Source organism: Mobula birostris, chromosome 14 (assembly GCF_030028105.1).
Source record: "Mobula birostris isolate sMobBir1 chromosome 14, sMobBir1.hap1, whole genome shotgun sequence".
Classification (NCBI taxonomy): domain Eukaryota; kingdom Metazoa; phylum Chordata; class Chondrichthyes; order Myliobatiformes; family Myliobatidae; genus Mobula; species Mobula birostris.
In genome coordinates, this window is record NC_092383.1 from 57,410,474 (window position 1) to 57,481,486 (window position 71,013).

The 71,013-nt window shown below is 44.3% G+C and overlaps 2 long non-coding RNA genes across 2 annotated transcripts; one reads left to right on the top strand and one right to left on the bottom strand.

The window, feature by feature from the left end:
• Nucleotides 1-9,984: 9,984 nt before the first annotated feature.
• Nucleotides 9,985-13,893, top strand: LOC140209919 (uncharacterized). The gene is made up of 2 exons (XR_011889102.1): nt 9,985-10,371; nt 12,946-13,893. It is a non-coding gene; the product is annotated as an uncharacterized lncRNA (long non-coding RNA).
• Nucleotides 13,844-54,778, bottom strand: LOC140209921 (uncharacterized). Its single transcript, XR_011889105.1, has 6 exons — nt 53,772-54,778; nt 45,869-46,009; nt 41,493-41,694; nt 33,514-33,659; nt 19,230-19,458; nt 13,844-14,428 (listed from the first exon to the last, which is right to left on the bottom strand). It is a non-coding gene; the product is annotated as an uncharacterized lncRNA (long non-coding RNA).
• Nucleotides 54,779-71,013: the final 16,235 nt, after the last annotated feature.

Sequence of the window (71,013 nt, forward strand, 5' to 3'; positions counted from 1 at the left end):
ATGCAGGGCCTCTGACTGGGGGAAACCCTGAATGATTCTGTGGGGACACACTCATCCACAGCTGCTTAAATAAAGTCTGTAATGGCCCTGGTGTAGTCATTCAGGTCCTCAGATAGGTTCTTGAACACGGCCCGGTCCACTGACTCAAGGCAATCCTGTAACCATTCCTCTGCCTCCCGTGACCGCCTTTTAGTGTCTTGATCTCTGGAGCCTTGCTCTTTAGCCTCTGTCTGTTTGCAGGAAGCAAGAGTACAGACAAATGGTCCGACTTGCCAAAACGCAGTTTGGGGAAGGAGCGAGAGGCATTCCTTATCACAGTGTAGCAGTGGTCTAGTGTGTTGGGACCTTTGGTGCAACAGGTTATGTGCTGGTGACAACTGACCAGGGTTTCCTTTAAACAGGCCTGGTTAAGGTCACCGAATAAGATTTGAAATGAGGCAGTATGGGCCGTTTCTTCTTTGATTGTGCAGTTTCATGAGTGCTTGCTTATAGTTGGCCGCTGGTGGTATGTAAAATGCCGTTAGGATCACAGATAATAACTCCCGTTGCAAATGAAATGTCTCATTTAATCATCTGTTAGAAACACAGAAAAACTACGGCACAATACAGGCCCTTCGGCCCACAAAGCTGTGCTGAACATGTACGTATTTCAGAAATTACCTAGGGTTACCCATAACCATCTATTTTTCTAAGCTTCATGTACCTATCCAGGAGTCTCTTAAAAGACCCTATCGTATCCACCTCCACCACCGTCGCTGGCAGCCCATTCCACACACTCACCACTCTGCATAAAAAATTCACCCCTGACATCTCCTCTGTACCTACTTCCAAGCACCTTAAAACTGTGGCCTCTCATGCCATTTCAGCCTTGGGAAAGAGCCTCTGACTATCCACATGATCAATGCTTCTCATCATCTTATACACCTCTATCAGGTCACCGCTCATCTTTCATCGCTCCAAGGAGAAAAGGCCAAGTTCGCTCAACGCATTCAGTTCTGGTTGCCTCACTATAGGAAGGATGTGGAAGCATTGGAAAGGGCACAGAGGAGATTTACCAGGATGCTGCCTGGTTTAGAGAGCATGCATTATGATAGAGATTAAGGGAGCTAGGGCTTTACTCTTTGGAGAGAAGGAGGATGAGAGGAGACATGATAGAGGTGTACAAGATAATAAGAAGAATAGATAGTGTGGATAGCTGGCGCCTCTTCCCAGGGCACGACTGCTCAATACAAGAGGACATGACTTTAAGGTAAGGGGTGGGAAGTTCAAGGGGGATATTAGAGGAAGGTTTTTTACTCAGAGAGTGGTTGGTGCGTGGAATGCACTGCCTGAATCAGTGGTGGAGGCAGATACCCTAGTGAAGTTTAAGAGACTACTAGACAGGTAGATGGAGGAATTTAAGGTGGGGGGCTTATATGGGAGGCAGGGTTTGAGAGTAGGCACAACATTGTGGGCCGAAGGGCCTGTACTGTGCTGTACTATTCTATGTTCTATGTTCTATTCTCATGAGGCATGATCCTCAATCCAGGCAACATCCTTGTAAATCTCCTCTGCACCTGTTCTATAGTTGCCACATCCTTCCTGTAGTGAGGTGACCAGAACCGCGCACAGTACTCCAAATGGGGTCTGACCAGGGTCCTATATAGCTGTAGTGTTACCTGTCGGCTCTTGAACTCAAACCCATGGTTGATGAAGGCCAATGCACCGTATGCCTTCTTAACTACACAGTCAATCTGCACAGCTCCATCTGCCTCTGATACAGCAGCTTTACCCTGAGATCATCAATCTTAGTTTCAATGGACAGTACATTCACTAACAAGATGGTAGGCAGAGGAGGCCTCATACCCCTGCACTCAGTCTCCTTTAATTCCATCTCAAGTGTATGCTTTCGACCATGGCGTTGCCCTTAAAGGCACCGCACTTAACTGCTCCACATTTAACCGTCAAACGTAAGATCTGAAAATCATTGATGTAATTTCGTAGTCTGTTGTTAAGAGGAAATTTACCTGCTGCAGATTGTAGTGAAAGCATTTCAAAGGAGTATATTTAAGGATAAATTCCTGCAGCCGGCGGAGAGTTGACGATATACACCAACGCCACAGTCTGAACTGTGCCCAATCAATGAAAGGGATTCAATAGCAAGGATGACCCAAAATAAGGCAGGTGATTGCGGAACGGCCATTGTGTGAGTGGGCCAGTGTTACGTTGGGTTTGGCTCATCAGGCTTGGGCATGGTGAGTATCTGTTAAGTTTCTTCATCCCTTGTCTGTTAGGGCAGAGTTAGTGCAGTGAAAATGTCTCCAGGGCTGTGTTGTGTTCATTGTGTGGGATGTAGGATTGCAGCTTCCCAGTCAACCACGTCGGTACCAGGTGCACCGAGCTGCTGTTCCTCAGAGAACATCTTAAGGATCTAGAACTGCAGGTCAATGATCTTCAGATCATACGGGAGGGTGAGAAAGTGATAGGTACTACAGGGAGGTAAACACCCATAGGTTGCAGGAGGCAGGTAAACTGGGTGACTGTCTGGAGAAGAAAGGAAAGTGGAAATTGGACAGCCAATACAGAGGCGGTTCCCCTCAATAATAAGTGTACCATTTTGGATTCTGTTGAGGGTGGATGGGAGCCACAGTGACTGGGTCTTTGGCATTGAATCTGGTACTGGTGAAGAGAAGGGAGCTGAAGAGGACTGCAGCACTGATTGCAGCAGATCCCAGAGTTATACAAATAGAGCGGAGACTCTGTCCATGTGACTGAGAAACACAGGTGGTATTTTGCCTTCCAGGTGCCAGGTTCAGGGCTGTCTCAGGTCAGATTCACAGCATTCTAAATAGGGACTATGAGCAGCCAGAAGTCTTGGTACATATTATCACTGACATGGGTAGGAAAGGGGAGGAGGTCCTGAAGAGAGATTTTAGGGAGCTAGGTAGAAAGCTGAAAAACAGGATGTCCAGGGTAGTAATCTCTGGATTGCTGCCAGTGAGGGTAAGAATAGGAGCATTTCACAGAAAGCTGTGTGGCTGAGGAGCTGATGCAGGGGCAGGGTTTCAGATTTCTGGATCATTTGGATCTCTTCCAGGAAAGATACGTCCTGTACAAAAAGAATGCTACATCTGAGTCCAGGTGAACGTATATTACTACAGGCAGGTATGCCAGAGCCGTTTGGGAGAACATAACTAAGTTGGCAGATGGTGGGAACTTTACAGGCTGGGCAGAGGTTTACAAACAAAGATAGTGTGTAGTGAGATTGCTAGCAAGGAAAGGCTGATGAGAAGGCAAAATTGGCATCAACGGTGTGAGTTGCAATGTAAAAGGGGGACCAATCAAAAAGGGTGATGAATACAGGACTGAAGGTGTTATATTTGAATGCACACAGTTTATGGAATAAGGGAGATGAACTTGTATCATAGTTCTAGATTTGCACGTACAACTTTGTGAGCTGCAATGAATTGTGGCTGATTGAAGATGAAAGCTGGGAGCTTAACATCCAAGGATACAGGTTGTATCAAAAGGACAGGCAGCATAGGCAGAGAGGTGGCATTGCTCTGTTGGTTTAAAAAAATGAAATCATAAGCATAGAAAGAGAGGACCAGGTATTGTAGAACTGTTGAGGAAGCAGCCAGGCTGTAGAAGGACTTTGACAGATTAGGAGAATGGGCAAAATAATGGAAGACGGAATACAATGTCAGGAAGTGTATGGTCATCCGTTTTGGTCGAAGAAATAAATGTATAAATTATTTTCTAAATGGCGAGAAAATTCAAAAATCTGAGATGCCAAGGGACTTGACAGTCCTTGTACAGGATTCTGTTAAGGTTACCTTGCAGGTTGAGTCGGTGGAGAGGAAGATAAATGCAATATTCACATTCATTTCAAGAAGATTAGAATGTAAAAGCAAGGAAAAAATGCTGGGGCTTTATAAGGGACTGGTGAGGCCTCACTTAGATTATTGAGAACAGTTTTGGGCCCTTATCTAAGAAAGGATGTGCTGACGTTGGCGAGGTTTCAAAGGAGGTTGATGAATATGATTTCCGGATTGACAAGCTTATCATATGAGGAGAGTTTGCTAGCTCTGGGTCTTTACTCTCTGGAATTCAGAAGAATGAGGGGAGATCTCAGTGAAATGTATCGAATCTTGAAAGACCTCAAAAGAGTGGATGTGGAGAGTCTGCTTTGTCTGTTGAGGGAGTTTAGGACCAGGGGACACAGCCTCTGAATAAAGGGACATTCATTTCTAACAGAGATGAGGAGGCCTTTCTTTAGCCAGAGGCTGGTGAATCTGTGGAATTCAGTGCCACAGGTCACAGTGGAGGCCAAGTCATTGTTTTTAAAGGAAGAGGTTGATGTTGTGTGTTTCATATTTCAGTAATATTAGAGTAATCTTGTATATATGTTGAATGATTGAGAATACTTCTTTGTTTAATTAATTCATTACTGGTTATATGTAAAATTACGTGAATTGCATATGTAATCATGTGATCTCATGATATATGTGCACCTCGTTTAAGGTAAACACAAAGTTAGACTCACATTTTGGTCTCCTGTGTCTTACTTTCAATTGGTTTAATGTTTCAAAGTTATGACACATTGCAGTGGTACAAGCTATTTTTAAAATGAACCTGAGATAATTTCCCAACTCTTGAAACACAGCAACACGTCTGAGTCAAAGAAAAGCGCCGTGACGAATATTGAGTGAAAAAACAGCTCAGTACGGGCAGAGACTGTCAAGTTAAGCAAAAGGCAGAAAACAAGAACTCAGGTTTCATAAACAGGGAATACCTGGTGATAAAAATCACCAAAGAGCAGAAATGACTGGCTACGTTGGAAAGATTGGTGCGTTTGGGTTTAAATGATATTTGTGAAGCAGGTTTTTTTGTTCCACTGGAAGTGGGAGTTTCGAGGAACACACTACTGCCAGGGGAGGTGGTGGAAGCAGACTCAGTGACAACATTTCAGAGGCACGAGACAGACACGTGAGCAGTCTGGGAGCACACCCGGGCAGGTCTATTCCCTGCCTGTTAGTTAGGTTGACATCATGGTCAGCACAGATGTCATGGGCCGAATGGCCTGTTATTTCACATCAGCCACCTCATCTACCACCCTGTGGAACAGGGTGTGTCACCAAAGACTCCAGCGATTTCTGTAGATGTACCATGGAGAATATTTTGACTGGTTGGATCACCATCTGGTTTGAAGGCACCAATGCACATGACAGAAAGACAGCAGAAGGTTGTAAACTCCATAAGGGGCACAAGCACCCTCACCACAGCAACATCTTCAAAAGGCAATGACTGAAAATGTCGATATCTGTCATTATGGACACCCATCATTCAGGACATGCCCTCTTCTCATCAGGGAGGGTACAGGAGACTGAAGACCCACATTCAATGGTTTACAAACAACTCCCCCCTCGCCATCGTTAATGAATGGTCTGTTTGTCTTCCACTGTCATAATACTTATGGAACATGACACGAAGTCTGCGGTTACCGCAGTGGGATCATCTGTCAGAAGCAGCCAAAACGCAGAGAGGCAACAATGCCTGAAGTCTGCCACTTCATCGCTAACTACTACAACTTTAATTAAGTCACTGATCTCTTCATATTTTGAAAGGCCATTCAATTCACATTTTCTGTGGGTACACCCTCTTTATTGCCCCATAGAATTTCAATATGTTGTTACATTTTAAAAAATACTTATGACATGTATCTGAAAACTGCCTAAAAAGCCAGTTTTATTTATATTTTTATTCAATGCTGATACTTTTTCATGTGAAATTATACCAGTGAGAAAATGACTTTTTCCAAAAGGTTGAGATAGATGCATAAGGTGTAACTATTTTTGAAGAGGTCAAGAGTTATTTCTTGGAAAACGTTATTCCGATGGAAAATATAATGGCTTGTGCATCTGATAGTGCTGCTTCAAAAGTAGGAAAATAGAGAGGATTCATTGTTCATATAACAAAATTGCTGTACCAGACATTTCTTGCACACATGGTGGCATCCACCATCAGCATTTAATTGCAAAAATATTGGGAGGATATTTCTCCAACATCTCTGCTGCTATCAACTTCATCAGATCAAATGTACTTAAATATTACGTTTTTTCACAACTTTGTAAGCGGAATGAAGAAGATTTTGAACGGCTACTAATGTTTGATGGTTATGAAAAGTAATTGTATGCATCACTTTGTTCCCCTTTAGAATGGTTCTGCAGCAATTCTAAGTGATAGGCAGGTTGGAGGACAAAATGTTGCTGCTGTTGGACATATTTCACCTGAGAGATATGATTGAAAACCTGAGTTTATTAACAAAACAATTAAAAGGATAAAAAAATGCAACCCTGTATCATGCAAAGAGGCTGCTATTACCACTTTCCTTGGGGAACAAACTTTTCTGCAGAAATATTGGATGTTGTGAGTTTATGCAATTTCCTTTGCTGGCCACTCAGAACAGAATTGCAAGATGATGATCTGATTGTATCTCTTGACCATTTGAAACCACTGCAAACTGAGATGGAATTTTGGTTCGCAGACCTGCTGGAGACTCATATACCAAATTGGGTGGTGGATCCATTTGGGAAGAATGTGAACGATGTTGACACCACATATAAAACTGCGGTGTGAAATAACAACACAAGCAAAATTCAAATGCAGCAATCAAAATTTTTGGGTAACTAGTGATATTCACAATAAGTTTCCACAGCTCTGGGAGAAAGCAAAATAGTTTTTGATTAGATTTCCCACCTCCTATTTAGGTGAATGTGGAGTGAGGTGATCTTCGATTACCTTTCGCCAAGTTGCAACCCGATATTCAGTAATTTGCATCAGTCACAATCATCTCACTAAATTTTGAGCAATATTATAAGGTGTCTCCATTGCTGAGTTAAAGAATATTATATATGGATTATTATAAATAATCTTTAGATTTAGATTGTTTAGATTTAGATTATGAGGACACTCAGTCCTCGTTTATTGTCATTTAGAAATGCATGCATTAAAAAATGATACAACGTTCCTCCAGAATGAATCACAAGAAAACACGGGACAAACCAAGACTGAAACTTACAAAACCACATAATGATAACATATTGTTACAGCAGTGCAAAGCAATACCGTAATTTGATAAAGAGCAGACCATGGGCACGGTAAAAACAGTCTCAAAGTCCCGATAGCGTCATCATCTCACGCAGGCGGCAGAAGGGAGAAACTCTCCCCACCATTGAACCTCCAAGTGCCGCAAACTTGTTGATGCAGCAGTATTGGAAGCACCCGACCGCAGCGGACTCTGAGTCCGTCCGAAAACTTCGAGCCTCCAACCAGCCCTTCGATACCGAGCACTGAGCACCATCCTCTGCCGAGCTCTTCAACCCTGCCCCATCCGCTGAGCAACAAGCAAAGCCAAGGATTCGGGGCCTTCCCCTCCGGAGATTCTGGACCACACAGTAACAGCAGCAGCGAAGCAGGTATTTCAGAAGTTTCACCAGATGTTCCTCTGTACTCTCACGTCCATCTCCATCAAATCAGGGTTGTACACGGCACACTACTTGACAAATAACAGACATCGCCACCAGAGTGGCTGCTGCAAGTTCCGTCGCATCACCATCTTGTCCTCCCTTTCTTATCTTATTCAGAAGTTTTCATATACACTTCTAACATTATATTTAACTGAAGGCCTTTTATTCCCACTTTGAAAGGGAGGATATAAATACAGCTGTGAGGATCTCTGCTACACTTGATTGCCCTGTGGTCTCTCAGGTGGTTGATATCAGGATGTCTTTCACGAGGGTGTACCCTCACAAGGCAGCAGGACCGGCTCAGAAAACTTGTGACAACAATCTCTCATGTCTGCAGTCAGAAGTTCCCACCTGCTTCAAAAGGGACACAATTATAGCAGTGCCCAAGAAGGGTAGTGTGAGCTGCTTTAACAACAATCATCCAGTTGCACTCACATATATGGTGATGGAATGCTTTGTGGGTTTGGTCATAGACAGAATCAACTGCTGCCTCAGCAAGGACCTGGACCCAGTACAATTTGCCTGGGTCTGCAATAGGTCAACGGCTCTTCATGCGGCCTTAGGTCATCCGGACAATAAGAACACCTGTCGGGATGCTGTTCCCTACCTGTAGCTCAGCACTTAACACCAACATTACTTCCATCCTGATCGAAAAGCTACAGAACCTGGCCTCTGTACCACACTTCGGTATCATAGGCCAGACCTATGAACTTGATTCAACATTACATTTTGGCACTGCGAGCGAGCTGTGGCTTTTTGAGCATAAATGCATTTCTGTTAGAAGTTATTTAAAAGAGTGTCGGCACATGGCCAAGTGGTTAAGGTGTTCGTCTAGTGATTTGAAGGTCGCTAGTTCGAGCCTTGGCTGAGGCAGTGTGTTGTGTCCTTGAGGAAGGCATTTAACCACACATTACTCTGCAATGACTCCACTGCCAAGCTGTATGGGTCCTAATGCCCTTCCCTTGGACAACATTGGTGACGTGGAGAGGGGAGATTTGCAGCATGGGCAACTGTTGGTCTTCCATACAAACTTGCCTGGGCCTGCGCGACCTGGAAACCTTCCAAAGCACAAATCCATGGTCTCATGACGCTAACGGATGCCTATTATTATTTAAAAGAGAAGACCCTCCGTTTGAGAGTTGCAGAGTCCCAGGGTGGACAAATAACAGCGCAGACTTCGGAAGTCTCGCTAACTTACTGATGGGCTCTGGAATGCCGATTGGTTGGACCAGTTAGATTTCACCGGGGCTGAAGCGGGGATGAAACATTGTTTCTATAATCAAATCCCTGTTTTTTCCTGTGAGGAAGGAGAACTGTCGGATGCTTGCTGGCTGTTTGAAACAATTGTGAGACATCAGTATAAATCGATAGCGAGCCTTAAGAATGAATTGGAAGATCTCAGTCAGCGCTGCATTGTTCTGAGCGAGTTGCTGTTGATGGCTCAGAGTAGGGGAATGAAGTTCGAAGATACGAATGTACAGATATTCGGTTAATGAAAGTACATGATTTAGAGTCGGCTCGAAGGGCCAGTTAGGAACCTGATCCTGTTAAGGGTCGAGCCATGTTGAGACGGAGTGATGATCCCACTGTGGTGCTGGAAGATGGGGATGTCTGGCTGGGTGATGAAAATGTGGGAGAGATGAAAATGATGAAAATAGCGTGGACCACTCGGTCTAATCTTTGATGATTACCCTCTCCCACGTGTGTCTGAAACAGAACGGGCCAGGCCAGGGATTACGCATTCCCACACCTGCCATCGGGAGCAATGTACTGGAGCTTCTTCTTTTCAGGAGGGAGAAGGGGGAGGCTCAGAATATGTTAGGGATGGTGTAATGGAGACCTTTGAGACAACAGAGCTCAGGGAATTAGGGGATAGGTACAGACAAAAGGCTGGGGAGACTTTGGCTGCGTGGTTACTGAGGTTATGGGATGCGCTGGGGGCAGCGCCAGAGTGAGCCCAACTAATAGCTAATGTCCCAACGTGCAATCAATAACACCCTGAGATCACTGCTTGCTTCCCCTGAGCACAATGCATCACCATGGATTTGGGTAACGGCAGCAGTTAAACTTGGTTATCCCACTCTTGCTGAATGGAATATAAAACTCCAAGCAGAATGGAGCAGAGGAGGGTTCTAAAGTTGTACACCAGTGGGCTGTTATCACAGAAATATACCGTGACAGTGGTATCTCACCAGAGGATGTTGAATTAACTTCTGGAATGGGAGGACACATAATTCCTTTGGTGATTTTTCCAATAAAAGAGGAAGTGCTGTCTTTTAATGGCACCAGCTGTTGGTTATCCGAAAAGTACAACCATTCAATAATTAACAGGTTTAGAGAATGGAGAAGAGGCTGCGTGTAGCCAAGTACAAAAGTTAGATAAGCAGACGGGGTGCGGGGGGGTGGGGGAAGAGAGGTCCCACATGTCCTGTAAAGAAATAATTTTTGGCGTTGTGTTACATGCCTCAAGGAGATCTGTGATTTTTTTTGTGAGAATGATGTAATGGTTTTTAGATGTCCAGCTAGAACGTACTGTGTCTCCGTTTCTGTTGCGTATATGTTTTTATGACGCAGTTTCATTTTTAAAACAGAGTGTTGCACTCTGTTGCAAGGTACAATATTACTGGACGGGAAATTTTTGCTAGATGTGTTGATGTACCTTATTCCGGCAGTAGAAGGGAGAGTGAAGACTTTATTGAAGTACAGGACCCGAAGGATTGAGAGGAGTCGGTATCATTCGGCAGTTTAACAAAACATCGACCTTATTGAGTCTTCGTTGAAGCAGTAATGACCTGCATCGCAGATAACTCTTGCCAAAAGAACAAAGAGTTCATGCAAGGTTTGCTCTCTAAAAGAAATTAAGGTCAGTTGTTTTAAACTGTTTATTTACTGCATCGTGAATCCTTCAGACAGAACCAGCAGGAAAGTCGCATCTATGAAGAAATCCTTCTCCAGAGAAGTCTCTCCCAATTGAACGTATAAATCCGGTGGACTGTCGAATTAACCATTTTAAGAACTATATCTGACTTTATTGCTTTAAGAATTGTTTTCGCATTTAACGCTTTAAGAACCAGTACTGAGTGACGATTTGTTGAACGGCTGCATAGCGGTTAACTTCCGGCTGAAGTTTTCGTTTTTTTTATTGTTTATGCGTCTTTAATAAATGTTTGGTTGTTTTTATATAGCCTGTCTGGATTGATATTAATTGTTGCCGGTTACATAACAGTTTCTTAATGCTGGGGTTCCGCAGGAGCAGGTAAATGAGGCCTCTATCCCCAACCTCTATACAATATGGAAATACTGTGAGGAGGAGCAAAAAAGGGAGACTGTTGAGGGGGAAGGGTCTTTCTTCAAGACCTCGGTAGATATGGGTTTCTTTTGTTCTCTGCCAGATTCCTACCTTCTCTTCAGGGTTCACTCCAAAGGCTACTGGCTAACATTTGCCAGCAGTGGTTCAGGCCTCATTGGTGTCGGTAGGGCGTCGTTTGACCTGCAACCCTCTTCCTATAAATGGAGTGTGAGTGATTTGAATCTGGAGAAATGTGAGATGAGGCCACACACTTCACTTTGCTTGTGTGTGTGTAGACTTTCCTTTAAGAGACTCTGTGAATGCGTTGGGCCCTGTCCAGTTGCTTTTTCCTCATCAGTTGTTCTCTGATAAGTGTGCTCCTTCTCTGTGAGAAATGAACTGAAGTTTTTGCATTTCCATAGTTATAAAGAAGAGGAGTACAGCCTGGGCATTATGCTTTGGTTTCTAATTTGTTACTTGTTTCCCCGTATCACTGGTTTTAGGGATGACTCACTTTTCATACTGGCCATATGGAACTTGGGTAGAAATTTGGGCAACTTTATCTTGCATATGAAATGCCCACAATTCAATCGGAATTGAGCATTTGGGAAGGAATTCTGGTAGTTTTGTCATTGCTGTGTTTTTTAAATATCCAGTAACAAATCAGGGCTAAGTGTATTTGTATCTTCCTGCATCACAGAATACCAATGTGGTGAATGCTGATTTGTGGATGGAGATCCTGCAGAAAATCCTTCTGGATGGCATTTGAATTTGTACACTGCACCAATGAGTTAGACTGCTGAATTTGTATGCAGACTCCTTACTAAATCAGTGAAAAGATGCCACTGATATCAATCGCTTTGATGACCATAAAAAAACTGTTGGGGCAAATAATCTGGCTTCTCCAATTTCGGCATTCTGTTTGAGGGGAGCTGGGAGGCAGTAGTCTAACTCAGCAACCACTACCCAGAGTATGGTAACAGCCTCAAGGAAATTGAGCCTTAATAACCCTGTTGGAGTAAGTGCTTTAAGGGCTCGTATTTCTCTACATACCATTTATATAATTGGAATGTCTTGACCCTTCAAGTGATTTCCCAACCTGGCACGAGTGTTGGTGAAGGTGGGATGTTGAGTACAGGTATAAGGTGGGTGGTAAGTGTCAGCAAGAGCCATAATCTGTGATGGTTATGTATGCCAGATTTTGTTGTGAAGCTGGACACTTGCTGGAAGCTGAACGGCACTCACTGGACCTGCAGTTCCTAGGCTGACCTATTATTCCCACAGGGTGTCCTGCTTGAAATGTGGTGCTGTATGTATGCCATCTAGTGCCCTGGGTGAATACCTTGCCCATGCTGTCTGGTAACAGGTTTATTAGAAAGAAAGGGTATTTCAAATGTTAGCCTTTCTCAGCATGGTACAACCATCTGGGAACTGATTTTGATGGCTTTGAATTACCTGCTCACAAAGGAAGGTGCCAGTTGAACTGATATTGGTCAAGAATGCTGCACCTACATTCCCGATGGACTGGGTAACATCACTCACCTGGTTGATCACATCTAAGAATGAGTGTATAAGATTAAGTGGGAGACTATCTCATTGGCTATTACACTCTAGGGACACTCTATTACAATTTTGGGGCAAAATGAGGCTGGTGGACTACTGTAGAATACTGGGAGGTAACAACCGGGTTATTGTACTGGGAATTGTACTCTTGTGTTTTATGTATAACTTAATTTGGAAGTTCGTGAGTCATGCTGGACTGAGGGTTGGATCATCACGTTTGCAACTTTCGAAGGGAGGTTTGTCCTTTGGGGATGTTCCTTATTCTAACTGTCGAGAGTCATTTCTGTTGTGATATGTTAGCTTAGAAACTGCAGCTGCTTCTCCTACTTGTGTCCCGTTTCAAATATCCTGGGTATATAAGATAGCACGTGGAAGGGGCTTGCTCTCTTCTTACTTTGTGTGAGGCAAGACGATTGGGAAGGTATGCTTTCGCGCACTTTTAACTAAGTATGTTTGTTGAGTATTTGGATTTATAGTGTCTGTAACTTGGGGGACATGAATGTTTGGTGAATTTTTACCGTTTGCAATTAAATGCTTCATATACTGTACCTATTCACAGAGACTGCTTTCTGTATCTCTTGCCAGACCCACAAACCTGATTCAACATTATCCTGGAAGACCACAATCTGTGCGAATAGGTAATAACATCTCCTCCTCAGTGACAATCAACTCTGCCGCACCTCAGGGTCGTGTGCTTAGCCAATTGCTCTACTCTCTCCAAGGCCATGACTGTGTGGCCAGGCACAGCTCAAATGCCGTTGAGAAATTTGCTGATGATGGCAGAATCTCAGATAGTGACGAGAGGGAGTAGCGGAGAGAGATATACCAGCAAGTAGAGTGGTGTCGCAGCTACAACCTTGCACTCAATGTCAGGAAGACTAAAGAACTGATTGTGGACTTCAGAAAGAGTAAAACCATGGAACACAACCCAATCCTCAGAGGGATCAGAGGTGGAAAGAGTGAGCAATTTCAGGTTCCTTGGTGTCAGTATCTCTGAGGATATAACCTGCTCTCAACATATTGAGGCAGCTATAATGAAGGTGAGACAGCAGCTATATTTCATTAGGAGTTTGAGAAGACATGGTTTGTCACCTGAAACACTGAAAATTATACATATATACAGTGGAAAATATTCTGACAGGTTGCATCAGCGTCTGGAATGGGGTAGGGCTACTGCACGGGAGCAGAAGAAGCTATAGAAAATTGTAAAATTAGTCAGCTCTATCATAGATACAAGGCACTGTAGTATACCAAGACATCTTTAAAAAGTATTGCCTCAGAAAGGGGGCATCCAGTATTAAGGACCCCCATCACCCAGCCATGCCCTCTTCTCATTGTTAATGTCGAAAAGGAGGCACAGAAGCCTGAAGGCAAACACACAGCAATTCAAGAACAGCATCTTTCCCTCTGCCATCAGATTTTTAAATGGTTATTGAACCAATAAAAACTACATCACTTTTTTATTATTTTTGTTTTTGCACTGCTATTTTTAATTTAACTACTGAATATACATATATATTTACTGTAATTCAATTATTTTTCTAGTTTTTATCGTGTATTGCATTGTATTGCTGCTACCAAGTTAACAAACCTCACAACACATACTAGTGATCTGAAACTATTAAAACATGCAGATTGTATCAAAAATATTGACAACCACTGCATTATTGTCTTATGTAAGGAAACATGAGTTGGATGGGAGTTTATTCCCATGTGCCTTCTGCTTTGACCTTCTACACGGGGTGGGAGCAGACTCAAGAGCCACTGTTAGAGAAGACAATTGGCAAAGTGGCACCCTCCCTCCGCGGTGTAACCCCTGGCACACATCGCAATCGATATTGGTCCAGTCGCACTCTCTTGTTGATGCTGCAGTCTCTCTTCTTGAACTTGGTGAAGACACAGATCCAGAGGCAGGCCTCTGTAGCATTGACGGCCACCAGGTCCACGTTTTTCTTCCTGCCTTTGAAGACAAGGGTGAAGGAGATGCTGGTGGGCATCTCCTTGGTGCACCACTGCTTGACCTCTGACTGATGACCTGGCTTCAACTCCTGGATGTTGTCAATCAGTACTGCAGGGGTTCAGGGATGGGGATGGGGGGGGAGGAGAAAAACAATAGCAGAGATCAGAACAAGAGATTCAGGTTCATAAAGACAAGAGATTCTGCTGATCCTGGGAATTCAGAGTAACACACACAATTTGCTCATTACTTATTTAGAAATATAGCATGGAGCAGGTCCTTCTGTCCCAATGAGAAGCACTGCCCAACAGCCTACCTACTGAACTTAGCCGAACCACAGGACAATTTACAATGACCAGTTATGTTTCTATAGCACAAATCCTTCACTAGATCACTGGGGCTGATACAGATGTATCTGCATTAAGATGTGGGCCAAAGGGCCTTTTTCCCTGCGGTCGGGCTCTGTGACACCTCATAGCCTGACAGATGCTTTAATTAACTGCACTCTCCCATCGTGTTCATTAGCTGTCAGTCAGTGCCAGCATTCACCACTCGAGGTTCAATTCCCACCGTTGTCTGTAGGAAGTCTCCTCATGACTGTGTGGGTTTCCTCACACATTTCAAAGTCATGCAGGTCATGGTTAGTAGGTTGTACTCCTATGTCGGTGCTGGAAGCATGGCGACTCTTGCGGGTCATACCAGCACAATCCTCACACTGTTTATTATTGACGCAAATGACACATTTTGCATACTAAGGAATAAAGCCCTAGCCTGACCAAGGTGCAAAAAGCAGAGATACAGCTTACGTTTACACTTGTCTTCACTGTGATTCAGGATTCTTGATTGCACTCTGTTATTTTGTGCTCATCACTGTATTTGCTTGTGAATTTCTTCCATGTGTACTGTTTACTCTGTCAGTTTCCCATAGGCAAGCAATTGCATTGCGTCCTGGTGTTTCTGACAGAAACTGTCTGTACAAAGTTATACCCAAGCATTTTCCCTTCAGTGATATCAGCGGGTACGAGATGAGAAAGTGCAAGCTTAGCTTTATCAAAAACAACATTAGTTTTATTTCCCACATATACATTGCAACATACAATGAAATGCATTATTTTTACATCGATGACCAACACTGTGCGAGGATGTGCTGGGCAGTCTGCAAGTATCACCACACTTCCAGTCCCAACAGAGCACACCTACAACTTACTAAACTTAACCCGTACATCCTTGGAATGTGATAGGAAATCTCAGCACACGGAGGAAATCCATGCAGTCACGGGGAGAATGTAATAAGTCCTTACAGAGAGCGGCAGAATTGAACCGACTGGTGATCGCTCGCACTGTGAGAGTGTTGCACTGTTTCTCTACTGTTCTGTATCAGTGACAAGGGGCAGTTAAATAATTAATACTGATAGGAAATGGCAGGTAATTAAAGGATCTGTCAGGCCATGAAGTGTAGTACAGCCATACAGCACAGAAACAGGCCCTGAGCCATCTAGATGTATTAGTCCCAGTTATCAGCATTTATTCTGTAACATTCTACAACCTGAATATTCAACTGCTGCTAAGGCTTTGACATATTGACCACTTTACTCCAGTTTCTGCACGCCTCCTTTTCAATCCTGACAAAGGATCTCCGCCTGAAATGTTGACACAATATTCACATCTATGGATGCTGCTTGACCTGCTGAGTTCCTCCAGCATTTTGCGTGTTAAGCTTCGAAACATAGTGATGGTTGCATTGTAAACAAAGACCACTTACTAATCAAGAACCCATCACCTTCACTTCATATATTCCCAATGAATTAACCTCTACCACCGTCTGTGGCAATGAGTTCCTTAGATTTATCAACCTCTGGCTGAAGAAATTCCATTATCTCTGTTCGAAAGGGATGTCTCTCAATTCTGAGTACGTGCCCATTTCTCCTCGACTCTTCAACTATTGGAAACACTCTCCATGTCCACTATATCTAAAATTCCAATATTCAAAAATTTTCAATGAGATCCCCACCCCCACTCATTCTTCTAAACCACAGTCAGTACAAACCCAGAGCCATCAAGTGCTCTTCGTATGTAAATTGTTTCATTCGCAGGATCATCCCAGTGAACCTCCTCCTAACTCTTTCCAATGCCAGCACATCCTTTCCCAGCTAAGGCCCCAAAACTGCTCACAACACTCCAAGACCAGTCTGAGCCATCTTTGTAAAGAAACCTTTGCATTACATCCATAATTTTATATTCCAGTCCTCTTGAAATGAATGCTAACATTGCCTTTACCTTCCTTACCACCGACTCAGTCTGCAAGTTACCTGTTAGGGAAATCAAGTACAAGGTCGCACAAGTCCCTTTCCAACACGGATTTCTGAATATTTTTCCCATTTAGAAATTCCTTGAAGATTGCAAGACAGGAAATTGGAAGAAACTGGTACCTCCTCATTGAGTTGTTTCAGAAGCTCAGTTGAACATGGTTACCAAGACCTGTTGCAATCAAGCAACAGTTCAGAACTCCCTCTATTAGTTACCAGCTAGGGTATCACTTTTGCCAAGTGGTTAGTGCAATCATTTTGCAGTGCCAAAGATCATAATTGGGAATCGATTCTCACCAATGCCTGAAAGAATTTTGTATGACTGGAATAGTTGCTTTCGGGTGCTATGGTTTTCTCCCTCATTCCAAAAATGTCCGGGTTCAGGTTAGTAAATGGTAGGCGTATTATGTTGGTCTGAGTACTGTGGCAACAACTGTGGGCTGTCCCCCCGCTAACCACATCCTCAGACTGTGTTGGACGTTGACACAAAATCAGGCATTTCACTGACTGTTTCAATGCACGTGTGATAAATAAAGCTAATCTTCAAAAGGACAGCCTAGATCACTTCACAGAGAGGTAAAAAGAGAGGAGGTGGCCAAGAAAGAGGTGACAAACAGAAAGATAAATTGAGCACTAACAGGGAGCTGTCAGAACCACTTCCTGCAGTTCCAGAGTCATCTTCTACAACCACCACAGAGGAGGCCCCAGAACCTGAGATAGTTTCACAACCACAAATCTTACCTGCCAAACAGAATGACTCCCCTCATCAGGAAGGACAGTCTAAATTACTTCACAGAGAGGTAAAAAGAGAGGAGGTGGCCAAGAAAGAGATGGCAAACAGAAAGATGAATTCAGCACTAGCAAGGAACAGAATCAGCATTCATTTTTGAGTCACAGTCTTTTGTACTTAATAATACTGCCTAAACTTTACAGAATTGCAAATGATACTTAAAGTACACTCAATGGCCACTTTATAAGGTACAGCTATACAACTGATTGTTAATACAACAATCTTATCAGCCAATCATGTGACAGCAACTCAATTAATGAAACCATGCAGACGTGGTAAAGGGGTTCAGCTGTTATTCAGACCAAACATTAGAATGGAGGAAGAAATGTGATCTCAGTTACTCTGACCGTGGAACAATTGTTGTTGCCTGATGGGGTAATTTGAGTATGTCAGAAACTGATATTGTTTGGGGATTTTCACTCACCAGTATCTAGAGTTTACAGAAAACAATGGGATAAACAATAAAGACATCCAGTGAGCAGCAGTTCTGTGGGTAAAAACACCATGCGAACGAGGGGTCAGAGGAGAATGGCCAGATTAGTTCAAACTGACAGGATCATGGCAGTAACTCAGATAATCATGCATTACAAGAGTGGTGGGCAGAAAAGCATGTCTGAATGCACAATATGTCAGTCTGAAGTGGATGGGTGACAGAAGAAGAAGACCACAGATGTACATTTGTGCCGATACGTATAATTTCTCAAACTCTCTCAAGCAAACATAGACAGATCTATTTATATAATCCTTTTTACCTTCATCTACTCCATAAGAATTGGGATTCCAGACATCTGTTTTGATGAAATATAAGGACTTATCTTTTCAATTTCTTGATTGACTGTCCTTTCTTCAGACAACGGTGTTCTAACTCCGGAAGCCCTTCTGTTGCATTTGCGTCATCCCAGTCCACCTCTCTGCCTGCCTGAATCTTCTTGCCATTCAGAATCATCTTGGCTGTTCCCTTTTGCACCTGACCTTCCTCTCCTCAGTCACTTCCACTCCCCAACTGACCTCTGCCCCCACGGAGATCCTTCGCTCACTTCCTGGCCTCTTGGCTACAGATTCCATTCTCCCACTCAGCCACTCAATTTCTGGTCCAGCTTGCTGGCCCTTCCCACTGAACCTCCAGCGAGCCAACCAGCCAAAAACAATGGTAGACACATCCGGCAATAATCCGAGGACCATTAGCACAGTGAGTACGCAGACTTCCATCGGTCAGATTCAGGACTGCCTGCCTGTCCCAAGGGAATATGATCACAGCTGCAAACGATAATTCAGAGAAAAGGTAGGAAGACACAGCCGCCTTCAGCTGAGCGGGGAATGGACTTGTCAGGTACAGCTTCTACCTTGCAGTTATCAGACCTTTGAATAGTTCTGTAGTACAGTCAGATTGACTCATGACTTCACAATCTACCTCACTGCAATCCAGCATGTGACTACAAGAAAATGAAGTGTCGTGGAAACGGCTCAGCACATCATGGTAACCAGCTTCCTCCAGTACAATAAAATGGATTCATGTCTTCACAATCCATTTCATTACGATCTTACATGTGACTACAATCAATGTGCCATGTACCACGCATTTTGACTGGTTGCATAAACTTCATATATGGAGGTGCAATTGCACAGGATTGGGAAAAGCGACAGAACTTCATAATTGCCACTAACTTCCTTGGCATCAAGGACTTCATCAAAAGGAGGCACTCTCATCACTTTGAATATGCCTCTTCTCTTGCTACCATCAAAAAGGAGGTCCATGAGACTGAAGACGCACACTGAACGTTTACAAAAATATTGGGAGAATATTTGCATGACCTACTTGTTTCTGTAAAACTCGCTTCAAATCAATTGCATTTCAAGATCGTCTTTCTCGACAACTTCGTGAGGGAAATGAAGAAGATTATGAATGGCTTCCAATGCATACAGAGGTCCGATGGCTATGAAAAGGTAATTCTCTTCGTTGCATTGTTAAACGAAGTATTGCAGCATTTCTAAGTGATAAGCATCTTGGAGAACAAATTGTTGCTGCCAAGTCTGACATATTTTACCTGTTGGATCAATATGAAAAACTGAGTTTATTAAACCAACATTTAAAAGTAAAAAATGGCAATTTTACATCATGCAAAGAGGAGGCTGTTCCTTACATTTGTGAACCTTACATTTTTTAGTAGTAATATTGGACATTGAGTTCATGCAATCTCCTTCACTGGCCACTCAGCATAGAATTGCAAGATGATGATCTGATTGTATCTTGATCATTTGAGATTACTGCAAACTGCTATGCAATTTCGGTTCACAGACCTGCTGGAGATGCATATACCAAATTGGGTGGTGTATTCATTTCAGGAGAATGTGAACGACATTGACACCAAATTGCAGGAATATCTTACTAAGTTGCACAGTGAGATAACGAAGCAAAATTCAAATGCAGCAGGCAAAATTTCTGCATTCTAGTGATATTACATTATTTACGATATTACTTACGTTATTTGTTGTATTTTTTTCACGGTAACACATTGAAGCTGCACCCTCTCTAACATGCTGGTGGAGAGAGTGTTATTTGGGCTTTTAGCGCTGTGATTAGTTACATTCGGACACGTCTCATTAGCGGGGCAGCAGTATGGTCGCATTGTTTATTCCAGGGACCAGCTGATTGCGCTTATGCCGGCCGGTTTAGCGAAGAGCGGCAGACACCTCTGCTGAAATCTGGAGGAAAACACACAGAGGATGCAGAGGGGGATCCCAAAGGCGAGGAAAGAGGACTGGGTCGAGACAACAGAGACTTATGGAGAAGAGGAGTTCGGTGAGTAATAAAATGGACGAGTTGACGGCGCTAGCCAGGAGTCAGAGAACATTTCGGGAGTGCAGTGTTATGTGTTTTACTGAAATGGGGCTGCACGAGGACATACCCGACCAAAACTTTTCCATGGAGGGCTTCCAGACCGTTCGGGCTGACTGGAAGTGCACTGAGAGCGGTAAGCATAAAGGAGTTGGGAGCTTGTTGTTCTGGTTAACAACGGATGGTGCACTCCTGGTCATATTACGATCAAGGAACGTGTTTGTAGACTGGATATTGAACTTTTTTGCTGTTGGACTCCGGCCATATTCCACGAGATACAACACTGGGCGTAATGGCAGGTTGTGCCTGCCTGTGGCCATCAAACTTTGCAGCTCCTCTCGTGGGAGGTCAGACACCCTGAGCCAATAGGTGGGTCCTGGACTTATTTCCACCTAGCATAGTTTGCATATTGTTGTTTGAATGTTGTGGTTTTTATATTGCTATATTTATGCTCTATTCTTGGTTGGTGCAGCTGTAACGAAACCCAATTTCCCTTGGGATCAATAAAGTATATCTATCTATCTATCTATATTCACAGTAATTTTCCACAGCTCCGGGAGAAAGCAAAATTGATTTTAATTGGACTTCCCATCACTTCTCTAGATGAATGTGCTTTTAGTCAATCCGTTCAACTGCCATCAAAACATTGTAACCATCTTGATTTTGCAAAAAGATCTTCAATTATTTTTAACTAAATTGCAACACATATTTAAAACCTCATTAGTCTGTCCTCAGTCACAAGGATCTCACTAATGCCCAATGTATAAATATTATACACAGTATTATAAATAGAGTACATATAACCTTTTAAAACATAGAAGTTGATTGTAAATAATTACTGACAACCACTGCCTTACGGTCTTATGTCAGGAAACGTGACTTGTGGGGGGGGTGAAGGTGATTCCCATGTGCCTGCTGCCTTTGACCTTCTACACAGTGTGAGGGCGGACAAGGGCAGCTTTTGGAGAAGACAGTGAGTGAAGTGACATGCTCTCTCCTTGGTACAACCCTGGCACACATCGCGAATGATACTAATCCAGTCATTCCCTCTTCTTCAAGCTGGAGTCTCAGTTCTTCAGTTTGGTGAGGCCATAGTTCAAGTGCCAGGCCTCCTTCGTGTCGGTGGCTACCAGGTCCGGGTTCCTGCCTTTAAAACTGATGGTTAAGCAGTGGTCAGTGGGCATCTCCATGGCATTCTGCTGCTTGCCCTCCGACTGGTGACCTGGCCTCAACTACTGGATGTTAGTGATCGAGACTACAGTGGTCGAGGGGTGGCAGTTGGGGAGGTGGTGGGGGAATTAAATCAGCAGCAAGGTAAGAACAAAAGATTCAGATTCAGAGGTATAAACACAAGAGATTTTGCAAATGCTCGAGTAACACAGACAATATGTTCTTCATTTATTGTTTTATTAAGAAATATAGAGTGGATCAAGCCCTTCCAGCCCAAAGAGTCACTCTGCAATGCAATCCACCTACTTCACACCAGCATAATCACAGGATATCTACAATGACCAATTAACCAACTCTTCGGTGTGTCTTTCGATTGTGGGAGGAAACTGGAGCACCCAGAGGAAACCGGAGCACCCAGAGGAAACCCTCGTGGCAGAGGGAAAAACTACAAACCCCTTATAGACGGTACCGGAATTGAACTCTGAACTCTGATGCTGTGAGCTGCAATAGCGTCATGCCAACCGCCACACTGTCATTACACCCTAAAATGCTGGGGGGATTCAGCAGCTCAGGCAGCATCTATGGAGAGCAATAAAGAGTCAAGAGTTTTGGGCTGAGACCTTTTATCAGGACTCTTGATTTAGCATCTCAGCCTGAAATGTCAGCTCTCTATTCTCTGCATATGGAGCTTCCTAACCAGCGGATCCAGATTTTTGTCTCACATGTACCCCAAACATGCACAATTCTGCCCGTTCCCATCAAGATAAAAAAAAGCTTGAAAATACATACCACCAGGTCGACAGTTCCTATCCCACTGACATATTTCTGGTGACCTCATTAAAGGAAGAATGTGGAAGTTTCAGACAGGGTGCAGAGAGATTAACCAGGATGCTGCCTGGACTGGAGGGCACATCTTAGGAAGATAGGTTCTGCAAGCCAGGACTTTTCTCTTTGGAGTGAAGGTGGATGAGAGGTGATTTTATAAATGTCTACAAGATAATAAGAGGCATAGTACTTATAGCCAGAGATACTTTCCCAAGGTGAAAATAACTAATAGGAAGGGGCATACTTTTTAGGTGAATGGAGAAAAATAGAGGGGGGAATGTCAGAGGAAAGTTCTTCATACAGACAGTGGTGGGTGGGTGGGTGGAACACCCTGCCAGGTGTAGTGGAATAGGCATTGAAGAATCTCTTAGACAGGTACATGGATGACAGAAAAATGGAGGGCTATGTGGGAGGAAAGGGTTAGATTGATGTTAAGACCAGATTAAAAGCACAGCACAACAAAGGGATTGTACAGTGCTGTGATGTCCCATGTTCTATATTATAGGACTCTTGAATGGGGCTTGTATGATGGAGATGAAGTCTTGACCTCACAATCTAATTTGTCATGACCTTACACCTTATTTTCTACCTTCACTGCACTTGCTCTGTAACCATATTCTACATTTTGTTGTTGCTTTTCCGTCTGTACTATCTCAATATAACTATGTTTTGAAACGATCCAGCTGAAGTATCAGTTTATTGTCATTCAACCGTGCACATGTAGAGCAAAATTAAACAATGCTCCACTGGAACCAAGGTGTCAATCACAGAACAGATTACAAACATTGTGACAAAAAACCAAGTTATCAGAAGATGGATGCCGATAAGAGAGATAAGAGACAGACAAATGGGGGAAACATTCAAAATGCTAATAAGAGAGAGACAAGAGAGATTAACGAAAAGAGACACAGTTCCGAGTATAGTCAGACCGGTTGCTTTGAACCTGAACTGTTTGAAGGTTGATGGACAGGCGATACCCCAGCAGGGGGATAAAAGGAACAGGTTCGCTAAGGCAAATGACACACCACGACACCACGAGATAACGAGACCCTGGAAGTGCAGTGTGCCCTCCAAGTTGGTGGAAGTGTTGGAGGTCTGGTCACAGGACCGACCATAGACGCAGAGGGTGAAAAGGCACGATCGGCGGGAACCTGGTGTGTGTGTCCGCCCTTGCCTGGGTGCCGGGTTCACCGCAGAAGAACGATCATATCTGGAACAGAGAGGTCACAGTCTCTGAGAAGATACTACAAAGGGCTCGCCCAAAAGCTAACTGCGAGGAATATCGAAGGTCTGTTTGAATCCGATTTGAATATCATCATTCGCTCTCTCTCTCTCTCCCCAACGGCACAACAGCGATTACTGCGAACTGAACTAAACTGAACTGAACTCTGTGTCACTTGAGACTGATCATTTTACCCCTAGACTGCAACAGAGCTTGATTGATCCTATTATCCTAGTTCTGCGTACATGTGTTTTATCATTGCTAACCTGTTGCATTTATATCCTTACTATTAGAGTACTGTGTTACTTATTTCTTTAATAAAACTTTCTTAGTTCCAGTAATCCAGACTCCAACTGAGTGATCCATTTCTGCTGGTTTGGCAACCCAGTTACGTGGTATGTAACATAAGTGGGGTTCTCGTCCGCGATTTTGAACGCTAAATTTGGGACGGGGTAAATTGATTGGGTTAAAATTCCCGAAAGAAAGAAAAAGCAAACAGCAGAAATGGAGATTGAGGTATTTCTAAAGGTGCCGACCTTGGAGGCATTAGAGGATGCCAAGAAAGCAGAATTGGCAGCTGTGGCCAAACGGTTGAATCTTTTTAAGGGGAAGTCGACAATGGGGAGAGAGGAGATGCACAGAGCTATCATAGAGCATTATGTGTCTAAAGCTGTGTTTCCTCAAGGGGAGCTGGAGGTGATATCTGTTGGAAAACCTGGTGGAGACGCAGTACAGGTGCAGATTGAAAAATTGAGACTCGAGCACGAGTTCCGGGTAAGGCAGCTAGAACACGAAGAGAAACAGTTAGAACGGCAAGAGAGAGAGAGGCAGTTAGAACGCGAGGAGAGAATAAAACAGTTGGAGCGAGAAGAGAGGCAGTTGGAGAAACAGAGGGAAAGGGAATTTGAGCTGGAGAGGTTAAAGATGACGGCAGCGCAGGGGCCCATGCCCAACCAAGGTGGAGGGTTCAGGGCAAAGCCGGACACTTTGCGTCCAGGTGCTTTGCCCCAAAGAAGGAGACGGGGAAAGGAAAAACGGCGGTTCCGACTGGCTGTATTAAGCTGGTAAACAAACCGCTGGGGGACAAGAGGTCTGGTAAAGTTCAGGAAGGGCGCGAGAGGTTTATCTCGGCCGGATTGGTGTCGGTGAAGGAGGGGTTAAACCCAGTTCCAGTACGGATCTGGAGAGACACTGGAGCTTGTCAGTCATTGATATTAAAGAGTGTGTTAGACTTTAGTTCAGAGACCCAGACTGGGGAAGTCAGGGTCATCAAAGGCATTGGAAAAGGGACTGAAGCAGTACCTTTGCACCAGATACACCTGCAAAGCGACTTGGTCTCCGGACCGGTCACGATCGGGGTGAGGCCCGAACGACTGATGAAAGACATGGAGGTCTTACTCGGTAATGACCTCGCCGGCGGAGAGGTGTACCCAGCAGTAAGATTGACAAGCCAGCCTGCCAGCATTGAGGCCCCGCCCATGGAATCACAGGTTTATCCCATTTGCGCAGTGACTCGGCGTGTGTCCAGAAAGGCTGCCGAAGTAAATATAGAATTGGTTGAGGTGTTTTTACCAGCCTTGTAACAGAAGGGGTTAGAAAGTGAGGCGCAGCGTAGTGAAACGGAAATTACGGTAGATTTATCATTAGCAAGGAAGGAATTTGTACAGGCACAGGAGCGAGACGAGGAGCTGATGGTTTTGACGGAGACAGCTCTCTCCGAAGCAGAATTAAAAAGGGAGCCAGTGGACTATTGTGTGGAGGAGGGAGTGCTAAGGAAGAAATGGAGACCAAGTACCGTGCCCACAGATGAGGATTGGGGGGTGGTGGCAAAAATTTATGGCGATGAAATTCTTAACCTGGCCCACAAGATACCCCTCGGTGGACATTTTGGGGGGAGGAAAACAGTCGGCGGAATCATGAAAGAGTTTTACTGGCAGCACAGGAGGAAGGATGTTATTGACTATTGTAGACGTGAGCTAACATGGTTACAGGCTTTTGATATGCTAACAGTTTGCCACGATAGGCAAACAAACCTAGTCCGTGTTATCATGAAAATTAATGAGGCTAGTGTGCCACCTAATAAGGGGAAAACCCATTTCGAAAAGTATGGTGCCAACCAGATGGGAGAAGTCTATTGTGTTGACCGACTTTGCTGATGAGTTCTCTCCCTTAATCCCCGAATAAAGCCACCTGCTAAGAGAGCTAATTAAACGGCACGCACACGTATGTCCGAATGTCCTGAGGCAATGCAAAGAGTGGGGACATGGTGTTGTTGTCACATCAGGTCAGCCTAGTCAGCAACACCCCTATAGAATGATTAATTCAGTGACAAAAGTGCTAAAGAACGCAGAAGCGTATATTGGCGATGTAGTGGTCTGGAGTGACACGTGGGAGGAGCACAGTGTAGCACTGTTTAAACTGCTGTTTGAAGCCAGCCTGACAGTGAACCTCGCAAAAAGTGAATTCGGCCACGCGAAGGTCACTTATATGAGATTTGTGGTAGAACAGGGGCAGCTGGCTCCAATGCAAGCTAAGGTGCGGGCTATCTCTGAAGTCCCCACCCCGAAAGACAAGAGAACCCTGAGAAGGTTCTTGGAGATGGTGGGGTACTATCGGAAGTTTTGCAAAAAAAAAATTTGCGGATATTACCCACCCTCTTACTAAGCCCTTGCCAAAGAATGCTGAGTTGGTGTGGGACGACCCTTGTTATCTTGGTCCGGGACGAAAACCACTGAGAAGTTACACTGATCACAACTCATTAGTGTTCTTGGCCACTATGAAGTTTGCTAAGTTGGAGCCTGGTCTTAGAGGATTATTAAAATAACACATATAAAAGGAATGGAAAATGTGATTGCTGACTGTCTGTCAAGGTGTTGACAACTTAAAGTTCTCTGTATTAGCCAAATAGCTGATGAACATGTATATTTGTGTGTATCTAATAGTGTATTTATGTGTATAATTTTTACCCCGGTAAAAATCCTTTGAAGGGTAGGGGTGTTAGAAAAGACCAAGTTATCAGAAGATTGATGCTGATAAGAGAGATAAGAGACAGACAAATGGGGGAAACATTCAAAATACTAATGAGAGAGAGACAAGAGCGATTAACGAAAAGAGACACAGTTCCGAGTATTGTCAGACCGGTTGCTTTGAACCTGAACTGTTTGAAGGTTGATGGACAGGCGATACCCCAGCAGGGGGATAAAAGGAACAGGTTCGCTAAGGCAAGCGACACACCACGACACCACGAGATAACGAGACCCTGGAAGTGCGGTGTGCCCCCCCACAAGTTGGTGGGAGTTTGGGAGTTTTGGAGGTCTGGTCACGGGACCGACCATAGACGCACAGGGTGAAAAGGTACGATCGGCGGGAACCTGGAGTGTGTGTCCGCCCTTGCCTGGGTGCCGGGTTCACCGCAGAACGAATGATCATATCCGGAATGGAGGGGTCACAGTCGGTGACCTCAGAAGATATTACAAAGGGCTCGCCCGAAAGCTAACTGCGAGGAATATCAAAAGTCTGTTTGAATCCGATTTGAATATCATTCGCTCTCTCTCTCTCTCTCCCCAACGGCACAACAGCGATTACTGCGAACTGAACTAAACTGAACTGAACTCTGCGTCACTTGAGACTGATCATTTTACCCCTAGACTGCGATACAGCTTGATTGATCCTATTATCCTAGTTCTGTGTACATGTGTGTTTTATCACTGCTAACCTGTTGCATTTATATCCTTACTATTAGAGTACTGTGTTACTTATTTCTTTAATAAAACTTCCTTAGTTCCAGTAATCCAGACTCCAACTAAGTGGTCCATTTCTGCTGGTTTGGCAACCCAGTTACAGGGTACGTAACAACATAAATGAATAAAAGGTGCAAAACAGAGCAGCAATATGGAATTTTTGTTCATGGGTTCTTACCTAAAAACATGAGTGTGAGGCCTCAGACTCCTGTACCTCCTCGCAGATTGTAATTATGCAAAAAAGACATGTCCTGGGTGGTGGGGATCTTAAATGATGGATGTCACCTTTTAAAGGCATCGTGCAGGGGTTGGTGTCCACGACAGAGCTGGCTAAATTTAAAAGTCTCTGCAATTCTTTCCAGCCCTCTGCAGTGGCACATCCTTAGCAAGGCAGTAATGCAACCATTTAGAATGCTCTCCATAATACCATAAAACATTGGAGGAGAATCAGGCCATTTGCCCATTGAGTCTGCTCAGCAAACGTCAAAGAATTAGGAGGCTGGAGAAATCAATTGCAAGGCATGCAGGTAAGATGCAAGGATGCTTATATGGAGCACAAATAGTAGCAGGGATCAATGGGCTGAATGGACTGCTTATGCTCCAACTTTCTGATGTGCCAGTGAATGCACAAAGAAAATAGTCAACCTTTCATCAACACCTTCACCATTTAGAAACTAAATCATTTGTTTTCCTGAAAGCCTTGAACATGCCACCACAGACAGTACCTGATCTCTTCCAGCAAATCTGAGCTGTAAACTCCTTCATCGTGACCTGTCCTGAGTCCTGCACATTGATGCAATCAGCAGGAAAGCACAGCAGTGTCGGTAATTTCTTGGGAGTTAAAGGAGGTTTGGATTGTCATCAAATAATATTCTACAGATGTACTAATGAAATTATCCTGACTCGTACCATCATAGTCTTTTATGACAATTCCAATGAGAAGGAATGCAAGAAGCTGCAGGGAGTAGTGGACCCTGCCCGAGACAAGACAAACACATCCCTCCCCCACCTGCAGTAGTATCTACAGGAGGTGCTGCCTCAAGAATGCAAATTCCATCATGAAAGATCCCACCATCAAGTCACTAAGACCACTGAGCAGGAGGTCCAAAAGCCTGAAGTCCCACACCACCAGGTTCACAAACAGCTACCTCCCTTCAACCATTTGTTTCTTGAACAAATCGATACAACCGTTGGTATAATAATACTCAGACCACTTTGGTAACGTTGCCCTACAATTCTCTTTATTTTGTTCAAGTTCTTCTTTCTTTAAGGAATTCTGTATAAATTATGTTCGATTTATGTTTTTCCAGTGAACGTTGCTATTCTGATGTGCTATGCCTGTGACGCTGCTGCAATTAAGTTTTTCATTACATCTGTGCACGTACGTGTAACAGTTTAAATGAACCAACAGCTACAGAACACACCTGGAGTCTGATTTTGATGTTAAAACCACTATTTATTAGTAACTACTTAATATAGTAACTTAAACCAGGTAAATCCAAATTTAGCAGTGTTAGGTGTATATATGTATATATGTGTGCGTGTGTGTAAATATATTTCCCAAACTCGTTCCAGCTTGGGTGGCAAGATTTAAAGTCTTACGATGGTAATGTAAGGAAGTTCAGTTCAATGCACGGAGTTGGTGGGGGGGAGAGAGGTGTTTGTAAGCCGAGGTGAAATCCACAATAGGAGAAGAACGAATAAACAGGTGCTGTTGGTCTTACGTCATCAGACTCCGAATTCACTCTCGAGTTAGCGAAACGTAGCTTATCACAAAGGGGACCATCTTCGAGGGCACTACCACCCAGGCAAGGGTAGATACACCGGTAGCCTCCACCGGGTCAGCCCTTCTACACACAGTGATAGCCACTGATCGAACCTCAACCCACCCTTGTGGGCACTCGAAAGTTCCACCCAGTGACTCTTCTGTCACTGGCTTCCTTTCGTTGACCGGTCGCCTTAACCGGTGTTCCACTCTCTGTCCGTGAGAGTCATCTGACCTTGCCCAAATAAAAACGCTGCAAAGGAACTGTAAACATCGAACTGTTCATCACATAACTCCATCTCTCTCTCACCATAGCAACCCAGAAGCAGGCAGCAGTACTGTGGTTAGTTTCTCTCTCTCTCTCTTTCTTTCTCTTTCTCTCTCTCTCTCCCCCCCCTCTCTCTCTCTCCCTCTCCCTTTTAAAGGGACAGTCCAGGTCCGTCACACAACAATGAAGTTCACAGATTAACCACTCACAGGCTAAAGAAAATTTTTTCCATCTCCTCAGAATAGAAGGGATGTCTTTCTACTCTGCAGCTGTATCTTTTGCTCGTAGACTCCCCTACTATAGGCACCATCCTGCCCAAACCACTCCATCGTGCCTTTCAATATTTGATAGGTTTCAGTTAGATCCCCTTAATTTTTCTGAACTTTCGTGAGTCCAGGCCCAGAGCCATCAATCACTGCTGATATGTTAACCCTTTCATTCTTGGGTTTACTCCCATGCTCCTCTGGACCCTGTCCAAAGCCTCCAATGCTACCAAATCCCTTATTACCTAAGGGCCTCAAAACTTCTCACAATACCCAGAATAAGAATCAGGATTGATAGCACTGGAATATGTTGTGAAATTTGTTAACTTTGTGGCAGCAGTACAATATTGATAATATGGACAGCAAACCGCTTATTATGTCAAGTTTAGATATGTATACAAAATAGTTAAATAGTTAAGCAGTGCAAAAACAGAAATTAAAAAAGTAGTGAGGTAGTGTTCATAGTTTCAATGTCTATTCAGAAATTGGATGGCAGAGAGGGAGGAGAAGATGGCGGCGCGATGCAGCGCGCGCGGCGTTCCGAATGAATTATCAATTATGTGTAACTAGGGGCCGTGCACAATCTGGATTTGATGGAAACAGCCGTGAGAAGCACAGAGGAACATCTGGAGTAACTTCTGAAATGCCTGCTTCGCTGCCACTGCTAATGTGCGATTGAGAATCTCCGGAGACGAAGGCTCCAAATCCTCGGCTTTGCGTATCGCTTGTTGCCGGGACCGGGGTTGAAGCACTCGGCAGAGATGCTGCTCGGTGTCGAATAGGTGGTCGGAGGCTCGGAGTTTTCAGACAGACTCAGAGTTGGACTGTGGTCTCATGCTTCCAGGATGCTGCAACGGCAAGTTGGCAGCGCTGGAGGCCTACTGTCTGCGTGAGATGATAGGACTTTAGATAGCCTTTGAGACTTTTACTGTGCCATGCTCTGTTCTTATCAAATTACGGTATTGCTTTGCACTGTTGTAACTATATGTTATAATCATGTGGTTTTTGTTAGTTTTTAAGTCGGTTTGTCATGTGTTTTCGTGATATCATTCTGGAAAAACATTTTATCATTTCTTAATGCATGCATTACTAAATGACAATAAAAGGGGACTGCGTGTCCTCATAATCATAAATAAGCTGTTCCTGAATGGCTGAGTGTGTGCCTTCAGGTTTCTGTACCTTCTTTCCAATGGTTAACATGAGAAAGGGGCATCTTCTGGGTGGTGGAGGTCCTTAATGGTGGACATAGTCTTTTTAAGTCACCGCTTCTTGAAGGTATCTTGAATACTACCAAGGCTAGTACCCATGATGGAGCTGGCCAATTTTAAAACTCTCTGCAGCTTACTTCAATCCTGTGCAGTAGACACTCCCCGTACCAATTAGTGATGAGACCAAACAGAAATTTTCAAATGTTTCAGGTAATGTTCCAAATCTCCTCAAATTCCTACTGAAACATCGCAGCTGTCTTGCCTTCTTTATAGCTGCATTAGTATGTTGGGACCAGGTTAGGTCCTCAGAGATATTATAACCGAGAAACTTCTAATCCCTCTTAAAGGATTGCTGAGTGTTCCCTCATTTTATCCTCTCTGAGCACCACAATCAGCTCTTTGGACTTACTGACTTTGATTGCAAGGTTGCTGCTGTGACACCACTCAACCAGCTGGTATACCTCGCTCCTATCCACTATTTCATCACCATCAGAGATTCTGCCAACAATGGTTGTTTCATCAGCAAATTTATAGATGACATTTGAACTCTGCGTAGCCATCCAGTCAGAGGTATACAGAGAGTAAAGAAGTGGGCTAATCACGCATCCCTGAGATGCCCCAGTGTTGATTGTCAGCAAGGTGAAGATGTTGTTACTGAACTGCACAGATTGAGGTCTGCTGGTTAGAAAGTTGAAGATCTAGTTGCAGAAGGACATACAGTATCCTCAGAACAAGAGATGGGACACTCAGCAGATTAATAAATGGAGGGACTGGTGCACAATGAGGCATTCAGAAATGTCTCACTCATCTTGACATATGACAATTCTTGTGCATGTTGATGCTCTGGGACAACCAGATCAAAGTCTCAAGAGAAGATGTAAATGCCATGTTTATCAAAGCTCCTGTGTTATAATATAGGATCAGCTTGCAAGTTTGGAACACAACCAACTCACATCCATAGTCCTCCTGTGTTTACCTATTTTCAGCTAATGCCCTCTCCCACCTTATGATGAAGCAGCTCACACCATCGCCTCATTATAGGAGGGATGTGGAAGCAATAGAGAGTATGCAGTGGAAATTCACAATGCTGTCTGGACTAGTGCACGTATTTTATGAGGATAGGTTAAGCAAGTAGAGTGTTCTGTTTGGATTGAAGGAGGATGAGAGAAGACAATAAAAGTGTACAAGATGATAAAAGGCATTGATCGAGTGGATAGCCAGAGACTTTTTCCCAGAGCAAAAATGGCTAATGCGAGAGGGCATAATTTGAAGGTGTCTGGAGGAAGTACAGGGTGCATGTCAGAGGTTGTTTTTTTCACTACACAGAACAGTGAGTGCGTGGAACACACTGCCAGCACTAGTGGTAAAGGCAGATACATTAGGGATATTGAAGAGATCTCGTCCATCTATCACTTCCAAGCTTCGTAGTTCATCCCCTTTCACACATCTACCCACCAACCACTCCACCCCCGTCCTCTCGCCTTCTTCTTCTGGCTTTTGCTCCCTTACTATGCCATCCTAATGAAGTGTCTTGGCTGAAATGTTGACTGTTTATTCTTGTCCACAAATGCTGCCTGACCTGCTAAATTCCTCCAGTATTTTGCGTGCGTTACTCTCCACAGCTTCACATCAACACCCCCTTTATTCTACCACTAACCTACCCACTAATGGCTATTGACAGTGGCCAATTAATCTAAAGGCCTTTAAAGCCACCAACATAACCAGGGAATCCTACCACACGAGTCATTCTCTCTTCTCCCCATTCCTGTTGGACAGAAGATATAACAGCTCAAGAATACAAGCACAGCTACAGCCCAATGTTATAAGACTTTTGAAATGTCCCCTCACCAGTGGGAGGTGGTGCTTTAGCACTGCTGGCCCACCACTTCGAGGGAGTCTTGATCATAAGCTGGCCGAGACTCCTGAAGACAGGTGACAGATCAACTGATGATCCCACTGGTGATAGCACAGGACAGTTAACATCTTAGTCCACATGTATCTTGTAACCCGTAATCCTTTGTACGACATCTCTTGTCATATGTAAAGTACATGTGTGAACAGGGGCAAAGAAAAACTTACTTGCAGCAGCATCACAGGCTCATAGTATCAGATCAGTAGCACTCCTTAGAAAATAAAATTATGTGCAATGTATTGAAGAAAGAGCATAATTACAAAAAACAAGGTCCATTTCGGTGATGTGATTTATGCAAAACAATTGTTCGCTGTATCTCATCATGTGTGAGAATAATAAACCAATTATTAATAAGTGGAAGGAAACTGAAGCTCTCAGGGTAAACCCTACGGTGACAGGGAGAAGCTGCAAACTCCACACAGACGGCATCAAAGGTCAAGGGGTGTAGTGGTTCGTGCAACACAATTACAGCTTGGGACATGGGTGCTTGGACCGGTAACCCATCTGTAAAGAGGTTGTACATTCTTCCCGTCAGTGCGTGGGTTTCCTCCAGGTGCTCCGGTTTCCATCCACAGTCCAAAGACGTACTAGTTGGGAGGTTAGTTGGTGTTTGTAAATTGTGCTGTGATTAAGCTAGTGTGAAATAGGTGGGTTGCTGGGCAGCACGGCTCAATGGGCCAGAAGGGCCTGTTCCACGCTGCTCTCCAAATGAAATAAGTAAATTATATACTGGTGCCTTGATGTAGAAACTCCACTGGCTTCAGCATGGAGCCATATCAGGAATCAGGGACTAATCGCAGGCAGGTTTGTTGCTCTGGACAAATACTTCTGTAAACTTTCTTTAAACATGCTGCGTCTCCCATCATCCCTCCAAAACTTGTCAATACTCACAGACTGATTCCTGGGCAACATCAAGATCTTTTCGGAATTGTACCACACTCTCCGACAGTCATCCTGGTGTTTGTAAAAGCGGGACTTCATCCATGAGCCAGATTTCATCTTCTGTATGCCCTGAGCATGGCTTTCATACCTTCATCCTTGATGAGGAGAACAGAGAGGAAGCGTCAGTCAAAGAGATGTTGTCAGGGAAGGGGAGGGTGGGATGCAGGGTAGTGAAGAGGAAGACCAGTGGGGGTTCAGATGGGACGGGCAAGTAGAGAGTGGAGAGATAGGCATCAGGAGTTGGGAATTAGGAAGGTAGGGGTGAGCAACAGAGAGAAGGGGAAATTTGTTAATGTATGGGAAGGTCAAAAAATTGCATTGAATGAGACTGAACACATTATGGGCCTTTCAGCCAACAATATTGTGCAAACCGTTAAGCTGCTCCAAGAACAAACTAACCCTTCCCTCCTACAGTAGCACTCAATTTTTCTATCATCCATATGACTCTAAGAGTTTCTTCAAAGTACCTAATTTATGTATCCCTTATCAATCTCTGGGGTTGTTCACCATACCCATCAGAGTCTGTAAAAAAAAACCTTGGTTACCTCTTATACATAACTTTAAATTACTCCACTTGTTATTCACCATTTCCGCCCTGCGAAAAAGCCTCTGGGTATCCACTCAATCAATGCCGGTTATGATTTTGTAAACTTCTATCAAGTTACCTCTCATTCTTCTTTACCCTAAAGTGAAAAGCCTCAGTTCACTCATCCTATCCTCAGAAGACAATATGAGGATAGGTTGAATAAGTGCAGGCAGCAACCTGGTGAACATCCACTGCACAACAGATAGAGAGAGTAGGAACAATAATGGTTGAGTAAAAATTCTAACTTCTGATTGATCTTGGAGTTGGTTAAAAAGTTGGCACAACATCAAGGGCTGAACAGCCTGCTGTAACGTTCTTGTAAAGAGTCCAGCAGAGGCTCAGCAGAGTGGTTCCAGGAGAAAAGGGTTAATGTTTGAGGTGCGTTTGAAGGCTCTGAGCCCGTGCACACTGGAATTCAGAAGAACGAGGGGATCTCATTCAAACATTGAATATTGTCATAGCGTAGATGTGTAAAGGATGTTTCCTGAAGTAGAAACTCTTAAAACTGAGGGAACAGCCTCAGAACGGAGGTACATCCATTAATAACAGAGAGGAGGATGAATTTGTTTTGCCAGATGGTGGTGAATCTGTGGAATATAAAGGCGGGAGGAGAAGATGGCGGTGTGACGCAGCGCGTGCAGCCTCTCCGGTGAAATGATATCGTATTTGTTAAATAGGGTACCGTGCACAATTCTGATTTGATGGAGACAGCCGTGAGAAGCATGGAGGAACTTCTGCAGAAACTTCTGAAATGCCCGGTTCGCTGCTGCTTCTACTGCGCTGTTGAGAATCTCCAGAGGGAAGGCCGCAAATCCTCGGCTTTACCTGTTGCCTGTTGCCGGGGCCGGGGTCGATGCCCTCGGCAGAGATGGTGCTCGGTGTCGGAGGGCTGGTCGGAGGCTCGAAGTTTTCGGACGACTCAGAGTTGAACTGTGGTCGGGCGTGGCAGGGGGAGTTTTCATCCTTCTCCTGTCTGTGTGAGATGTGGGACTTCTGAAAGACCTTGAACCTTTTTTTTTTTACCGTGCCCATGGCCTGTTCTTCATCAAGTTACGGTATTGCTTGCACTGTTATAACTAGATGTTATAATTATGTGGTTTTGTCAGTTTTTCAGTCTTGGTCTGTCCTGTGTTTCTGTGATATCACACCGGAGGAATATTCTATCATTTCTTAATGCATGCATTACTAAATGACAATAAAAGAGGACTGCGTGTCCTCATGATCTAATCTAATCTAATCGAATATTTTGCCACAGACAGCTGCACAGGGTAAGTCACTGGATATATTTAAAGCACAGTTTGACAAGTTCTTGATTAACCTATGCGTCAAAGGTTACATGGAGAAGGCGCCAATATTGGGTTGAGAGGGATAATAAACCAGCCATGATGGAATGGCAAAGCAGGTTTGATAAACCGAATAACCTGATTTTACTACTATGTTTTATGTTCCAAGAAAGGTGATGAGAAGAGGGCAAAGATGAAGTGGGGGTGGAAGGTGGCATGAGAAGGCAAAGGGAGGGGAGCAGAAGGCCAGAAATGGCCACAGATGTTGTTGGGGTGGGGGGGAACAGACAATTTAAGGATAAGGGTGAGGAAGGGAAAAGTTAGACGGGAGCAGAGAGTAAAGTGGAGAAGGGTAAAAGCTGCAGGGGAGAGGGCAGGGAGCTGAACTACTCTCATCGTATACGACAATCACACATTGACTGTTTCACCATGTGCAAAGTCGAGCTACTGGAGAAACTCAGCAGGTCAGGTCAAATCTATTCAGCAGAATGATCTCAACACGAATTTTCAGCCATCCATTTCTCTTCTTCGATGCTGCCTGACCTGCTGAGTACCTCTGGTTCTGCCTGTTTTCGCACTCCACATCCCAGCATTTGCTGCCCCTTGTGCCTCTGTTTTGATGACGACCATTGTGTATCATGAGATAACCTGTGGTACTTTGGGCTGAATGTCATTGTCTGTATGGTAGCAATCAGTTACCCAAAGCCCACCTCTCTTCATCGAAAGTGAACAAGCACCAAGATGTCTGGTATCACTGAGATGGCAATGTCTCAATCCGAGGGAACACAAGGCCCTTTAGGCTCTTCTGAGACCTTGAAGATTCTGGTCCAAGCACACAGACACAATGGCTGCAAAGCCCACTGGCACCTCTCCTCCCTCAGGATGCTAAAGAAATTCAACAAGTCCCCTTTGACCCTCACCAATATTTCTGAATACATCATGTAGATGTATTGAGACTACAACAGTATTGAGAGTCAAACTATTGAACGCTTCTCTTGTACACTACAAATTGCACATGACCACATAATCTATCACATCATGGTCTTGCAGCTGCACTGCACGTTCTCTGTAACTGTAACACTTTATTCTGCATTCTCTTATTGCTTTTCCAGTGTACAGCCTCAATACACTAATGTGATAAAATGATCTACATGGATGGTGTGCAAAGCAAAGTTTTATCAGTGCATCTTGGTACATGTGACAATAATAAACACTTATAGTTATTGAACTGTCTCTAGTTGTTGCCATCTTGCAGAAACGTGAGACGCCTTCTGCTGTCAGGACTTTCAGTTCCCAAAGGACAGAGGATGCATTCTCCTGCATGGTGGGGAAAGAAAGGGTTAAATGATGGATGAATGTGGTGATGAATACCAGTTGATTGGACACCCTGCTACTGAGATATAGATCACGTTAAACGACGGTCCATGGAAGGTGGCTTTTCACTAAAGTACAAAGTAAAATTGTGACAGATTAGAAAACAAAAAATATCGGTTGGATGGAATGTTCTAAGATTGCATAACAAAGGACACTCTTAAAAGAGTCAAGTACCCACTCTGCAGAAATCACAGTCGAGGTAATGAGAGACTCTATCCAGTCTGCTAACTGTCTAGAAAATGGAACAGAACAAATCTGAAAAAGGCTCTTTGCCCCACAATACGTGGCCAAAATAATTAAAATAATAATGAATTCCTAACTAACCTACTCTCTTCTGCCTACACAATATCCATATCTCTCCATTCCCTACACATTCACGTACCTATCGAAGAGCCTTCCAAAACACCTCTATTATAGTTTCCGTTAGTACCATACCTGGCAGCCACCACTTTCTCTGTGAAAAACAACTTGCTCCACACATCTCCTTTGAATTTACCCTTTCTCATTTGAAATGCATGGCGTACACACCATTATCCAGTCTGAGTATAAAACTCCATTCTGGAACTAATATCAGCCAGTGCTCTTTGGCACACCAGACATTCCCTCTTCGGCCGGTGTCTCTCATGCAGTAAATGCTCAGCTAAGATTGTAATTTTGGATTCCCAACTGAACCACATCTGTCTTAAACCACTGCTCTTGGAAGCAAAATCAGTGTCATCCCAAAGTAGCTTTGGGGCCCCTGTTGAAGGCAACAAATCTATGACACTTCATGGCCTGTCAGATGCTTTAACGAGCTGCAGCCTCCCATCTCATACAGTAGTTGTCAGTTTGTGCAACACTTCACTGTGCCAGCATTCACTAAATGGGGTTCAATTCCCACTGCTGTCTATAAGGAGTTTGTACATTCTCCCCATGGCTGTGTGGGTTTCCTCTGAATGCTCCCATTTCCTCCCACATTTCAAAATCATACAGATTATGCTTAGTACAATGTGGGACTGCCATGTTGGTGCTGGAAGCATGGCGACTCTTGTACGCTGTCCCCAACAGAGTCTTCAGACTGTATTTACCATCGACACAAACAACATATTTCACCCTATGTTTCGGTGAAATTGTGACACATAAAGTTAACCAGAAATCTCTCCTCTCTTGCTTAAACCTATGCCCTCCAGTTGTTGATTCAGCAAAGCTAGGAAAAAGAGAGAGTACCATCACCCTATCTGAGCTCCCTATGATCTATAAGATCACCATCAGTCTCCAATGAATAAAGCCCTCAGCTGACCAATATTGAAGATCTAAGATGCAGAAGTTCAGCTTATATTTCCATCTGTCTTCACTGTGACTCAGCACTCTTGGTTGAACTCTGATGTTTTGTACTCATCACTGTATTTATTGCTGGAATTATTAACATCTGTACTGTTTACTTTGTCTCCTTTCCATGAGCAAGCAATTCCATTGTTTCAGTCACGTAAACCAAGATGCAAATTGTACATAGTGAACCTCAGGCATTTTCCCTTCACTGATATCAGTAGTGTACTGGATGAGATAGTGCCAGCCTAACTTTAGTAAAGAAAAAAAAGATTTCCTTGTTTTCTTATATATGTATGTATCAAAACATACAATGAAATGCATAATTTTTTGTCAATAACCAACACGTGTGAGGATGAACTTCCTTACCACTGACTCAAACTGCAAGTTACCCTTTAGGGAATCCTGCATGAGGTCACACAAGTCCCTTTGCAACTCTGATTTCTGTATGTTCTCCCCACTTAGAAATTCCTTGAATAGTACAAAGCCGGACACTGGAAGAAGCTGGTACATCGTTATTGAGTCCTTCCTTAAGCTCTTTTGAACATGGTTACCAAGACATGTTTCAAACAAGCAATAGTTCAGAACTCCCTCTTTTAGTTACTGGCTCGGGTATCACTATTGCGTAGTCATTAGTGAAATCGCTTTGCAATGCCAACGATCACAATGGGGCTCAATTCCCACCCATGTCTGTAAGGAGTTTGTATGACTGCATGGATTTCCTCTGGGTGCTCCAGTTTCCTCCCACAATCCAAAGATGTATAGGTTCAGGTTGGTGAATTTTCGGAATACTACGTTGTTACCAGAAGCATGGTGACACTTGTGTGCTGTCCACGAGCACATCCTCGGACTGTGCTGTTCGATGTCGCAAAATAATGTATTTCACTGAATGCTTCAATATACATGTGATAAATAAAGCTAATCTTTAAAAGACTGGCCTCAATTCCTTCTTTGAGCGAGGTAAAGAGGGAGAAGGAGGTCGCGAGTGAGACGCGAAAAGAGAAAGATGAAATCAGCATCACCCAGGAACAGGGAAGTCAGCACCAGTATTCAAGTCAGAGTCCCCTTTCTCCTTATTAATTCTACCTAAACCTTACAGAAGTGCAAAAGGTACTCGGAAGTACAGCAAATGATCACTTTACTAAGTATACCTATAGATCTGCTTGTTAATGCAAATATCTATTCAGCCAATCATTTGCCAGCAACTCAATTCATAATACTATGCAGACTGGTAAAGAGGTTCAGCTGCTGTTCAGACCAAACATCAAAATGGGGAGAAATGTGTGGATGATTGTTGATGCCAGGCAGGATGGTTTGAGTATTTCAAACTGCTGATCTCTTGGGCTTTTCACGCACAATAGTATCTCCGTTTTACAGAGAACAGTCGGATAAACAACAACAACAACAAAAAACATCCTGAGTGGCAGAACTCTGTGCAAAAGCGCCTTGAAAATGAGAAAGTTCAGAGGTGCAGGCCCAGACTGGTTCAGGCTGACAGGAAGGGAACAGTAACTCAAATAATCACACGTTATAACAGTGGTGTGAAAAACAGCATCTCTGAACGCAAAACATGTCAAACCTTGAAGGGATGGGTGACAGCAACAGAACACCGTGAACGTTCATTCAGGAACCACTTTATTCGATACAGGAGACCATTGCGTTAATTTTATATTTAAAAAAATTGATATAACACTTTTCCCTAAACACTTAATCGCTCGAACTCGCTCACACACAGGGAGATCGATTTTACTATCATTTTTACCTTCACCTACTCCGTAAGAGTTGGGATTGGGCCTTCAGCATTTTTTACGAGATCTCTTCGGGCATTGGTTTCCAAACTCTGGAAACCCTCTGGTGCCTCTGCATCGCCAGATTCTTTTTCCATGCCACTTTCTGACCTCTTGGTTGTCTCCTTTTGCAACTTGAACCCCCACTCCCGCAGCTTTCTCTCCCTCGCTTTCACCGCCCAGCCCGGCCCTTCCCTCGACCATCTGGTGCCACCCGTCCCACCCCCCGGCCTCTCCCCTTAATCCCCTTCAGATCTTTCTTCCTCTTTGGAATGAACTGATCCTGCACCTTCTGCATTATTCCCAGAAATACCTGCCATTGTTGTTCCACTGTCATTCCTGCTAGTGTATTGTTCCATTGAACTTTGGCCAGCTCCTCCCTCATGGCTCCATAGTTCCCTTTGTTCAACTATATTACTGACACTTCCGATTTTCCCTTCTCCCTCTCAATTTATAGATTAAAATTTATCACATTATGGCTACTACCTCCTAATGGCTCCTTTACTTCGAGGTCCTTGATCAAATCAGGTTCATTACACAGCACTAAATCTAGAATTGCCTTCTCTCTGGTAGGCTCCAGTACAAGCTGTTCTAAGAATCCATCTTGGAGGGATTCCACAAACTCCCTTTCTTGGGGTCCAGTACCAACCTGATTCTTCCAGTCTACCTGCATGTTGAAATCCCCCATAACAACTCTAGCATTACCTTTGCGACATGCCAATTTTAACTCTTGATTCAACTTACACCCTACATCCAGACTACTGTTTGGGGGCCTGTAGATAAACCCCCATTAGGGTCTTTCTACCCTTAGAATTTCTCAGTTCTATCCATACTGACTCTGCGTCTCCTGATTCTATGTCCCCCCTCGCAAGGGACTGAATATCGTTCCTCAGCAACAGAGCCACCCCATCCCCTCTGCCCATCAGTCTGTCCTTTCTATAGGACGTATACCCTTGAATATTCATTTCTAGGCCCTGTCCACTTGAAGCCATGTCTCTGTTATTCCCACATCATACTTGCCAATTTCCAACTGTGCCTCAAGCTCATCTACTTTATTTCTTATGCTTCGTGCATTCATACAGAATACTTTTAATTCATTACTCCCCTCACCTTTCGTATCAATTCCTATTTCACTTGGCCATACTGTACGATCCCTTCTTGAGCTTTGTGCTCCGTTGATTCTGTTGTCTTTCTTATCTTTTCTTATTCTCACTCCATCCTTATATTTCCAGTTCGTCTCCTCCCCTCCACTACTCAGTTTAAACACACACGTGTTGCAGTGGCAAACCTGCCTGCCAGAATGCAGGTCCCCCGCCTATTAAGGTGCAATTCATTACAATTCATTGCAATTCTGTACAATTCATCCTTATGCCAAAACATACCCCAATGGTCCAAGAATGTAAATCCTTGCTTCCTGCACCAGTTCCTCAGCCACACATTCAGATCCATTATCTCCCTGTTCCTGCCCTCTCCAGCACGAGGAACTGGAAGCAAACCAGTGATAACCACTCTGGAAGTCCTGCTTTTCAGCCCTCTTCCGAGTGATCTTCTATTATTTTTAATGAAATTACAACAAGATATTCAAAAACTCACAAGTTGCTCCCTCTTGTTCATGCTGGAGTCTCGTTTCTTGAGTTTGGTGAAGTGATAGTTCCAGTGTCAGGCCTCCTTGGTGTTGGTGGCCACCAGGTCCAGGTTCCTTCCTGCCTTTAAAGCTGATTGTGAAGCAGCGGTCGGTGGGCATTTCCATGGCATTCTGCTGCATGCCCTCCGACTGGTCACCGGGCCTCAACTCCTGGATGTCATTGATCGAGATCGAGATGACAGGGTTCAGGGGTGGTGGTGGGAGAGGGGGAGTAAAATAACAGCAAAGGTAAGAACAAGAGATTCGGATTCAGAGGCATAAACACAAGACATTTTGCAAATACTACAGTAACACATACCACATGTTATTTATTTATTGTTTTATTAAGAAATATTGTATGGATCAGGCCCCTCGACCCAAAGAGCCGCTCTGCAATGCAATCCACCTATTTCACACCAGTATAATCACAGGATATTTACAATAACTAATTAACCTACTCATCAATACGTCTTTGGATTGTGGGAGGAAACTGGAGCACCCAGAGGAAACCCTCGTGGGCAGAGACAGAAAGTACAAACGCTTATAGATGATACCGGAATTGAAATCTGAACTCTGATGCCGTGAACTGCAATACCATCATGCCAACTGCCACACTGCCATGACGCCCTAAAATGCCAGGGGAACTCAGCAGGTCAGGCAACAACTATGGAGAGGAATAAAGAGTCAGAGTTTCAGGCTGAGACCCTTTATCAGGAGTCCTGATATAAGAGCTCGCCCTGAAATGTCAGCTCTTTATTCTCTGCATATAGAGCTCCCTAACCTGCACATTCAGATTTTTGTCTCACATGTACATCAAAAGATACAGTAAAGAACCTCTCTCACCCCAAACATGCACATTTCTCCCCGTTCCCGTCAAGATTAAAAAAAACTTGAAATTTCTGGTGACCTCATTAAAGGAAGAATGTGTAAGCTTTGAAGAAGGTGCAGAGAGATTTATCAGGATGCTGCCTGGACTGCAGGGTACATCTTAGGAAGATAGGTTCTGCAAGCCAGGTTTTTTTTCTTCGGAGTGAAGGAGGATGAGAGGTGACTTAATAGATCTGTGCAAGATGATAAGAGGCCTAGATAGAGTATTTATACACAGAGACATTCTCCCATAGTAGAAATGACAAATACAAACTTTCAGGTGACTGAAGGAAGCTGGAGGGTGATGTCAGAGAAAAGTTCTTCACATGGAGAGTGGTGGGTGGGTGCGTGGAACACCCTGCCAGGTGTAGTGGAAGAGGCATTTAAGAAACTCTTAGACAGGTACATAGATGATACAAAAATGGTGGGCTATGTGGAAGGAAAAGGTTAGATTGATGTTAGATAAGGTTAAAAGGTCAGCACAACAAAGGGACTGTATTCTGCTGCAGTGTTTCCTATTCTGTATCATAGGCGTCTTGAATGGCACTTCTATGATAAAGATAAATTTCAACCTCACAATCTAGTTTGTCTTGACCTTACACCTTATTTTCCACTTTCACTGCACTTGCTCTGTAACCGTATTCTACATTTTGTTATTGCTTTTCCATTTACACTATTTCAATATAATTATGTTTTGAAATGATACAGTTGAAGTATCAGTTCACTGTCATACAACTGTGCACGTGTATGCAGCGAAATCCAACAGTGTTCCACTGGAACCAAGGCGTCAATCACGGAACAGAATACAAAAATAAATTAATGAAGTGCACAACAGAGCAAAAATATTGAAGTATTGTTCATGAGCTTATACCTAAAAAGTTGAGTGTGAGTCTTCAGACTCCTGCACCTCCTCGCTGATTGTAATAATGGAAACAAGACATGTCTTGGGTGGTGGGGATCTTTAATGACGGATGCAGCCTTTCTGAGGCATCGTGCATTGAAGATGTCCTCGACGCTTGGGAGGTTGGTGTCCACGATAAAGCTGGCTAAATGTAAAACCCTCTGCAATCCTGTGCAGTGGCTCATCCATAGCAAGGCAGTGATGCAACCATTTAGAATGCTCTCCATAATACCATAACACATAGGAGGAGAATCAGGCCATTTGCCTATTGAGTCTGATCAGCAATCTGTACGTGGAAGAATTGGGAGGCTGGAGAAATCAATTGGAGGGCATGCAGGTAAGATGCAAGAATGTTCATATGGAGCACAAGTAGTAGCAGGGATCATTGGGTTGAATAGACTGCTTATACTCCAACTTTCTGATGTGCCAGTGAATGCACTAAGAAAATAGTCAACCTGTCATCAAAACTTCACCATTTAGAAACAAGATTATTTGTTTTCCTGAAAGCCTTCAACACACCTCCACAAATAGTATATTATCAGTATCATATCTCATCTGGCAAATCTGAACTGTTAGCTCCTTCACTGTGACCTGTCTTGAGCCCTGCATATAGATGCAATAACAAGGAAAGCATCCCAGTGTCCTTAATTTCTCGGGAGTTTAAGGAGGTGTGGATGGTCATCAAACAATATTCTGGATGTACTAATGAAATTATTATTCTGGCTTTTGCTTCCTTCCTATGCCATCCTAATGAAGGGTCTTGGCCCAAAATGTCAGCTGCTAGTCCATAGATGCTGCCTGATCTGTTAAATTCCTCCAGTATTTTGCTACGAGCCTGTGATGCTCCACAGTTTCACCTTAACTCCCCCTAGATTCCACCACTCACCTACCCACTAATGACTATTGACAGTGGCCAATTAACCTGAAGGCCTTTAAAGCCACCAATGTAACCAGGGAATCCTACCACACGAGTCATTCTCTCTTCTCCCTGTTCCTGTTGGGCAGAATATATAACAGCTCAAGAATACAAGCACACCTACAGCCCGATAATAAGACTCTTGAAATGTCCTCTCAGACAGTAAAAATGTACTGTAGATCTCACAAAGCACATGACTAGAACTGATGCAAAATGACATATTTCACTGTGTCTCAATATACATGTGACGAATACACTCCATGGCCACATTAATTGTTCCTGTACCCTAATAAAGTGGCCACCGAGTGGACACCCGTGGTCTTCTGCTACAGCAGCCCATCCACCTCAAGGTGCAATGTGTGGTCCATTCAGTCATACTCTTCTTATAGCACTGTTGCAACTTGTGCTTAATTGAGTTACTGTCACCTTCCCGTCACTTTCAAGTAGTCCGACCATTCTTCTCTGACCTCTCTCATTAACGGGCATTTCCTCCCACAGAACTGCTGCTCACCAGATCTTTTTAGCTTTTCACATCATTCTCTGTAAACTTTAGAGACTGCTGTGCATGAACATCCAGCAGATCAGCAGTTTCTGAGATACTCAAATCACCTCATCTGGCACCAGCTATCACCAATATTCAAATTCACCAAATCGCATTTCTTTCCCACACTGATGTTTGGTCTGAACAACAACTGAACCTCTTGACCACATCTGCATGCTTTTATGCATTGGGTTGCCGCCACATGATTGGCCAATCAATTATTTGCATTAATGAGCAGGTGTACAGGAGTGCCTAATAAAATGGCCATTGAGTGTGTATTATGCATATTGGTATTCTTTTTCCCTTGTACGACCTCAATGTACTTACATTTTTAAATAATCTGTGTAGCTGTCAGTTGTATTTATTGTCATATCTAAAGTAAATGTGTGAACAGGGGCAATGAAAAACTTACTTGCAACAGCAGCACAGTCTCATAGTGTCAGATCAGCAGCATTCACTAGAAAATAAAATTATATGCAATGTACTAAAGAAAGAACACAATTACAAAAAAAAGGTCCATTTTAGTGCACAGTTCTTCGCTGTATCTCGTCATGTGTGAGAATAATAAACCAATTATTAATAGGTGGAAGGAAACTGAAACTCCCAGGGCATACCCTTCGTCGACAAGGAGAAGCTGCAAACTCCACACAGACAGCATCAAAGGTCAAGGGGTGCAGTGGTTCGTGCAACACAATTACAGATTTGGGTGTGGGTGCTTGGACCTGTAACCCACCTGTAAAGAGTTTTCACATTCTTCCCATCAGTGCGTGGGTTTCCTCCGGGTGCTCCGGTTTCCATCCACAGTCCAAAAACATACTAGTTGGGAGGTTAGTTGGTGTTTGTAAATTGTGCTGTGATTAGGCTAGTGTTAATTAGGTGGGTTGCTGGGCAGCACGGCTCAATGGACCAGAAGGGCCTGTTCCACGCTGCTCTCCAAATGAAATAAGTAAAATGTATACTGGTGCCTTGATGTAGAAACTCCACTGGCTCCAGCATGGAGCCATATCAGGAATCAGGGACTAATCACAGGCACGGTTGTTGCTCTGGACAAATACTTTTGTAAATTTTCTTTAAACATGCTCCCTCTCCTATCATCCCTCCAAAACTTGTCAATACTCACAGATTGATTCCTAGCCAACATAAGGATCTTTTCGGAATTGTACGACACGGTCCTGGTGTTTGTAAGTGCGGGACTTCATCCATGAGCCAGATTTGATCTTCTGCATATGGTTACCCCTCAGCATGGCTTAATATCTTCATCCTTGATGAGGAGAACAGAGAGGAAGTGTCAGTCAAAGAGATGTTGTCCCGGAAGGGGAAGTGGGATGCAGGGTAGTGAAGAGGAAGACCAATGGGGGTTCAGATGGGGTGGTCAAGTCGAGAGTGAGAAACTGGAGAGATAGGCATCAGGAGTTGGGAATTCGGAAGATAGGGGTGAGCAATGGAGGGAAGGGGAAATTTATTAATGTACGGGAAGGTCAAGAAATTGCAATGAATGAGACTGAGGAACACAGCATAGTATGGGCCTTTCAGACAACAATATCGAGCAAACCACTTAAGCTGTTCTAGGATTAATCTAAGCCTTCCCTCCTACAGTAACACTCAATTTTTCTATCACCCATATGCTTTGAGAGTTTCTTCAAAGTACCTATTTGATCTATCTCTACCTCTATCCCTATGGTGGTTCAGCATACCTACCAGGCTCTGTGAAAAAACCATTCTTACCTCTTTCTGCCCTGGGAAAGAGCCTCTGGGTATCCAAGCAATCAATGCCGGTTATGATCTTGTAAACCTCTATCAAGTTACCTCTCATGCTTCTTCATCATAAAGAGAAAAACCTCAGTTCACTCATCTTATCCTCAGAAGACAATATGAGGATAGGTTCACAAGTCCAAGCAGCAACCTGTTGAATATCCACTGCACAATAGATAGGAGAGAGGAGGAACAGTAACGGTTCAGTGAAAATTGTAAGCTTTTGATTGATCTTGGAGATGGTTAATACGTTGGCACAGCATCAAGGGTTGAAGGGCCTGTTGTGATGTTCTAAAAAGAGTTCAGAAGAGGCTCAACAGAATGATTCTGGGAGCAAATCCCGAAGTTCCAGGAGGTGAGTAGCTGGGTGACTAATAGAAATAGAAATAGGCAGGTAGAGCAGAACACACCTGTGGCCATCCCCTCAAAAATAAGTATACAGCTTTGGATACTTTCGTGGGGGATGACTTCCCGGGAGAATGTCACAGTGACCAGGTTACAGGCACTGAGTATGGGTCCGTGGTACAGAAAGGGAAGAGAGAGAAGGTGGGTGCGGTAGTGATAGGGGACTCAATAATGAGGGGGAACATGAAAGGGGATGCAGTGGATGTTGTATATTTGGACTTTCAGAAGACTTTTGACAAGATGCCACACATGATCCTGTCTACCAAGTTAAGAGCCCACGGTATTACAGGAAAGTTACTAACATGGTTAGAGCATTGCCTGATTGGTAGGAGGCAGTGAGTGGGAATAAAAGGATCCTTTTCTGGTTGGCTGCCAGTGACTGGTCATATTCTACAGGGGTCGGTGTTGGGACCACCTATTTTATACTGTATATAAATGATATAGCTGATGGAATAGACAACTTTGTTGCCAGGTTTGCAGATGATATGAAGATTGGTGGAGGACAGGTAGTGTTGAGGAAACAGGTAGGATGCAGAAGGATTTAGACAGATTAGGAGAAGGGGCAAGAAAGTGGCAAATGAAATACAAAGTTGGAAAATGCATGGTCATGCACTTTGGTATTAGAAATAAACGCGCAGAACATTTTCTAAGTGGGGAGAAAAGCCAGAAATCTGAGATGCAAAGGGACTTGGGAGTCCTTCTACAGAACACCCTAAAGGTTAACTTGCAGGTAGAGTCAGTGGTGAGGTTTACAACTGCCATGTTAGCATTCATTTCAAGAGCTCTAGAATACAAGAGCAAGAATGCGTTGCTGAGGCTTTATAAAGCATTGGTGAGGCCTCACATTGAGTACTGTGAACAGTTTCAGGCCTCTCATCTTAGAAAAGATGTGCTGGCATTGGAGAGTGTCCAGAGGAGGTTCACAAGGAAGATTCAAGGAATAAAAGGGTTATCATACGAGGAACATTTGATGGCTCTGGGTCTGCACTCGCTGGAATTCAGAAGGACAAGGGGGGATCTCATTGAAACCTTTCGAAGCTTGAAAGGTCTAGACAGAGTGGATGTGGAAAAGATGTTTCCTACAGTGGGAGAGTCCAATTATAACAGAGAGAAGGATGAATTTCTTTTGTCAGATTGTGGTGAATCTGTGGACATTGTTTACAACAGACTGCTGTACAGGGCAAGTCATCAGGTATATTTAAAGCATAGTTTGACAGGTTCTTGATTTATCTCTGCATCAAAGGCTCAATAATTGGGCTGAGTGATAATAAACCAGCCATGGTGGAATGGTAAAGCAGGCTTGATAAACCCAAGGGCCAATTCTGCTCCTATGACTTATCCTTTATGGTCGAAGGAAGGTACTTAGTGAAGGGCAATGATCTCAGCAGAATGATCTCAACCCGAATTTTCAGCCACCCATTTCTCTTCTTCGATGCTGCCTGACCTGCTGAGTACTTCTGGTTCTGCCCGTTTTCGCACTCCACATCCCAGCATTTGCTGCCCCTTGTGTCTCTGTTTTGATGAAGACGATTCTGTATCATGAGATGACCTGTGGTACCTTGGACTGAATGTCATTGTCTATATGGTAGCAATCAGTTACCCAAAGCCCAGCTCTCTTAATCGAAAGTGAACAAGCACCAAGATGTCTGGTGTCACTGAGATGGCAATGTCTCAATCCGAGGGAACACAAGGCCCTTTAGGCTCTTCTGAGACCTTGAAGATTCTGGTCCAAGCACACAGACACAATGGCTGCAAAGCCCACTGGCACCTCTCCTCCCTCAGGATGCTAAAGAAATTCAACAAGTCCCCTTTGACCCTCGCCAATATCTCTCAATACATCATGGAGAAAAAATCCTATCGGGATGTATCGCGGTTTGGTACGGCAACTGCTCTGCCCGTGAATGTAGGAAACTGCAATGAGCTGTGAACACAACTCAACATATCACAAAAACTAGTCCATGGATTCGGCACACAGCTCTCACTGCCTCAGTAGAGCAGCCAAAATAATCAAAGACCCACCCACTCTGCACAATCTCTCTGAAAGCATGTACCATCAGTCTCAGGAACAGTTTCTCTCCCACTGTTATAAGACTATTGAACGCTTCCCTTCTACAGTACAATTTGCACATGACCACACAATCTACCACATCGTGGCCTTGCACCTACACTGCACTTTCTCTGTAACACTTTATTCTGCATTCTCTTATTGCTTTTCCCCTGTACAACCTCAATGCACTAATGTGACAAATGATCTACATGGATGGTGTGCAAAACAAAGTTTTATCAGTGCAACTTGGTACATGTGACAATAATAAACCACTTAACAGTTATTGAACTCTCTCAAATTCTCGCCATTTTGCAGAGAAGTGTGAGACGCCTTGTGTTGTCAGTACTTTCAGGTCCCAGTCCAGGAAAAGCTAATTTATGACAGAGGGTACATTCTCCTGCATGGTGGGGAAAAACAGGGTTAAATAATGGATGGGTATGGTGATAAACACCAGTTGATTGGACACCCTATTACTGAGATCACGTTAAATGACAGTCCATGGAAAGTGACTTTCCACTAAAGTACAAAGTAAAATTGTGGCAGATTGAAAACAAATAATATTGCTTGTATGGAATGTCCCAAGATTGCAAAACAAAGGACACTCTTTAAAGAGTCAAGTACCCACTCTGATGTCGACTGCTGGCGCAAAGGCATCAGTGCCAGACTCCGGAGCGAAGGTTCCCGAGTTCAGATCCAAGCCGGGCCGCCCCTGCCGAGCACGCTTTCCATCCGGGCCGTGCTGAGCATTGAGCTAACCACTTAGCCTCGTAAAAAAAAAGGGTCGAGTCAGGAACCTTCATATCGTGACCTGGTTAATCCGAAAGGAGACCAATCCTGACACCACACACCAGACAAGAATGGCTGACTTACTGGTGCAACACGCCAAAAAAAATCCCACTCTGCAGAGATCACGTTATAGGTAATGAGAGACTCTATCCAGAGTCTGCTGACTATCTAGAAAATGGAACAGCACAGCACTGAAAAAGGCCCTTTGCCCCATCATACCTTGACAAAATAATTAAAATAGTAATTAATTCCTAACTAACCTACTCTCTTCTGCCTACACAATGTCCATATCTTTCTATTCCATACACATTCATGTACCTATCGATGAGACTTTCAAAACACCTCTATTATACTTTCCTTTAGTACCATCCCTGGCAGCTACCACTCCCTGTGTGAAAAACAACTTGCCCTGCACATCTCTTTTGAATTTCCCCTTTCTCATTTGAAATTCACGTCCTGTAGTCCATTATCCAGTTTGAGTATACAGCTCCATCCTGCAATTAATATCAAGTGTTCTTTGGCACAACAGACATTCCCTCTTTGGCAGGTGTCCCTTGTGCAGTAAACGCTTATCTAAAAACAAGTTTGTGCTTTTGGAATCTCACGTGAACCACATCTGTCTCACACATCTCTTGGAGCCAGAATCAGTATCGCCCCAAAGCAGCATGGGGGTCCCTGTTGAAGGCAACAAATATGATGCTTAGAACTGGGATAGTGTTGATGGGTCAGCATGGAGATTGTGGGCCAAAGAGCCCTTTTCCCTGTTGTGGGGCTCCATGACACTTCATGACCTCTGAGGCTTTTCACGCACAACAATATCTCCATCATACAGAGAACGCTAGGATAAACAACAACAAAAAAAACATCCTGAGTGGCAGTACTCTGTGCAAAAGTGCCTTGTTAATGAGAAAGTTCAGAGATGCATGGCCAGACTGGTTCAGGCTGACAGCAAAGGAAAAGTAACTCAAATAATCACTCGTTACAACAGTGGTGTGGAAAACAGCATCTCGGAATGCAAGCACCACACACAAAATGCTGGTGGAACCCAGTAGGCCAGGCAGCATCTGGAGGAAGAAGTACAGTCGACGTTTCAGACCGAGACTCTTCATCAGGCCTCCCTCCCGCCTCTGATCCCAGCTCTCATCCGTGCCAGGTCTTTATCATCCCCTCCAACCTTCAACTCTCTGAGGCAAAGCGCTCTGTCCTCAGTAAGGGCCTTACCTTTGTTCCCCTTTGCCCAGACCTCAGCCAGTTCTGCGTGCGCCATGATGCTGAACTCTCCTTCCGCCAGCTCCATCTTCGAGCCTACTTCTTCGGCAAGGACTCTCCCACCCCCAATGACCTCTTCTTCTGCCTTCAACCCTCCTCCTCCTCTTCATGGATACCCCGCTCTGGTCTTCTGCCTGTTCTGGATCTCTTAATTGCTAACTGCCAATGGGACATCAACCATCTCTGCTTCACCACACCTTGTTCCAATTGCAACCTCACTCCTTCCGAACGCTCTGCTCTCCACTCCCTCCGCAACAATCCTAACCTTACTATAAAACCCGCCGATAAGGGGGGTGCTGTTGTAGTCTGACAATAGTATTGAGACCTTTACCTTGCCGAGGCACAGTGACAGCTGATACCTCTTCTTATTCACCCCTCGATCATGACCCCACGAAGCAGCACCAGGCCATTGTCTCCCACACCATCACCAACCTTATCAGCTCTGGGGATCTCCCATCCACTGCCACCAACCTCATACTTCCCACACCCCGCACTTCCCGTTTCTGCCTTCTACCCAAGATCCATAAACCTGCTTGTCCAGGTAGACCCATTGTCTCGGCTTGCTCATGCCCCACCGATCTCATTTCTGCATACCTCGACACTGTTTTATCCCCCCTTGTTCAATCCCTTCCCACCTATGTTCGTGACACTTCTCACGCTCTGAATTTTTTCGATGATTTTAAGTTCCCTGGTCCCCACTGCCTAATTTTCACCATGGATGTCCAGTCCCAAAATACCTCCATCCTCCACCAGGAAGGTCTCAAAGCTCTCCGCTTCTTTTTGGATTCCAGACCTAACCAGTTCCCCTCTACCACCACTCTCCTCTGTCTAGCTGAATTAGTCCTTACTCTTGATAATTTCTCCTTTGGCTACTTCCACTTCCTCCAAACTAAAGGTGTAGCCATGGGCACTGGTATGGGTCCCAGCTATGCCTGCCTTTTTGTTGGCTTTGTGGAACAGTCCATGTTCCAAGCTATACTGGTATCCGTCCCCCACTTTTCCTTCGCTACATTGACGACTGCATTGGCGCTGCTTCCTGCAAGCACGCTGAGTTCATTGACTTCATTAACTTTGCCTCCAACTTTCACCCTGCCCTTAAATTTACCTGGTCCATTTCTGACACCTCCCTCTCCTTTCTTGATCTTTCGGTCTCTATCTCTGGAAACAGCTTATCTACTGATGTCTACTATAAGCCTACAGACTCCCAGAGCTACCTGGACTATTCCTCTTCCCACCCTGTCTCTTGCAAAAATGCCATCCCCTTCTCTCAATTCCTCTGTCTCTGCCGCATCTTCTCTCAGGATGAGGCTTTTCATTCCAGGACGAAGGAGATGTCTTCCTTTTTTAAAGAAAGGGGCTTCCCTTCCTCCACGATCAACTCTGCTCTCAAATGCATCTCCATCATTTCACGCACATCTGCTCTCACCACATCCTTCTGCCACCCCTCTAGGGATAGGGTTCCCCTTGCCTTCACCTACCACCCCACCAGCCTCCGGGTCCAACATATCATTCTCCATTACTTCCGCTACTTCCAACGGGATCCCACCCCCAAGCACATCTTTCCCTCTCCTCCCCCTCTTTCTGCTTTCCGCAGGGATCATCCCCTACACAACTCCCTTGTCCATTCGTCCCCCCATCCCTTCCCACCAATCCCCCCCACGGTACTTATACTTGTAAGTGGAACAAGTGCTACACCTGCCCTTACACTTCCTCCCTCACCACCATTCAAGGCACCAGACAGTCCTTCCAGGTGAGGCGACTCTTAACCTGTGAGTCGGCTGAAGTGATATACTGCGTCCAGTGCTCCAGGTGTGGCCTTCTATAAATTGGTGAGACCTGACGCAGACTGGGAGACCATTTCACTGAACACCTATGCTCTGTCCGCCAGAGAAAGCACAATCTCCCAGTGGCCACACGTTTTAATTCCACGTCCATTGCCCATTCTGATATGTCAATCCATGGCCTCCTCTACTGTCAAGATGAAGCCACACTCAGGTTGGAGGCACAACAAGATGAAGCCACACTCAGGTTGGAGGAACAACACCTTATATTCCATCTGGGTAGCCTCTAACCTGATGGCATGAGCACTGATCTCTCTAACTTCCATTAATGCCCGTCCTCCCCTTCTTACCCCATCCCTTATTTATTTATTATTCCCCACCCCACTTTTTTCATCTCTCTGTCCCTCTCACAATCACTCATTGCCTGCTCTCTATCTTCCTCTGGGCTCCCCTCCACCTTTCTTTCTCTCAAGGACCCCCGTCTGAAGATCCTCTCCCTTCTCCAGCTCTGTATCCCTTTTCCCAATAGACTTTCCAGCTCTTAGCTTCATCCCTCACCCTCCTGTCCACTCCTATCATTTCAGATCTCCTCTCCCCCTCCCAGTTTCAAATCTCTTACTATCTCTTTTTTCAGTTAGTCCTGACAAAGGGTCTTGGCCTGAAACTTCGACTGTATTTCTTCCCATAGACGCTGCCTGGCCTGCTGCGTTCCACCAGTATTTTGTGTGTGTTGCTTGAATTTCCAGCATCTGCAGATTTTATCGTGTTTGCGTCTCCGAATGCAAAACACGTTAAACCTTGAAGGGATGGGCGGCAGCAACAGAAGACCATGAACATTCATTCAGGAACCACTTCATTCAACACAGGAGACCATTGCGTTAATTTTATATTAAAACTAAACTTGATACAGCATTTTTCCTTGACATTTAATCGCTCAAACTCTCTCACGCACGCAGACAGATCGACTTTACGATCATTTTTACCTTCATCGACTCCATAAGATCCATGATTCGGCCTTACGTACTTTTTAGGAGATCTCTTCGGGACTGGTTTCCTAGCTCCGGAAATCCTCTGGCGTCTCTGCATGGCCCCATTCTTTATTTTTCCATGCTAGTGTCTGCTCAGTTTCTGACCACTTGGTTGTCTCCTTCTGCGTCTTGACCAACCCTTCTCCGCTCATCGATAGGCCTCTCGCCCGATACCATCCTCCCGCTCAGCCAGGCCCTTCCCCGACCCCGCAGCTCGAACTCGCTCACACACAGATAGATCTATTTTACTATCATTTTTACCTTCATCTGCTCTGTAAGAGTTGGGATTCGACCTTCTGTATTTTTTTACGAGATCAGTTCCTGAGGCTCGACTCCCTGCCTCTTTCCTCAGACCCTGGCTCCATATTCCCGCCTGTAAATTGTGGCATCCAGGCTCCAGATCCAGGTCCAGGTCCTCTGCCTCCATCGAGCTCCTCAGGATCAGTCTCCCCTCACCCACATGCAGGTTCCCTACTTCCTGATCTGATTCCCTCTCCCCTGGATCCAGGCTTCCAGCCTCCTGATTCTCACGTTTGGTTCTCCAGTCTCCCGGCTTCGCTCCCTCAGCTTGGGGCTCCGCTCCCCGACCTTCCGACTGGGCCGTGCCGCCCCAGCTTGGGGCTCCCCGGTCGCCTCCTCTCCCCCACGGGCACAATTCCCCCAATTCCTGACCTCTTGGCCACCGATTCCCTTCTCCCGCTCAGACTCCGGCTCGGCGACCCTTCCTGTCGAACACCCGGCGGGCCTAAGAGCCGAAGACGAAGGCGGCCCCGCCGGCCGACAGTCGCAGCCCCCAGCGCGGTGAGTGTGCGGACTGGCATGGGTCGGACGCGGGGCCCGTGTGTGGGGACGGTCAGCTTCGGTCTTGCAGTTATCAGACTATTGAACGGAGTGTGGCGGACCGACACGGAGGTTGAGAGAGTGTGGGGGGAGGATTGGGCCGGGAGAGCGGCTGACGGGGAGCGGAGACAACCGGAGAGTGTTGGCGCCACAGTGACGGGGCTGGCGGTTCGCAGCACCGGGAATGTGACTGAGGGCAGCCGCTGGCGGGGAATTCAAATGGGAGAAAAGTGATGGTCTGGGATGGATTTTGGCAAGGAGTGAAAGGAAAATGAGTCGGGGATGGGTAGGTTCGGATCAGAAAGGTCACCCAGTGCAGGGCATTAGGACTGGGCTAACTGATGATGTCAACCTGAAGTAATGATTATTTTCATTTCTAATTGTGATAAACAGCTTCATCACGATAGACTGTATTCATTATTCTGCCGGAATGTATGACCCTTCACCGTTGCAATGTCAGACATCCCACCCTGCAAAAACTCATTGCAGGGAGGTAGCACCACCACCCCCGCTCCCCGCAACCCCATATTCCCCCCGTCGACCTCCATAGTGCCGAGGCTGTTTAAAATGTCACAACAACATGGGTTGAATGGTCTGTATTGTGCTGTAATGTTCTATATTCTGTTGATAGATTCTTGACCTCACAATTTACCTTATTATGATTTTGCATCTTATTGTTTAACTGCACTGCACTGCGCTGTCTCTGTAGCTGTTCAACTTGCTTATTCTAAACTCGTAAAAGATCAATAATTACCGGGACCCAGTAGTTTTTGCCGCACAATATGGGACCGGTTACTTGAAAGAAACAGAATTTGAAGAATTCATTGGTCAAAGAAAGGAATTTTTGATCCACATCCAGGAAGTAGAAAAGCTTCCTCCGATTTTGAATTGTCAGAGAATCATTTGATTCTGCTTCAGCACACCACTTAAAGGGAGTTTATGAGTGGGAACAAAACTGTATGCTACTTTGTCTGTGGTGGATCCCTACTAAGAAATTACGAGTTGCAACTCTAATGAGCTAAGAGATGAGCCTTCATAAATTAGTGGGTTAAGAATAAGTCCTGTGGTTGAGAAGTGGCAGATGCAGTTTAACCCAGATAAGTGAGAAATGGTTCATATTGGTCAGTCAAATTTGAAGACAGAATGTAATATTGATGACAAGATTCTCGGCAGTGTGGAGGAGCAGCGAGATTTGGGGGTTCATGTCCATAGGACACTCAAAGCTGCTGTGCAGTTGACATTGTTGTGAGAAGGTGTATGGTGTGATAGCCTTCATCAACCCTGTGAATGAGTTCAAGAGCCATGAGGTAATAATAAAGCTATGTAAGACTTTACTTAGGCCTCACTTGGAGTACTGTGTTCAGATCTGGTCTCCTCACTACAGGAAGGATGTTGAGATTATGGAGAGAGTGCAGAGGAGATTTACAGGGATGTTGCCTGAATTGGAGAGCATGCCTTATGAGAATAGGTTGAGTGAACTTGGCCTTTTCTCCATGAGAGGTGACCTGATAGATCTGTATAAGATGTTGAGAAGCCTTGGTCGTGTGAAAAGACAGGCTTTTTCCCAGGGCTAAAATGGCTAAAACGAGGGGGCACAGTTTTAAGTGCTTGGAAGTAGGTACAAGGAGGATGTCAGAGGTAAGTTTTTTATACAGAGTGTTCTGGGTGCGTGGAATGCACTGCCAGCGACAGTGGTAGAAGCAGATACAATAGGATCTTTTAAGAGACTCTTAGATACATAGAGCTCTTAGGTACATAGTAGAGGACAATGGGCTAGGGTAATTTTGGGCAGTTTCTGGGGTAGGTTACAAGGTCAGCACAAAATGTTCACTGAAGGCCTGTAATGTGCGGTAGATTCCTCTGATTCTGTGAAGTGACAGCTGCTTGGTGCTCCAAGTATTCCACTGTTCTTGTGGTAACAGGGCAACCTACATCACTACTGGAAGCTCTCGATCTCAAAGTCACTGATATACGCATTATCTCAGAAGTTTAGTTGATAATTGTGTAAAACTAACCCAAGCTGTTTAGTCTTTCTCAACAGGTTTCTGCTGTTTGAAGCGGTCTCTCGGAAGGAGGACACGCCTTGATTCCTGGCGAGTGGGTCCTGGTCAAAAAACGACGTAAGGAACCACTCGGAGCTTGGTGGAAGGTCCTTAGCAAGTACTGTTAATTACCAATTCAGCAGTCAAGGCAGAAGGTGAAAGTAGGTGGATACACACCAACCACTACAAGTGAGGTAAAGTGACTCCAGATTAAGACACGTGCTGTGGGAGGACTTTAAGCACAAGTAATTTGTGAACTGTAAATGTGCAAAACCCAAAAATTGCTCCAACAAATTTAAACTTGTGTAAGTATTCCTAATGTATCCAATCATGTCAGAATAGTATAGATGCCTTTAAGAACCCATATTCCTTTTGTTACTATATGATCAAAGTAGTTTTTAATTACTCTGTAACGTAGAAACTTCTAAGATTTTCTGTCTCTGAATTTTCAGATGCAGTGATTGTAACATACTACCTTATTGAATAAAATGGAGGACTGTTGGAATTGATTTTATTTAATACTTTTTTAAAGATATCAGGTGAATTAATGCAAGACTAAAATCGAGTTTTAATCATAGTTTTTTGTTGACATAAGGTTTGTCTCATTTGCCTTTACTCAAAGACAAAAGCCTGAGCTCACTCAATTTTTCATCATTTAACATGCTCTCTAATCCAGACAGCATCTTTGTAATCTCCTCTGCAGCCTCTCTAGTCCTTCCACGTGCTTCCGAGAATGAGGTGACTAGAACTGAAGACAATAATCTGAAGTGTTGTCTAACAAGAGTTTTATAGAGCTGCAACATCACCTCATGTCCTTAGAATTCAGTCCCTTGACTGATGAAGACCAACGGGCCATCCTCCGTCTCCACACTAATCCCAACCTTACCATCACACCCGCAGACAAAGGAGGTACTGTGGCGAACTGAACTCTACCTTGCTGAGGCATGGCAGCAGCTCTGACAGCTCCTTACACCTACTCCTTGAAGAGGAGCTCACTGCAGACCATCAGGAAAACTGCAACACCGTCACCGACCTTCTCCCCTGCCACCAAACTCTTGATCTCTCTTTCTCCATTTCTGGAGACAACCTGTTGACGAACATCTTTCATAAACCTACAGACTCACGCAGTTATCTTGACCAAACCTCTTTCCACCCTGTCTCCTGTAAAAATGCTATTCCCCTTTCTCAGTTCTTTTGTCTGTCCCAAGATGCAGCTTTCCTTTCCAGGACATGGGTAAAGTCCTCCTCCTTCAAAGAACAGGGGTTTGCTCTCCTCCACCGTTCTTACTGCCCTCACCTGCATCCCCTCCATTTCCCAAACGTCCGCACTTACCCTATCTTCCCACTGCCTTAACAGTGATAAGAGTTCCTCCCGTCCTGACCAACCACCCCACGATGCTCCACATCTAATACACTATCCTCCGCAACTTCCAACACCTCTGAGGGTTCCGACCACCAAAGTACTTTTACCTCCTGCTCTCTCCACTTTCCTCAGCAAGTGCCCCCTCTGTGATACCATTCTCTATTTGTACCTCCCCACTAATCCCCCTCCTGGTAATTATCTCTACAAGTAACATAAGCGCTACGTCTGCCCATTCACCTCTTTCCCCACCTCCATTCAGAGCTCAAAACAGTTCTTCCAGGGAAGGCAACATTTTACCTGTGAATTGGCCAGGTTCATCTACTTTGTCCAGTGTTCCAGATCCAGCCTCCTCTATATTCCAAATATACACCTTATACAGTATTCTGGGTAGCCTCCAACCTGATGGCATGAATACTGATTTCTCCTTCCGGTAAAATAATATATTTCCTACACATCCCCTCATTTTCTATTCCCCACTCTGGCTTCTTCCTTCTCAGCTGCCAATCAGGTCCCTCAGGATACCCTCCTCCTTCCCGTTCTCCTATGGTCCAATCTCCTATCCTATCAGATCCTTCTTCTCCAGCTCTTTATCATTCCTACCCACCAGGCTCTAGCCATCACCTTCTTGCTATCCTCCTTCCCCTTCCCACAACTTTTCATTCTGCATTTACCCCTTTCTTTCCCGTCTTAAGGAGCTGGAACTGCAGGTCCATGATCTTCAGATCATACAGGAGGGTGAAAAAATGATAGGAGCTACAGGGAGGTAAACACCGAAAGGTTGTGGGACACAGGAAACTAGGTTGCTCTCAGGAGAAGAAAGGAAATTGGGCAGCCAGTACAAAGGCTGTCCCCCTCATTTTGGATTCTGTTGGGGGTTGGTGGGGGGAATGACCTGCCCGGGGGGAGGGAAGGAGGGGATGGAGCCACAATGACTGGATCTTTGCCATCGAGTCTGGTGCTGGTGAAGAGAAGGCAACTGAAGAGGATTGCAATACTCACAGTAGATCCCATAGCTGGACGAATAGAGAGGAGATTCTCTGTGCAATAGAGAAACACAGATGGTATGTTGCCTTCGAGGTGCTGGGTTCAGGGCTGTCTCAGATCAGATCCATGGCATTCTGAACAGGGACTGTGAGCAGCCTGAAGTCTTGGTACATATTATCACTGACATGGGTAGGAAAGGGGAGGAGGTCCTGAAGAGAGATTTTAGGGAGCTAGGTAGAAAGCTGAGAAACAGGATGTCCAGGGTAGTAATCTCTGGATTGCTGCCAGTGAGGGTAAGAATAGGAGCATTTCACAGAAAGCTGTGTGACTGAGGAACTGATGCAGATGTAGGGTTTCAGATTTCTAGATCACTTGGATCTCTTCTGGGGAAGGTATGTCCTGTACAAAAAGAATGTGTAACATCTGAACCCAGGGAGGACCTATATTACGGCAGGCAGGTATGCCAGAGCTGTTGGGGAGAATTTAACTAATTTGGCAGAGGATGGAAACTTGAGAGCCAGGGCAGAGGATGAGGCAGTGTGTAGTGAGACTGCTAGCAAGGAAAGGCTGATAAGAGGGCAAGATTGTAGCAAATGGTTAGCGACGTTGTAGCAGGCGACGGAGTAGAGGGATACAGAGTAGGAAGGCTTCGGCTCCAGAGGCTTTGGCGAGCAGAGGCTGAGGACGAGCTTCACTCCAAGTGAGGTAAGGCCGGGTAAGTTGCTTTAATTAACCTAATTACCTTAGGAGTAGGTAAAGGAGGCAGCAGTTAAGGCAGTTGAGTGCTCTGTTTGCAGGATGTGGGAATTCAAGGCGAGCACAATTGTCCCTGATGACTACACCTGTAAAAGGGGCATCCAGCTGCAGCTCCTGACAAACTGAGTTAGGGAACTGGAGCTTCAGCTGGATGAACTTCAGATCATTTGGGAGGCAGAGGCAGAAATAAACAGGAGTTACAGGGAGACAGTCACCCCTAAGAGTCAGGAGGCAGGTAGCTGGGTGACTGTCAGGAGAGGGAAGGGGAATAGACAGAATGAGCAGAGCACCCCTGTGACCATTCCCACCAATAATAAGTATATCATTTTGGATACTGTTGACGGGGACGACCTACCAGGGACAAGTTGCAGTGGTTGTGTCTATGGCACCGAGACGGGACCCTCAGCTCAGAAGGGAAAGAGGGAAAAGAGGAGAGCAGTAATGATAGGGGATTCGATAGTTATGGGGACAGATAAGAGGTTCTGTGGAAGAGATGGAGAATCCTGGATGGTCTGTTGCCTCCCTAGTGCCAAGGTCTGCGATATCTCGGTTGAGTTTTCAGTATTCTCAAGAGGGAGGGTGAGCAGCCAGATGCCATGGTCCATGTAGGGACCAATGACGTGGGTATGAAGAGTGAGGAGGTCCTGAAAGGTGAGTTCAGGGAGTTAGGCGCCAAGTTAAAGGACAGAACCTCCAGGATAGCAATCTCAGGATTGCTACTAGTGCCATGTACAAGCGGGTTTAGAAATAGTAAGATAGCGCAGATCTATATGTGGCTGAAGACATGGTGCAGGAGGGAGGGCTTCAGATTTATAGATAATTGGGCAGTTTTCCAGGGAAGGTGGGACCTGTTCCAGTGGGACGGTTTACATCTGAACTGGAGGGGGACAAATATTCTTGCAGGTAGGTTTGCTAGAGAGACTCCAGTGGATTTAAACTAGATACAAGGGGGGAGCGGAACCAGAGTGTGGGAACAGGTGTAGGGGAGAAGGAAGAAAAAGGAGATAATAAAGTTGTTTGCACCATTAGTGATAAACAGAAAGTAAGAAGTGGAAAATTTCTTAAATGCATTTATTTTAATGCTAGGAGCATTTTAAGAAAGGTGGATGAGCTTAGAGCATGGATTGATACCTGGAAGTATGACGTTGTAGCTATTAGTGAAACATGGTTGCAGGACAGGTGTGATTCACAACTAAATATTCCTGGATTTCGTTGCTTCAGGTGTGATAGAATCGGAGGAACAAGAGGGGGAGGTGTTGCAATGCTTGTCAGAGAAAATATTACAGCGGTGCTCTGGCAGGATAGATTAGGGGTCTCATCTAGGGAGGCTATTTGGGTGGAATTGAAGAATGGGAAAGGTGTAGTAACACTTATAGGGGTGTATTATAGACCACCAAATGGGGAGCGAGAATTGGTGGAGCAAATTTGTAAGGAGATAGAAGATATTTGTAGTAAGCACAAGGTTGTCATTGTGGGAGATTTTAATTTTCAACACATATACTGGGAAGCCCATACTGTAAAAGGGCTGGATGGTTTGGAGTTTGTAAGATGTGTGCAGGATAGTTTCTTGCAGCAATACATAGAGGTACCAACTAGAGAAGGGGCAGTGTTGGATCTCCTGTTAGGGAATGAGATAGGTCAGGTGACAGAGGTATGTGTTGGGGAGCACTTGGGGTCCAGTGATCACAATGCCATTACTTTCAATATAATTATGGAAAAGGATAGGTTTGGACCCAGGGTTGAGATTTTTGATCAGAGAAAGGCTAACTTTAAGGAGATGTGAAAGGATTTAGAAGGAGTGGATTGGGACAAATTGTTTTATGGGAAGGATGTAATAGCGAAATGGAGTCATTTAAAGGTGAAATTTTGAGGTACAGAATCTTTATGTTCCTGTTAGGTTGAAAGGAAAGGTTAAAAGTTTGAGAGAGCCATGGTTTTCAAGGGATATTGGAAATTTGATTTGGAAAAAGAGAGATATCTACAATAAATATAGGCAGCATGGAGTAAATGAGGTGCTCGAGGAATATAAAGAATGTAAAAAGAATCTTAAGAAAGAAATTAGAAAAGCTGAAAGAAGATACAAGGTTGCTTTGGCAAGTAAAGTGAAAATAAATCCAAAGGGTTTCTACAGTTATATTAATAGCAAAAGGATAGTGAGGGATAAAATTGGTCCCTTAAGAGAATCAGAGTGGATGGCTATGTGCGGAGCCAAAAGAGATGGCGGAGATTTTGAACAATTTCTTTTCTTCGGTATGCATCAAGGAGAAGGATTTTTAATTGTGTAAGGTAAGGGAAACAAGTTTGGTAGTTATGGAAACTATGATTATTAAAGAAGAGGAAGTACTGGCGCTTTTAAGGAATATAAAAGCGGATAAGTCTCCGGGTCCTGACAGGATATTCTCTCGGACCTTGAGGGAAGTTAGTGTAGAAATAGCAGGGGCTCTGACAGAAATATTTCAAATGTCATTAGAAACGGGGATGGTGCCGGAGGATTGGTGTATTGCTCATGTTGTTCCATTGTTTAAAAAGGGTTCTAAGACTAAACCTAGAAATTATCAGCCTGTAAGTTTGACGTCAGTGGTGGGTAAATTAATAGATAGTATTCTTAGAGATGGTATGTATAATTATCTGGATAGACAGGGTCTGAATAGGAACAGTCAACATGGATCTGTGTGTGGAAGGTCATGTTTGACAAATCTTAATTGAATTTTTTGAAGAGGTTACTAGGAAAGTTGACAAGAGTAAAGTGGTGGATGTTGGAAGGCCTTTGACAAGGTTCCACATGGAAGGTTAGTCAGGAAGGTTCAATCGCTGGGTATTAACATTGAAGTAGTAAAATGGATTCAACAGTGGCGGGATGGGAGACACCAGAGAGTAGTGGTGGATAACTGTTTGTCAGGTTGGAGGGCGGTGCCTAGTGGTGTTCCTCAGGGATCTGTACTGGATCCAATGTTGTTTGTCATATACATTAATGATAATAGACAATAGACAGTAGACAATAGGTGCAGGAGTAGGCCATTCAGCCCTTCGAGCCAGCATCACCATTCACTGTGATCATGGCTGATCATCCACAATCAGTACGCTTTTCCTGCCTTCTCCCCACTCCGCTATCTTTAAGAGCTCTATCTAACTCTTTTTTGAAAGAATCCAGAGAATTGGCCTCCACTGCCTTCTGAGGCAGAGCATTCCACAGAACCACAACCCTCTGTGTGAAAAAGTTTTTCCTCAACTCCGTTCTAAATTGTCTACCCCTTATTCTTAAACTGTGGCCTCTGGTTCTGGACTCCCTCAACATCGGGAGCATGTTTCCTGCCTCTAACGTGTCCAATCCCTTAACAATCTTATACGTTTCAATCAGATCCCCTCTCATCCTTCTAAATTCCAGTGTATACAACCCCAGTCACTCCAATCTTTCAACATATGACAGTCCCGCCATCCCAGAAATTAACCTTGTGAACCTATGCTGCACTCCCTCAATAGCTAGAATGTCCTTCCTCAAATTTGGAGACCAAAACTGCACACAATATTCCAGGGGTGGTCTCACCAGGGCCCTGTACAACTGCAGAAGGACCTCTTTGCTCCTATACTCAATTCCCCTTGTTATGAAGGCCAGCATACCATTGGCTTTCTTCACTGCCTGCTGTACCTGCATGATTACTTTCAGTGACTGATGAACAAGGACCCCTAGATCTCATTGTACTTCCCTTTTCCGAACTTGACACCATTCAGATAGTAATCTGCCTTCCTGTTCTTGCCACCAAAGTGGATAACCTCACAGTTATCCACATTAAACTGCATCTGCCATGCAATTGCCCACTCACCCAATCTGTCCAAGTCACCCTGCAATCTCATAACATCCCTCTCACATTTCACACTGTCACCCAACTTTGTGTCATCTGCAAATTTGCTAATGCTACTTTTAATCCCTTCATCTAAATCATTAATGTATATTGTACATAGCTGCCGTCCCAGCACTGAGCATTGTGGTACCCCACTAGTCACTGCCTGCCATTGTGAAAAGGATCCATTAATCGCTACTCTCTTTCCTGTCTGCCAACCAATCTTCTATCTTCCCTTCTCCCTCTCAAATTGTAGATTAAAACTTATCATATTATGGTCATTACCCCCTAATGGCTCCTTTACCTCGAGTTCCCTTATCAAATCTGGCTCATTACGCAACACTCAATCCAGAATTGCCTTCTCCCTGGTAGGCTCTAATACAAGCTGCTCGAAGAATCCATCTCTGAGGCATTCCACAAACTCCCTTTCTTGGGGTCCAGTACCAACCTGATTTTCCCAGTCTACCTGCATGTTAAAATCCCCCATAACAACCATAGAATTGCCTTTGTGACATGCCAATTTTAACTCTTGATTTAACTTGCACCCTATATCCAGGCTACTGTTTGGGGGCCTGTAGATAACTCCCATCAGGGTCTTTTTGCCCTTGCAGTTTCTCAGTTCTATCCATACTGACCCTACATCTCCTGATTCTATGTCCCCTCTCGCAAGTGACTGAATTTCATTCCTCACCAGCAGAGCCACCCCACCCCCTCTGCCAACTTGTCTGTCCCTTTGATCGGATGTATACCCTGAATATTCATTTACCACCCCATGATCTGGATGATGGGGTAGTAAATTGGTTTAGTAAGTATGCAGATAATACTAAGATAGGTGGCGTTGCGGATAATGAAGTAGGCTTTGAAAGCTTGCAGAGAGATTTAGGCCAGATAGAAGGGTGGGCTGAAAGATGGCAAATGGAGTTTAATGCTGATAAGTGTGAGGTCCACATTTTGGTAGGACTAATCAAAATAGGACATACATGGTAAATGGTAGGGCATTGAAGAATGCAGTAGAGCAGAAGGATCTAGGAATAGTGGTGCATAGTTCCCTGAAGGTGGAATCTCATGTGGATAGGGTGGTGAAGAAAGCTTTTGGTATGCTGGCCTTTATAAATCAGAACATTGATTATAGGAGTTGGGATGTGCAGGTCGGTGGGACCAGGTGAGAGTAAGCATTCGGCATGGACTAGAAGGGCCGAGATGGCCTGTTTCCATGCTGTAATTGTAATATGGTTATATTGTACGAGTTGCAATGTAAAAGGGGGACAAACCAAAAAGGGTGATGAATGCAGGACTGAGGTGTTATATTTGAAAGAACGCAGTTTATGGAATAAGACAGATGAACTTGGACCACAGTTATAGATTTGCATGTACGACATTGTGAGCTTCAATGAATTGTTGCTGGAAGAAGATTAAAGCTGAGAGCTTGACATCCAAGGATACACATTGTATCAAAAGGACAGGCAGCATAGGCAGAGGGTTGGCATGGCTCTGTTTGTACAAAAAATGAAACCATAACCATAGAAAAGGTAAGTTAAGATCAGATGGTGGAGAATCATTGTGGGTAGAGCTAAGAAACTGCAAGGGTAAAATGACCCTGATTGGAGTTATATACAGACATCCAAACAGTAGCAAAGATGTGGTCTAGAAATTCCAATGGGAGGTACAAAATGCATACCGAAAGGGCAATGTTACAATCATCACGGGGGTGGGAATACGCAGGTTGGTGCTAGACCCCAGGAGGGGGAAATTCTAGAATGCCTACAAGATGGCTTTTTACAGCAGCTTGTGTTAGAGCCCATTAGGGCATCAGTTATTCTAGACTGGATATTGCACAGTGAACTGGAATTGATCAGAGCGCTTTCGGAACAGGAGCCCTAATGGAATTCACCCTGCAATTTGAGAAGGGAAAGCTAAAATCAGATGTATCAATATTACAGTGGAGTTACAGAGACATGAGAGAGACATGAGAGAGGAGCTGGCCAAAATTGATTGGAAAAGAACACTGGCAGGGATGACAGCACAGCAGCAATGCCTGGAATTTCTGGCAGCAATTCTGAAGGCGGAGGATATAGATATATCCCAAAGAAGAAGTAGGATGACACAATCATGGCTGACAAGACAAGTAAAAGAAAACAGAAGAGCCAAAGAGAGGGCATATAATAGAGCAAAAATTAGTGGGAAGTTTGTGATTGGGAAGCTTTTAAAACTCAACAGAAGACAATTAAAGAAGTCATAAGGAAGGAACAGAAGGAATACAAAGGTAAGCTAGCCAATAATATTCCAGGTTTAAAAAACTCAATGCCTTTTTCATGGCAGTTTCCAGAGTTTCAATTGGGCCCAATCAGTGAATGGGATCGCAAGAAGAATTGACTTCATATAGGTCCACGATTGAAGACTAAAAAGTAACACAGCTTTGTGGCAGTTTAGAGTTCAAAGTTCAAAGTAAACTTTATTATCAGAGTACACACATGTCTGCACAAACAACCCTGAGAGTCTTTTTCTGTGGGCATACTTAGCAAATCTATAGAACAGGAACTGTAAACTATAAACAGCAGGAACTGTAAACTGTAAACCAACTGTGCAAATGCAGATATTGTGACGCCAAACTTGATGCTAATGAGAGAGATAAGAGAGACAATGGAGAAACATTCAAAATGTTAATGAGAGAAGAGAGAGAGATTAACGGAAAAGAAACACAATTCAAAATATTGACAGATCGGTTGCTTTGAACCTGAACTGTTTGAAATTTGATGGACAGGTGATACCCCAGCTGGGGGATAAAAAGAACAGGTTCGCTAAGGCACGGGACACACTACGAGATAACGAGACCCTGGAAGAGCGGTGTGCCCTCACAAGTTGGTGGAGTTTGGAGGTCCGGTTCACGGGAACGGACCATAGACTCACAGGGTGTAAAGGTATGATCAGTGGGAACCTGGTGTGTGTACCCGCCCTTGCCTGGGTGCCGGGTTCACTGCGGAAGAACGGTTGAATCCGGAACGGAGGGGTCACAGTCGGTGACCACAGCAGGATAGAAGACATAAAAGGATCTGCCCGAAACCAACTGCGAAGAACATCAAAGGTCTGCCTGAATCAAATTGCATCCCCCTCCCTCTCTCTCTCTCCAACGGCACAACAGCAATTAATGCGAAATGTACTAAGCTGAACTGAACTCTGTGTCACTTAAGACTGATCATTTTAACCCTCGACTGAAATGGAGCTTGGTTTGATTCCTATTACCCTAGTTCTGTGTACATGTATGTATTATCATTGCTAACCTGTTGTATTTATATCCTTACGATTAGATTACTGTGTTACTTACTTCTTTAATAAAATTTATTAGTGCCTAGTAATCCAGACTCCAATGAGTGGTCATTTCTGCTGGTTTGGCAACCCAGTTACGGGGTACATAACAATATAAATACATTGCAATAAATAACGAGTATGAAATAACAATATAACAGAGTCCTTAGATGAGTGTAGTTATCCCCTTATGTTCAAGAGCCCGAAGGCTGAAGGGTAGTAACTGTACCGGAATCCAGTGGTACAAGTCCTGAGGCACCTGTACCTTCACCTGCTGGCAGTAACAAGAAAAGAGCATGGCCTGGGTGAGGTTCTTTGATAATGAATGCTGCTTTTTTTTAAAGCAATCTTTTCATGTAGATGTGCTCAATGATTGAGATGTTTTTCTTGTGATGTACTGGACCGAATTCACTACCTTTTGTAGGATTTTCTGCCAAAATGCATTGCTGTTCCCATACCAGGCTGTAATGCAGCCAGTCAGCACACTTTCCACCACACATCTGGAGAAGTTTGCCAAGGTGCGTGATGACATGCTGAACCTGCACAGACTACTGAAGAAGTAGAGGCACTGTAGTGCTTTCTTCACAATAGTATTTATATGATGCGTCCAGGACAGGTCCTCAGAGATAGTGACACTCAGGAATTTAAAATTACTCTATCTCTGATCCTCCAATGATTAATGGCTCATGGACCTCTGGTTTCCCTCACCTGAAGATTACAATCAGTTCCCTGGTCTTATTGACATTGAGTGAGAGATTATTGTTATTGCTCCACTACACCAAGTTTTCAATCTCCCTCCTGTTTACTGAATCATCACCCCCTTTGATACAGCCCACAACAGTGGTGTCATCAGCAAACATGTATATGGTGCTGGAGCTGTACTTAGCCACACATTCAGAGGTGTAAAGTGAATAGAGCAGGGGCTACAGTATGTACACATCCCTGCACTGCTCCTGTGCTGATGGAGATTGTGGAGATGTTTTTGCCAATCTGAACTGAATGGGGTCTACAAGTGAGGAAATCCAGGAACCAATTGCACAAGGGGGTATTGAAGCCCAAGTCTTGGAGTTTACTGGTAAGTTTTGAGGTGATGATGAGCATAAAGAGCATTCTGATGTATGCACCTTTGCTGTCCAGATGCCTCAGTGTTGTCTGAAGAGTCAACAACATAGCATCTGCCATAGATCATTTGCTTTGGTAGCCAAATTGGAGTGGATCCAAGTCACCATTCAGACAGAAGCTGATATGCTTCAACACCAATCTGTCAAAACCTCCCTTCACTCTGGATGTAAGTACCACTGGGCGATAGTCATTTAGACAGGTTACCATGCTCTTCTTGGGCAGCAGTATGATTGAAGCCTGCTTGAAGCAGGTGGGTACCACAGACTGCCAGAGGAGGATGCTGAAGATATCCCTGAATACACCAGTCAGATGGTCGGCACACATCTCAGTCCCCGACAGGTTCTCCATCTGGACCAAATGCTTTCCTTAGATTCACTCTCTTGTAGGCAACCTGCACATCATCTTCAAATGAGAACAAAGAATCATTGGGAAACGTAGGGTAAATGATGGTTCCTCCTACTCTGGTGGTCAAAGTGACCATAGATGGCAATGGGGTCAGCTGGAAATGAACCTCTTCTGTCCTCTCTGTCGTAAGGTTTAGCTTTGTAGGAGCTTATGGCATTCAAACCCTGCCACAGCTGTCCAGCATCCCTCATTGATTTCAGACTAGTCCGGAATATCCATCGCCAGAGAGTTTCTGTAAATCATACCTGCATCTGGTACAACTCTTGATTTCCAGGTTTGAATGTCTGTGATCGAGCTCTCAGCAGGTTCTGGATTTCATTGTTCATCCAGGCCTTCTGACTGGGGAAAACCCTGAATGATTTTGGAACCTCTAGTGCAACAGGTTACATGCTGGTGATAACTGAGCAGGGATTTCTTCAAAAGTTGAAGTCACCGAATATAGTTTGAAATGAGTCAGGACGGGCTGTTTCTTCGATCGTTCAGTTTCAGGAGTGTGTGCTTATAATTGGCGACTGGTGGTATGTAAACTGCAGTCAGGATCATAGATGAATTGCCTCGTTTAATCGATAGATGTTTTAAGTAAAGGGAACAAGAAGTTGACATGTCCGTACTCCAATGAAAATTGACTAAAAAGCACACTCTGCCACCTCTTTCCTTGCCAGACTTTGAGGTTTGATCCATTCTGATAATCACAAAACATTCTGGTCGGACAGCTGTGTCTGGCGTGTTTGCTGTTAACCAAGTCTGAATGCAAGAAACAATTGAGATCTGCCTCTGATACAACAGCCTTGCCCTGAGATCATCAATCTTATTTTCAATTGAACGTACATTCGCTGACAAGATGGTAGGCAGAGGAGGCCTCATGCATCTGTGCTTCAGCCTAGTTTGAATGCTGCCTCTGCTGGTGCCGTTTTGGCCTTGGCGTTGACCCTTAAAGGCACTGTGCTGAACTACTCCACATTTAACCATTGAACGTGACATCTGAAGGTCATTGATGTAATTTCGTAGTCTGTTGTTAAGAGGAAATTTACCTGCTGCAGATTGTAGCGAAGGTATTTCAGAAGAAAACTGTTACAAATTCCTGCAGCCTGCAGAGAGTTGACGATGTCACTGGCACCACAGTTTGAACTGTGCCCAATCATTGAAAAGGATTCAAAAGCAAGGACGACTCAAAAAAAGGCAGGGGCCTGCGGAGCGGCTATTGTGTGAGTGGGCCCATGTTAGGTTGGGTTTGGCTCATCAGACTTCGGCAAGGTGAGTATCTGATAGGTTTCTTCATCCCTTATCTGTTAGGGCAGATTTAGTGCAGTGAAAATGGCTCCAGGGCTGTTGTGTTTATTGTGTGGGATGTAGGATTGCAGCTTCCCAGCCAACCAGGTTGGTACCAGGTGCACCAAGCTGCTGTTCCTCAGGGAACATCTTAAGGATCTGGAACTGCAGGTCAATGACCTTCAGATCATATGGGAGGGTGAGGAAGTGATAGGACCTACAGGGAAGTAAACACCCATAGTTTGCAGGAGGCAGTCAGAAGAAAGGAAAATGGAAATTGGGCAGCCAGTTCAGAGGCTGTTCCCCTCAATAAGTATACCATTTTGGATCCTGTTGGGGGTGAAGTGGAGCCACAATGACTGGGTCTTTGGCATTGAGTCTGCTGCTGATGAAGAGAAGGGAATTGAAGAAGATTGCAGTACTGATAGCAGATCTCAGAGTTATACGAACAGAGGAGATTTTGTAGATGTGACTGAGAAACACAAATGGTATGTTGCCTTCCAGTTGCCAGCATCAGGGCTGTCTCAGATCAGATTCACTGGATTCTAAATATATACTATGAGCAGCCAGAAGTCTCGGTACATATTACCAATGACATGGGTAGGAAAGGGGAGGAGGTCCTGAAGAGAGATTTTAGGAAGCTAGGTAGAAAGCTGAAAAACAGGATATCCAGGGTAGTAATCTCTGGATTGCTGCCAGTGAGGGTAAGAATAGGAGCATTTCACAGAAAGCTGTGTGGCTGAGGAACTGATGCAGGGGCAGGGGTTCAGATTTCTAGATCATTTGGATCTCTTCAGGGAAGTCTCTCCTTACTGATTGAATAAATCACTTGGACTTTCGAATTTACCACTTTCAGACTGTGTTTAAATTTACCACTTTAAGAACTGTTCCAGAGTTCGGCTGTTTGCTAAATTGCCGTATAGCAGTTAACTCCTGGTTAAGTTAGTTGTTTGTTTACTTTTCACTATTGTTGAGCAGAGTTTAATAAATGTTTATGTTTGTTTATAAAACCTGGCTCAATCCTAATTCATTGTTGCTGATGACGTAACACACCCCATGGCTCTGTAAGAGGTGGCTGAAGAGATTGAAAGATTAGTGATCTTTCAAGAATCAATAGATTCTGGAATGGGTCTTCAAAAAGGGAGAGAGGCAGGAGAAAGGATATTATTGGACAGTTAGTCTGACTTCAGTGGTTGGGAAGATGTTGGAGTCAGTTGTTAAGAATGTAGTTTCAGGGAACTTGGAGACATGATATAATCAGCCAAAATCAGCAT